Source organism: Salvelinus namaycush, chromosome 12, assembly GCF_016432855.1.
Source record: "Salvelinus namaycush isolate Seneca chromosome 12, SaNama_1.0, whole genome shotgun sequence".
Classification (NCBI taxonomy): Eukaryota; Metazoa; Chordata; class Actinopteri; order Salmoniformes; family Salmonidae; genus Salvelinus; species Salvelinus namaycush.
The window spans coordinates 47859296-47914224 of record NC_052318.1 but is presented as its reverse complement, the minus strand read 5'-3'; the positions used below and the strand labels follow the sequence as shown (position 1 = coordinate 47914224).

Genomic DNA, 54929 nt, shown 5'->3' with positions numbered 1-54929 from the left:
AGCACTCTTCCGTGGTGCCCCAGGTTATTAACAAGTTGATTGTTGCATCGTTTAATTCAATCACGTAATCAATCAAACGTTAGGTAATCGATTTGATAAAATAGCATGTCACATAATTGAATCAGTCAGAGACACGACGCCTTAAAAACATCTACATGTGTTGCGCGTCATGTGTTAGTTTAAGTGTCTGTTTAGCAAGATGGCGCCGACAGAGATGGTCGCCTCACTTCAGGTCCTTAGGAAACTATGCAGTAATTAGTTTTTTATGTATTATTTCTTACATTGTTAGCCCAGAAAATCTCAAGTGTTATTACATACAGGCGGGAAGAACTATTGGATATAAAAGCGGCGTCAATTTACCAACATTAGTTTCTAGGATTACGACTTTCCCGAAGTGGATCCTTTGTTCAGACCTCCACCCTGGACATGGGATCTAATCCCAGAGGCTGATCCAAAACATCGCGGTCGCCGCAGGAGTGGCAGATGGAGCGGCCTACTGGTGAGACTTAGAAAGCGAGCACACCATCCACTCGCCAATGTCTAACCTCTAGACAACAAGGTGGGCCAAATTAGGGCACGAGTTCAGAGAAACATCAGAGAAAAGGGCCTTCCAGAGAAACATCAGAGATTGTAACATTCTCTGTTTCACGGAAATATGGCTCACTCAGGATATGTTGTCAGAGTCGATACAGCCACCCGGTTTCTTCATGCATCGTGCCTGACAGAAACAAACTTCTCTCTGCTAAGAAAAAGGGTGGGGATGTATGCCTTATGATTAACGACTCATGGTGTAATCATAACAACATACAGGAACTCAAGTTATTTTGTTCACCTGACCTAGAATTCCTTACAATCAAATGCCGACCGCATTATCTCCCAAGAGAATTGTCTTCGATTATATTCACAGCCGTGTATATCCCATCCCAAGCAGATACCTTGATGGCCCTGAAAGAACTTCACTGGACTATGTAAACTGGCTGCATTTATTGTAGCTGGGGATTTGAACAAAGCTAATCTGAGAACAAGGTTTCCTAAATTCTATCAGCATATCGAATGTGCGACATGAGCTGGTAGCATTCTGGACCATTGCTACTCTAACTTCCGCGATGCATACAAAGCCCTCCCCCGCCCTCCCTTCGGCAAATCTGACCATGACTCCATTTTGTTGCGCCCATCCTATAGGCAGAAACTAAACAGGAAACGCCCGTGCTCAGGTCTATCCAACGCTGATCTGACCAATCGGATTCCACGCTTCAAGATTGCTTCGATCATGTGGCCTGGGATATGTTCCGGGTAGCCTCAGACAACAACAATGACGTATACGCTGACTTGGTGAGCGAGTTTATTAGCAAGTGCATCGGAGATGTTGTACCCACTGTGACTATTAAAACCTTCCCTAACCAGAAACTGTGGATTGATGGCAGCATTCGCGCAAAACTGAAAGCGCGAACCACTGCTTTCAATCATGGCAAGGCGACTGGAAACATGACCAAATACAAACAGTGTAGTTATTCCCTCCGCAAGGCAATCGAAAAAGCAAAGCGTCTGTATAGAGACAAAGTAGAGTCGCAATTCAACAGCTCAAGCACGAGACGTATGTGGCAGGGTCTACAGTCAATCACAGATTACAAAAAGAAAACCAGCACATCGCGGACATCGACGTCTTGCTCGCAGACAAATTAAACAACTTCTTTGCTTGCTTTGAGAACAATACAGTGCCACTGACACGGCCCGCTACCAAAGCTTGCGGGCTCTCCTTCTCCGTGGCCAACGTGAGTAAAACATTTAAACGTGTTAACCATTGCAAGGCTGCCGGCCCAGACGGCATCCCTAGCCGCGTCCTCAGAGCATGCGCAGACCAGCTGGCTGGTGTGTTTACGGACATATTCAATTAATCCCTACCCCAGTCTGCTGTCCCCACATGCTTCAAGATGGCCACCATTGTTCCTGTTCCCAAGAAAGCTAAGGTAACTGAACTAAATGACTATCGCCCCGTAGCACTCACTTCCGTCATCATGAAGTGCTTTGAGAGACTAGTCAAGGATCATATCACCTCCACCCTACCTGATACCCTAGACCCACTCCAATTTGCTTACCAAGAAATTTGGTTTGTCACCAAAAACACTCAAACTTTTAAAGATGCACAATCGAGAGCATCCTGTCGGGCTGTATCCCCGCTTGGTACGGCAACTGCACCGCCCTCAACCGCAAGGCTCTCCAGATGGTAGTGCGGTCTGCACAACGCATCACTGGGGGCAAACTACCTGCCCTCCAGGACACCTACAGCACCCGATGTCACAGGAAGGCCAAAAAGATCATCAAGGACAACAACCACCCGAGCCACTGCCTGTTCACCTTTGATATCATCCAGAAGGCGAGGTCAATACAGTACAGGTGCATCAAAGCTGGGACTGAGAGACTGAAAAACATATTCTATCTCAAGGCCATCAGACTGTTAAACAGCCATCACTAACATTGAGGCTGCTGCCAACATACAGACTCAAATCTCTGGGCACTTGAATAAATGGATTTAATCAAGGTATCACTAGTCACTTTAAATAATGCCACTTAAATAATGTTTACATATCCTACATTACTCATCTCATATACCATCTACTGCATTTTGCCTATGCCGCACAGCCATCGCTCATCCATATATTTATATGTACATATTCTTATTCATTCCTTTACATTTGTTTGTATAAGGTAGTCGTTGTGAATTTGTTAGATTACTTGTTAGATATTACTGCACTGTTGGAACTAGAAGCATGAGCATTTCACTTCACTCGCTTTAACATCTGCTAACCATGTGCATGTGACCAATAACATTTGATTTGATTTGATAGCCCTTGTTTGCTTAGACTTAGAACAAACAACGGTCCAGATTATATAAAGCGATCTAGGCTATATCAATGAATAACTATACGATTATTTCCGCATAGTCTACTAGCCTATTGAAGGTCTTGCTCAGCCTCAACATCACAGGAAAGTATGGTTGGTTTATTAAATGCTCCGCAATTTAGAATATTAGTGGTAGGCTACCGCAAAAGACCAAAAAGATAGAATACGTATGACTGAAATACGGAATTCTGGTAGATGGGTGAATAGAGAGGTGGTGGGTGCTGTGTGGATGGGAGGTTCTGCCCGTCACTGGTTTTCAACAGGTAGTCAGTCTCGGAAGGGGGACTCGAAGAGGGAGACTGCAAAGTCCAGGCGCTGCTGCTCTCTTTGTTCTGAGTGTTTGCAGTGCTCGTGTTTTTAGCTAATCTGTGCAGCTCACATTATGTGCCCAGTATGATAGTTTTCTTGCTCTTTCTTAGCAGATAATGACAACATGATAATAACAGTAGCTGGTGTAATGAAAAGTTGGAGGGTGGTTGGTAATGGAGGACATCAGGTGGATCCATGTCTGGGTGTTAGGCAGAATCCTAGGTCCTGGAGAACAGGAGCAGAGTAAAGGGAACAGGATAGGAGACAGACGTAAACAAGCGAACACACAGGTAACAGGTTTATCAGGTATGTAAAAATACAATTATTGAATTAATTTAAATGTTTGATTAGACATGCAATAATGTTAATGGTAGACCACAACGAAGAGGCAAAAGCAAATAGTTATCATCTGAGATTTTCATGTTCACCTTAACGGATGGTGACCCCGGCTAGGAGCGAAAGAGCAGCAAGGTTTTCGAGGTCTCACCTTCCTTTCGTCTTTCTTCCAAGCCAAGTCATTCGCCCGGATGTCAAAGCACTTAGTCCCCTTGATTCTCCTCCGGTGGCTCTCCTTTTTCTCCTGGCGCCTTGTCCATGTTCAGTCTCAACTTGATGATAATATAAATAAATGCAATTATACTTAATATTATTACAAATACATCTCTTATATATCTCTTGGAAGGCCAGAAAATAAATTAACAGCGGACAATCATTTTTACCTGGTCAAATACCTCCACATCCTTCTCAGCCCGTGTCTGAAAGTGGTCCTCGAAGGCGTTCTGATCTGGTTCGACAAACTTCCACCACATCAGGTGGGGTTTCAGTGATCTCAAAGTACTGTGAGGGAAATGTTATGTTTGTATCAAATCAATGCTGCTTTTCTCTGAACCAATTCGATGGGTTCATGCAGGTGACTGACTGATCGTGTATGGAGGAATCCTCACTGTCACTGATAAGCAACTTGGCAGTACGCCCAGAATGTTGCTATGGAAACAACCGAGGTATCTCAGTTTCAAGGTCTCAACTTGGAGAGAGAAAGCCTTGTGAGGTATTGGTCAGTCACATGTGCGAGCCACCGGTAATGATTAATGAATTATGCTAAATCATGCAAATATAACTTGCCATACATAAGACAACTGCTGGGACTGCCCCAGAGGAGCTTCTGATAGAACTGTGCGGTGTGCAGAGTTTGTTGTAACCTCTCCAGCTTGCTGATAATAAACAGCTGCGGCTTCTGTCCGTACAGCAGGAGATAGGGTGAGTACTCTGGAGGACGCTGCTTTTGTGTGCAAAGATAATTACTTTCAGATTGTCCTCCATGGGACTTGCCCATGGATATCCCACTGGTCCATTCATCCAAACCTGGAGTCACCATACATCTGCACATTCACATTATATATAACTCACTGTACTATCAGTGTCAATTTTAAAAAACTCAATTACTGGAGGCCTATGCAAAACAATGCTACAACCATTGCATTATTAACCACTAACATGTAAGCTAACATTGACTGAAACCAACTAGCCTAGAGCTAACCAGCGCTTAGCCAAACTAAATTTGGTTAGCATCAAGCTAGCGAACTGTTAAAAGCTATTTTCGTACAAATATTAACACTAACACATTTTATCGGGAAATCACATATTTACATATATTACCTAAAGTAAACTGAGCCTTTGTTCATGGAAAATAAAACAAATTGGATCTAAAACATTGTTGAAAAAATAAAGCCATCTTAATCCCTTCTCTTACATGTAAACCATTAGCAACCTTGAAAAACTCCATTACTTACAAAGGGGAAAATACCAACCAGTTTTTCACTCATTAAAACTAGAGGTCGACCGATTAATTAGGGCCGGTTTCAATCGGTAATCGGCATTTTTGGACGCTGATTATGGCCGGTTACATTGCAATCCATGAGGAGACTGCGTGGCAGGCTGACCACCTGTTACCCGTGTGCAGCAAGGAGCCAAGGTAAGTTGCTAGCTAGCATTAAGCTTATCTTATAAAAAACAATAAATCTTAACATAATCACTAGTTAACTACACATGGTTGATGATATTACTAGTTTAGCTAGCTTGTCCTGCGTTGCAGATAATCAATGCGGTGCCTGTTAATCTATCATCGAATCACAGCCTACTTCGCCAAACGGGTGATGATTTAACAAAAGCTCATTCGCGAAAAAAGCACCATCGTTGCACCAATGTACCTAACCATAAACATCAATGCCTTTCTTAAAATCAATACACAAGTATGTATTTTTAAACCTGCATATTTAGTTAAAAGAAATTCATGTCAGCAGGCAATATTAATTAGGGAAATTGTGTCACTTCTCTTGCGTTCAGGGCAAGCTGAGTCAGGGTATATGCAGCAGCTTTCATATGTTCTCTTGTTCTGAGCAAGGAACTTTAAACATTCGCTTTTTTACATGGCACATATTGCACTTTTACTTTCTTATCCAACACTGTGTTTTTGCATTATTTAAAACAAATTGAGCATGTTTCATTATTTATTTGAGACTAAATTGATTTTATTTATGTATTATATTAAGTTAAAAAAGTGTTAATTCAGTATTGTTGTAATTGTCATTATTACAAATATATATATACAAATCGTCCGATTAATTGGTATCGGCTTTTTTTGGTCATCCGATAATTGATATCGGTATAGGCATTTAAAAATCATAATCGGTCGACCTCTAATTAAAACTCCCTTCAATTGCCTTCAAACATCTCCAAACTCTTGGACTATGCAATTAACCATGTTACCTCAACATTTTGAGTCATATTTCACTTTTGCACATGATATACCTAAATTAACGTTCGTTTTCAGTAGTCATTCTCCAAGATTGAAGAAGAAATCTACAAGACCCTCACGATCTCAATAACACACTCCATTGATGCCACAGCTCCCCCTAGCGGCAATAATTATATACATACAGTTGAAGTCGGAAGTTTACATACACTTAGGTTGGAGTCATTAAAACTCGTTTTTCAACCACTCCACAAATGTCTTGCTAACAAACTATAGTTTTGTCAAGTCGGTTAGGACATCTACTTTGTACAAGCCATTTTCCAACAATTATTTACAGACAGATTATTTCACTTATAATTCACTGTATCACAATTCCAGTGGGTCAGAAGTTTACATACACTAAGTTGACTGTGCGTTTAAACAGCTTGGAAAATTCCAGAAAGTTATTTCATGGCTTTAGAAGCTTCTGATAGGCTAATTGACATCATTTGAGTCAATTAGATGTGTACCTGTAGATGTATTTCAAGGCCTACCTTCAAACTCAGTGCCTCTTTGCTTGACATCATGGGAAAATCAAAAGAATCTGCCAAGACCTCAGAAAAAAAATTGTAGACCTCCGCAAGTCTGGTTCGTCCTTGGGAGCAATTTTCAAACACCTGAAGGGTACCACGTTCATCTGTACAAACAATAGTACGCAAGTATAACACCAGGGGACCACACAGCCGTCATACCGCTCAGGAAGGTGATGCGTTCTGTCTCTTAGAGATGAACGTACTTTGGTGCGAAAAGTGCGAATCAATCCCAGAACAACAGCAAAGGACCTTGTGAACAGGTACAAAAGTATCTATATCCACAGTAAAACGAGTCCTGTAAAACAGGGAATTTTTACTAGGATTAAATGTCAAGAATTGTGAAAAACTGAGTTGAAATGTATTTGGTTAAGGTGTATGTAAACTTCTGACTTCAACTGTATATTAAATGTAAATACCTGTGAGGCCTAGAAAATTATACAGGGGATGGCTCCATAAAATAACAAACGAAATAAATAATAAAGAATATGACCATACATATGTGTGCCTCACATATAACAATGGCATTTGCTTGGGTACCACCTTAACATCTCTGATCTGCTTGCCTCAATAAATTCATGCCAAAACATTGGTAGCCAGGATTAGCTATTTGCATCTAGTCTCCTAATAATTGCATAACGGTGCAAGTTAGACACATGTTGTCTTTTGTTTGCATGTGAGCATGTCTTTTTTGTCGGCCCTGTCAATGTTGAGTGATCACACATGCCTCAGCACACATCGGTTACTTTGCCTGCTTGCAAATCTGTGTTAAAAGTGGGGATGTTTCATAGTATTTCTGATTGTTAACTCCCCACCACCAAGGATTTTTTAATATGTATTTTTTACAGAAAACCACAGAACCACCCCTGCTGCCCTATATACAAACACTTCACTGGCCACTTTAATAATGGAACACTAGTCACTTTAATAATGTGTACGTATTTTGCATTACTCATCTCATATGTATATACTGTATTCTATTCTACTGTGTCTTAGTCTATGCCGCTCTGACATTGCTCGTCCAAATATTTATATATTCTTAATTCCATTCCTTTACTTTAGATTTGTGTGTATTATGTGTATTGTTGTGAAATTGTTAGATATTACTGCACTGTTGGAGCTAGAAACACAAGAATTTCGCTACACCTGCAATAACATCTTCTAAACACGTGTATGCTCAGACTTAAATAGCAGTGTTCCAAGAACCACCACCAGGGGTGACTGTAGTATCCTCAAACAGACAAAAAGGAGACACAAGAGGGCACCCCACACTCATTTTAGATCCCAAGGGGTCTTTATTTTCATACTGTATGCTCTCACTCTCATCACGATCTCTTTTGCCATCTTCTCATGTATTTTCCTGGAACTCCATCCATACACACACACACACACACACACACACACACACACACACACACACACACACACACACACACACACACACAGAGAGACAAACTACAGTAGCATCTTGTTTACATTTCTCACATTTTAGGTGTCCATCTTTGGCCTTGGATGGATCATGCTGCAATGAGATGGGCACAGAGGTACGTGTGTACAGTCCTTTTCAGTGTGGCGGCGAATTAATTGAACAGGAGAATAGGATGTGGTGGGAGAGCAGTGTGGGTGGTGGGGGAGAACATCCACAGTGATGCTGATTGGTTGCTCTGGCTCATCACTTGACTAAAATAAAAATAGATTTAGAAATGAGTTTGACCTTGCCTTAGCTCAACAGCTGAAAAGCTTTCATTAACATACTTCCAGAGATAGCAAGACATTCAGTGCTCACTGAATGAGGTAGCCTACCCATCCCCATTTACAAGTGAATTAATCAATGAAATAAACTATAATATAGCACATTCATGGACATTATTTACTATAGACTATAGGCTACTCCTCTATCTACCTTGTACAATACCGTAATCATTGAATGAAGTGCGTACCATCCACATGTACTATTTTATTTATCAATTAGATAAATAATACAAGCACATACCGTTACATTATTGTAGAATAGGCTACTCCCGTATTCACACTATATTAGGATACCGTTATGATTTCATTGGTCTTGTCAGGCATGATTTTTAAGGTCTTCGATCGAAGTTGAACGTCGTACCTCGTTCCCCTCTTCAGTGAAAAGTAGTTATGCATCCCCTATTCCATTCAGTTACAGTGTGAATGTGTAGGCCTAGTGACAGTGGAAAAATAAACCTATAGCTCCAGCACACAATGGCATCGTCTTACAATGTAAAATATGTATATATCCTATAGCACCACGTGTGTATATTTTCATTTACAATGTAATTCAAACGTGAAATAAATGACGTTATTATTGTACACTAGCCTATTCCCTTATCGACATAGTAAATAATATTGCCTACCTGCTTTGACAATGCTTTCGACAACTCATTATCAACAAAAAGTAATTATTTTCTTATAAACCAAATTTGCCTTATCAACACAGTAGGCCTAAATATGTTCCTCACGATATCACAACTTAAACATAGCCTACTTACTCCTCAATCGGATCAAAGACATCTTTGGTAATTATTTTGCATCGTCTCTAAGGAAACTATCTGGGGGCAGACACTCTGCTGCTTTTAAAAAACAACAACAAATGAATGCCTGTGTCTCGTCCGAGCTCTTAAATACCATGTCCGTCTCTGGATTCCTTTGGACAATCCTACCCTGAACCCTAAACCCTAAACTAGAACCCTTAACTAACACTAAACTTAACTATTTTACATTGATACTTGATTGAGGTATGGACATCCCAAGGATCCCAAATAGCCTACAAACTCCTCTATTACTGAAAGCCATGGGCACAACTCTTATTGGTTGTCTGATGTAGGCTACTGGGAACTGGTAACAACACAGTTTGTGGTTGGCCAACAACATTTACATCTCTATACAGCAAGATAACACCTCATGGCATGGTATGTTATTTTGTAGGAAAAACAGATTAGATTGAACATATTATTTTCTATGCAATTTGCGATAACAGAAATACACAAGCTGTAGGATCATTTATATAAACTATGCACCTTATGACTTTCATTAACATGCAAGCGTCACGCAGACGTTATTAGGCTGTTGGTATGACGACATGTTAGTTACACGCAGCCGTCATGCAGACGTTAGTAAGGTGTTGGTATTGTAATGAAACGGCAGGGAGCAGGTCTCGAACCCTCGACCTTCTAGCCCGAAGTCCGGCGCGCTATCGACTGTGCCGCAAAAGCATGCTCGTGCGGCAGGGTCGATTTCCGCGCTTATGAACCCAGGATCGTTACAGTAGATATGTTAGTTACACGCAGGCGTTAATGTCATGTCATGTCAGTCAGATGTTCAATGGTAGGTGACAGCCACGCGGTGGTAGGTTTGTCTAGGCTTAATTCTGGCACATATCACCCCCCCATATTCTTAGGTACAGGACACCATTGAAGGGAGTGATTTCTGGAGTGTGGAGGTGGGGCTTACGTTGGAGATTCCTGGTGTCTGTGCCGTTCGCCGTTTGGTGCGACGCAGATCCAGTGGGGAGTATGGTGAAACAGAGGTGACACAGTCTGTTCTTTTGAGCTTTGATTCAGTCTTTACCTGACAATGTAATGTTAGGATATATGAGTTATGCTGTTACAGCTTTTGTGCTGAATACACTGCAGTGTTACAGGTGTTAGGTTTATGGGCATGACGCAGCAGGGTGTATGAGGGAGATTTGAAGGTGCGGGACAGAGGAATGTGTAGTTTCGTTGGGAAAAGTTGTGTGTCAACTGCAGGGTTACATGTTGCTGGGGATCGGAGGTGTCCGGTGCGAGAGAGGCAGTTTGGTTTGGTCAGGGTCCGTGTGAATAGTAGATCTGCGCCAGAACAGATGGATAGGCCAATGAGTGATATATGTTTTAGTAAGGTTGGCTTCTTAGCGTTCATAGCAATGGTTATCAATTGTACTGCTGAGATTAAACGTAAATCACAGAAAATGGATGTTGTGGTGGCCTCTGCAGAGAAGTACTTGAGGATACGAGATTTGACTAAAGAAGAGTTACAGGGTGTGTTGAGTGGTAGTGTCTCGACCTCTCAGGTCATTGGCCTGGGGTAGGATCAGATGGGGTTTTAAAGTAGTGGAATAACGTGGTGGGTTTTAATGAGGGTTAGTAGGATAATGAAAAACATTTTGTATTGAATTTTCCCCGTTTTGTATCACAAAGTGTAACGAATTTATTCTATAGCTCAGTTGGGGGCGGTAACGCAACAAATTGGATGCCAACCGCCGTTAAACTCCATCGAAGAAGACGACGTCGACGAAGAAGAAGAAGAATAATTATTATTTCTGGCTGTCGTTAATGCATAAAGTGTCAAATTCCCTCTGCTTTTTTGTTGTTGATTTTGGCAACATTCAGAAACTCGGTAACGTGACACCCAACAGTATCAGCTGTAGTGTCAACGTTGGGCTTTTATAATATTTTATCTGCAAATCAGACTAACAAAGACATATTTTCTGGCACGGATAAAAGTGCGTTTTGAAAGGATTCCACGCAATATTATTGCAAGACTGTTCGCTAGCTAGATATGCGAGGATGTGTAGTTTAGCTAGACACAACGTTCGCTTGCTAAACTGTACATTCTTGATGTTTTTAGATAGCGTTGCTATCTAGCTAACGTTAGCTCGCTATAGAGTCAGGCTTCCCGTGTGTGGTTTCAAAGTAGTTAGATTGATTTCAAAAAGTTACCAAGTTAACGTTAGCTAGTTAATGCTAAACTGCTAGTGTGAGATTACCATCGTGCAATTAGTCAACAAGCAAGTCGGCGTTATTAGCTAGTTAGCTAGCTATATTAACGGTTTGTTAGCCAGTTAGTAATACAATTTAGCCTGTAGTTTATTCTTGATTATAGTGTTAGTTTGTCGTTATTATTCATAAATATGTTAGCCTATGTCGAGGATGTGATCATGATTTTGTAATATTACGTATTTATATTGTATAACGTTGTAACAAAACTGTCGAATCACAAAATCATGATCACATTCTCGACATAGGCTATCATATTTAAATACAGTAGCTAGAATCTGCTGCTGACATTTCAGCTAGTCAGTCATATTGTAGCTGGCTTCAGACATAGCTCGTTTGCTAATTTAATAGATGATTATAGTTTAGATTTACATTTATGGTGTTGTGATCTACTTATTAGGGAATTTATAACAGCCTGATTGAGTCATGTATTGTTGTTTGATTAATGAAGGACTGTGGTAGGCAAATAGATGTAAACATATGTTAGCAATGTCAGTGATGATTCGTGGGCTCACTTTCTTCCTGTGTCTATCTGTCTGTTCTTAGCTGGCCCCACCAATCCCTACCATTATGCCTGCTCTATTAGAGAGGCCCAAACTGTCCAATGCCATGGCACGCGCCCTGCACAAGCACATCATGCGGGAGCGAGACCGCAAGAGACAAGGTAAGAAAGAACACTCTACCCAATGACACTGGGAGTTTGCAAACTCAAACAAAGTTACTGACCATGTTTACATGCACACAGTTTTCCGGATAGTGGCTCATATCCTGCTTAAGGTCTTAATCGGGATAAGCTGTTTACATTTGATATCCTGAATATCCCTATTCTCATGAATAAACAAAACATTCCTAACTTAAGTTCATATGGGTTACATGGAATAGTAACTGCAATATGGACACTGACTGTAGTCCTATAACCTCTCACATGTAGCATAATATAATATTAACACCTGCAGAATGATGCATTTCTTTCAGTGAAAAAAAAAGTATATATTAAAAGGAAGGGAAGCGCTGCTAAGGTACACAATAGTAGATTTTGGTAGACAGAAGGTGCTCTTTTGTAAAAGTGGTAAATTGGTGCTCAAAAAGAAAGGAGGACCAAAGCACTCTTTAATATAATTAATTAAAATGCATTTATTTGTATGGCATGTTCAATGGAAACAGTTTAAAAACTGATGCGTTTTGGCTGCATGGCCTTCATCAGGGAGTACAAAGATATAATACATGTCCTCTTTTGAACATCTTTTTTCAATCAAATCAAATCAAATTTTATTTGTCACATACACATGGTTAGCAGATGTTAATGCGAGTGTAGCGAAATGCTTGTGCTTCTAGTTCCGACAATGCAGTAATAACCAACAAGTAATCTAACAATTCCACAACTACTACCTTATACACACAAGTGTAAAGGGATAAAGAATCAACCCTAATTTGAAGAGGGAGTGGTTACATAATTAATTGGACAACACCTAGTATGCAATACTATACACATTAAAAAGTGAAATACTGTAGATGTGTTATCAAAAATGCATATCAAGGCTAGAAGCATCAGAACCCCTAGAAAGGTAGTTCTAACCTTGAATATGACTGGGCAAAGTGGTAAGAATAGGAGAGCCATCTATTTTATAGTACACTAGATAACAGCAACATGGAACACAACAGTTTAAACATAGCTGAGGGCAATAGAGCAATGTGAATTTTGTCTTGGGACAAGGAGTGGAGAAATATGATTGCTTTCTTTCTGCATCTCTTGATAACACATTACACATGTATTCACATGCTATCTTTGACACTGTTATGCAAGCATACAGTATTTCAACCACATAAAATATGCACCCAAGAGGAACTGAAGTCTTGTCAGAAAAATGTTGTCATTTTCTCAGCTTTTCATTTCCTTAAAACCGGTAAAACTGATGACACTAGACATTTGGTAAGATGGCTCCCAAGAAGGCAGACGTTTTATGTGCCCCCAACCGATTGTTTTTTTGTTTGTTTATTTGCAACTTATTTTGTACATAATGTTGCCGCTACAGTCTCGTCTCTTATGACCAAAAATAACTTCTGGACATCAGGACAGCAATTACTCACAACGGACTGGTAGAATCCATTTTTTTCCTTTAACGAGTCTGTCGAGGCCGACGCTAACGATATACTGCTTTCTCGGGAACAGGCCCAGATCCCCGTAATTTGCGTGAAGAGGAGGCTAAGAAAAATGGTCTGAAGGGCTGGCTGCCTTCTGAGAATTTGTAGACGATTAAAATAAACCCCCACTTCTTTCCATTCTGTTAGCTAACGTGCAATCTTTGGACAATATAATATATGACCTACGCGGAAGATTAAACTACCAATGGGACATTCAAAACTGTAATATCTTATCGACACCATCAACATACAGCTGGCTGGTTATACGCTGCACCGGCAGGATAGAACAGCGTCGTCTGGTAAGACAAGGGGAGGAGGACTATGTATTTTTGTAAATAACAGCTGGTGCACAATATCTAAGGAAGTCTCAAGCTATTGGTCGCCTGAGGTAGAGTATCTCATGATAAGACGTAGACCACACTACATACCTAGAGTTTTCATCTGTATTTTTCATAGCTGTTTACATACTACCACAGTCAGAGGCTGGCACTAAGACAGCATTGAATGAGCTGTATTACGCAATAAGCAAACAAGAAAACGCTCAACCAGAGGTGGCGCTCCTAGTAGCTGGGGACTTTAATGCAGGTAAACTTAAATCTGTTTTACCAAATTTCTATCAGCATGTTAAATGTGCAACCAGAGGGGGAAAAAACTCTGGACCATCTTTACTCCACACACAAAGACGTGTACAAAGCTCTCCCTCGCCCTCCATTTGGCAAATCTTACAATAATTCTATCCTTCTGATTCCTGCTTACAAGCAAAAAATTATAGCAGGAAGCACCAGTGACTAGATCAATAAGAGGTCAGATGAAGCAGATGCTAAGCTACAGGACTGTTTTGCTAGCACAGACTGGAATATGTTCCGGGATTCCTCCGATGTCATTGAGGAGTACACCATATCAGTCAATGGCTTCATCAATAAGTGCATCGATGACGTCGTCCCCACAGTGACCGTACGTACAGTGGGGCAGAAAAGTATTTAGTCAGCCACCAATTGTGCAAGTTCTCCCACTTAAAAAGATGAGAGAGGCCTGTAATTTTCATCATAGGTACACTTCAACTATGACAGACAAAATGAGAAAAAAAAATCCAGAAAATCACATTGTAGGATTTTTAATGATTTTATTTGCAAATTATGGTGTAAAATAAACTTTTGTTATTGACCAAATACTTATCTCAATACTTTGTTATATACCCTTTGTTGGCAATGACAGAGGTCAAACGTTTTCTGTAAGTCTTCACAAGGTTTTCACACACTGTTGCTGGTATTTTGGCCCATTCCTCCATGCAGATCTCCTCTAGAGCAGTGATGTTTTGGGGCTGTTGCTGGGCAACACGGACTTTCAACTCCCTCCAAAGATTTTCTATGGGGTTGAGATCTGGAGACTGGCAAGGCCACTCCAGGACCTTGAAATGCTTCTTACGAAGCCACTCCTTCGTTGCCCGGGCGGTGTGTTTGGGATCATTGTCATGCTGAAAGACCCAGCCACGTTTCATCTTTCCTTGGTGTCCACATCACCAACAAACTAACATGGTCCAAGCACACCAAGACAGTCGTGAAGAGGGCATGACAAAACCTATTCCCCCTCAGAAGACTGAAAAGATTTGTCGTGGTTCCTCAGATCCTCAAAATGTTCTACAGCTGCACTATCGAGAGCATTCTGACTGGTTGCACCACTGCTCGGCCTCCGACCGCAAGGCACTCCAGTACAACACTGGGGCCAAGCTTCCTGCCATCCCGGACTTTTATACCAGGGTGAGTCAGAGGAAGGCCCTAAAAATTGTCAGACTCAAGCCACCCTAGTCATAGACTGTTCTCTCTGCTACCGCACAGCGAGCGGTACCTCTACCCCCAAGCCTTAAGACTCCTGAACACCTTATCAAATGCCTACTCAGACTATTTGATTGCCCCCCCTCTTTTACGTCGCTGCTACTCTGTTATCATCTTTGCATAGTCACTTTAATAACTCTACCTACATTTACATATTACCGCAACTAACCGGTGCCCCCGCACATTGACTCTGTACCGGTACCCCCATTTATATAGTCTCGCTATTGTTATTTTACTGCTGCTCTTTAATCACTTGTTACTTTTATTTCTTTATTCTTATCCATATTTTTTTTTAACCTCATTGTTGGTTAGGGGCTCGTAAGTAAGCATTTCACTGTAAGGCCTACACTTGTTGTATTCGGCGCATGTGACTAAAATTTGATTAGATTTCACACAGGACCAGTCTTTCTACTGTTTGAGTTATTGCGTTTTCTCCCTGGTCCCTAAACGAAACAGACAACTTTACTGGTGTTAACTAGATTACTAATTCATTCATTCTGTCAATGTAAGACATTATTTTGGTGAGCACTACTTTCATTTAGTCTTCTGGGGCAAAAAGTTATGACAAACAAATGGCCTACCAAATTTCTGAAATTATAATATGGCCTACCAGATTTCGGGAATTATAAGCAGAATTGTCTAAATTAGGGGTGAAAGTAGCCAGTAGTAAATTATAGTAAATTAATTATAATAGGCTAAGTTATTATGGTGGATCGAAATGCGCAGGTATGCTACTTTTTGAAGTGAATTGTTTGGCAATCCGACGAAAACATCACACAACACCCATGATCTGCAAAACTAAGCCTGCACAGACAGCAAAAACAACAGTAAACCGGGTTAGATGTTTACATTCCACAGTATCCCGTCTTAGATTAGCATATACCAGGCATCTTATCTGGGTTTCTCATAACTGGGATACAAGCTTCTGTAAACGGGATATGATGTTTACATGCGCCAACTCAAAAACAAAATACTTGAGTATCCCGAGTAATAACAGGATCTTGGTGTGCATGTGAACGTGGTCGTTGATACCAACTCCTGTCCTGTAAACCCCCTCATCCAACCTTGTGTCACAGAGGAAGAAGAAGTAGACAAAATGATGGAGCAGAAGCAGAAGGAGGAGGAAGAAAGGAAGAGGAAGAAAGAGGTGGAGGAGAGAATGTCTTTAGATGAGACAAAAGAGCAGGTGCGTTATTGAGATTTTTTACATTGGCCCAGTGCCTGCTTCTTTCTATTTCTCTTATTCAACTCCTCTTTGTTTGTCCCTCTCGCTCTGCCTTAGATCATGAAGATGGGGGAGAAGCTACAGGGGCTACAAGAGGAGAAACACCAGCTCTTCCTCCAGTTGAAGAAAGTGCTCCATGAGGAGGAGAAGAGACGGAGGAAAGAACAGAGGTAAAGGCTCTACCGGCTCTTGAATGAACTTTCTGGGGATCTTACAAAAATCACTTATCCTTAGCCTTGTGGTCCCAGATCTGTATGTGCTGTCTTGACCACATCTATGGTGTGACAGTGCATACATATCTGGGACCACCAGGCTAACACATCCCCACATTCCCCAGCAACCTACTTATGTTATTGGCTTTTGATGTGAGATTCAGTCCTATTTGCTGATAGATTAGCATTAACATTGTTACTACTGACTGCTAGTGTGTGACTATGGACATAATTGTTTTCTTGTAGTGATATGACAACCCTGACATCTTCTACGTACCAGCCCAGCATGGCTATCCACTCCCACTCAGGACAACACCTGCTCAGCATGCAAGGTAATTCACATAGATTTTATGTAGCACACGTCTGATTGTTAATACACACAAACTGTATCTTTCTCTCTGTCTCCTTCCTCTCTATATCAATGATCAGCGGGTCAAGTGAGTCACGGCCGCTCTGCTGCTCTGCTAGGAGAACGCAGTAAACAGCTCTTCCAGTCCCCTGTCCTTCCGGTGAGTGAGCAGACTTCTTAATATAAATGCATGTAAAGTTTTGGTCCCATGTTTCATGACCTGAAATAAAAGATCCCAGAAATGTTCCATACGCACAAAAAGCATATTTCTCTCTCTTTTGTGCACAAATTTGTTTACATCCCTGTTAGTGAGTGTTTCTCCTTTGCCAAAATAATCCATCCACCTGACAGGTGTGGCATATTAAGAAGCTGATTGAAAAGGATGATCATTACACAGGTGCACCTTGTGCTGGGTACAGTAAAAGGTTTTGTTACAAAACACAATGTCACAGATGTCTCAAGTTGAGGGAGCGTGCAATTGGCATGCTGACTGCAGGAATGCCCACCAGAGCTGTTGCCAGAGAATTTAATATTAATTTCTCTTCCATAAGCCGCCTCCAACATCGTTTTTTAGAATTTGGCAGACCACGTGTAACCACGCCAGCCCAGGACCTCCACATCTGCCTTCACCTGCGGGATCATCTGAGACCAGCCACCCGGACAGCTGATGAAACTGGGTTTGCACAACCAAAGAATTTCTGCACAAACTGTCATAAACTGTCTCAGGGAAGCTCATCTGCATGCTCGTCGTCCTCACCAGGGTCTTGACCTGACTGCAGTTCGGTGTCGTAACTGACATCAGTGGGCAAATGCTCACGTTCGATGTCCACTGGTATGCTGGAGAAGTGTGCTCTTCATGGATGAATCCCGCATTTAACTGTACCGGGCAGATGGCAGACAATGTGTATGGTGTCGTGTGGGCGAGCGGTTTCCTGATGTCTACATTGTAAACAGAGTGCCCCATGGTGGAGGTGGTGTTATGGAATGGGCAGGCATAAACTTCTAACAATGAACACAGTTGCATTTTATCGGTGGCAATTTGAATGCACAGAGATACTGTGACAAGATCCTGAGGCCTGTTGTCGTGCCGTTCATGCCCTGCTATCACCTGAAGTTTCAGCATGAAAATGCATAGCCCCATGTCACAAGGATCTGCACACACTCCTGGAAGCTGAAGCTGAAAATGTCCCAGTTCTTCCGTGGCCTGCATACTCACCAGTCATGTCACACATTGAGCATGTTTGGGAGGCTCTGTATCGACGTGTATGACAGTGTATGACAGTGGGTTCCATTTCCCGCCAATATCCAGTAACTTCGCACTGCCATTGAAGAAGAGCGGGACAACATTCCACAGGCCACAATCAACAGCCTGATCAACTCTATGCAAAGGAGATGTGTTGCGCCGCATGAGACAAATAGTGGTCACACCAGATACTGACTGGTTTTCTGATCCACGCCCCTACTTTTTAAAAAGATATATCAACAGATCTGTAAACAGTATGCACATTCTTGAAGGCCGCAGGCGTTGTGACATTACTCCATTCATGGGAGACTTATCGCCGCGATGTGCATGTGTGCATGAGCGTTTGAGTGAAGGAGTGTGTGTATGTTTTGAAAATGAAATATGAGCTTTTTTTTTAATCGTTTACGTTGTTTATACCGGTACTCCGTGTTTTCGATAGCCACAAGGACAGTGTGGCTGTATTCTCAGTCATGTGAAATCCATAGATTAGGGCCTAATGAATTTATTTCAATTGACTGATTTCCTTATATGACCTGTAACTCAGTAAAATCTTTGAAACTGTTAAATGTTGCGTTTATATTTTTTGTTCAGTGTAGAAATGGAGTTCTTGGGGTTTGGCCTCAAGCACCTTAGTCAGTGTATGCAGCAGGCACTTGTTCCTGTTGATTATAATTAGGACTTCAGTGACTTGAGGAATGACCATTGGGGACACAAGATGCCCTAGTTGTTGTACTTAATTGTTCTATAATTAATTTAGTTCAGGCTTGAATGTAATGTAACAATTATATAATATATGCAATTACACCACAGTGAATGTCTGAAAAAGTGTCCTGTATGTTGTTTGACAGGGGCGTCACTACCAGAGCCAGCCAGGGATGAGCTCCGGCGGCTTGGAGCATGGGCAGTATGCAGCCAGCCAGGCAGCCCATGGCCCCTACGGCCAGCTCACCCAGGCACAGCACGCCACTCCCTTCGCCCCCAGCCAGTCTGTCCCTGTCAGTTACGCCAGCAGCTCACAGCTCCGAGGTAACCGGTTAGAATTTTTTAATGTCATTGTCATTTCAGAGACGTGTTGTCTATGTGAGATGTTAAAGCAAATCATTTGTCTGGTAGCCTGCTCCCAGATCTGTTGTCTTGCCCACTAATATGGTCATTGTAATGCCAAGCATGTTTGACAATGATCAATGGCGTTGTCAAGATGGCACAAACGGATCTGGGAACAGCCGTTGAATCTTTAGGTATTATGTTTTTCAAGGTGACTATGTTGAGGTTATTATGAGAATGAGAACCCTAATGTGTGTGCTGTTTGTGCGCGCTTCATTCATAAACCCATCGCTATGTCCCCTCTTGTGTCCCCAGGTGCCTCAGCCTTCCAAGCCATGCAGTACCTGCCTCAACAGCAGCAGGGCTACGCCGTACACAGCCACTTTACCTCTCAGCCAGGTACCTTACACCTGTGTGTCTGTGTGTACTAACATCTATATGTTGTTGTAGGCCCTGTTGTGATTGTGGCACAGTATGTTTATTAAGAAGGTTTATGCGTAAAGGTGCTGGGATGGCTTGGTGTACTGACTGCACCAGGACTCTGTCTGTAATTGAATAACCATGTAGCTGATGGTTATGGATGATGTCCGCCATGAAAATTCAACAACCTCCAAAACCGTTTAAATAGGCCTACATTTATTTTTATAAATTTTTATAAACTTTTTGATGTAGATAAACTTGACCTAATAGCGGGAGTGTTTCCTAATGATCATAAGCATTTGATTTGCTAACTTAGTCTGTCTACATCGCCTCCTTTTTCCAACTGTCGTTTTATGCTTTAGCAGCTAATCTGCTAGATGCAAGGGGGTGGAGAAGTGCTAGCCTATATGCTATGGCGCTTCAGTAAAAAAAAATAGTTTGATGTGTGGATTAGTAAATAAATAAATCTGTCTTTAAAAATAGGTTGGATGTGTCTGACTATTAATTATTCAACAGCAGTTGACAAGTTTGTTCTGGCTCTGAGGCCTATAATGTGCTAATGTGTCAAATGGACAATGCGCAAATCCTACCCAACCTGGTATGGTATCATTTGATATGTAATCTTCTCTTAATTTATAGACTAATCAACGCTGATGAATAGGCTGTGTTGCGTGTATTTGTTTGTATGTTAATGATTTGTCAGTTTCGCCTAGTTGTCTCCCCTTCATACTTTCCTTGTCAATTCATGATCTTATAGCCTACTTTCGGAAAGAATAAGGTAGTCCTAGGTTTTTTCATATGTTTTAAGAAAATGAATTTTTTTTGCTCTTGTGTCTGACATAAGCTGGTTGCTTTGATTGACAGGTCCTTTTACAGGGTTGTGCGAGTGTGATTTCGCTGATTTCTCTTTATAGGCCTATATGTCCATTCAGAAGGTTTCTTAAAGTAGCCCGTCTAGGCTTTTATCTCTAATGAAAATCAAACGCTCCAATCATAATTTAATCTTGTTAAAGGCCATTTCTCACCAAGTCTGTTATTTTCGTCCGAATAATTAGGAAGAAAAAAATTAATACGTGCACGTCTTGTTTATGATGCCGTTCACACCAATTGCGAAATATCGTCCCGCCACAATCCGTCAATTATTTAACCGGAACAGGTTAGATTTTTGTGTCTTTTTGAATGCGAAAATAATCTGTTGACCAATAGAATTTGTTATCAGGGACACTGGCGCTGACAGGTCTTTGGGGTCATTGTGTGAATTCACGAACAAATGAATTTCTCAGACTTAAAAAAAAAAACGTTTGCAATGATTCAGTTAAGCAATGTATCAATTCAATGTGATCACGTCACACCAGATCTAGGCTACATACACTTTGTCCTCACCAGTTCATTGCCAACGCTGTAGCCTATTTTATAGCCATTCAGCAAGCAAGACGATTGATCAGTGCTTCTCGAATAGGCCTATTAGTTTTAGAAATAGCTCGAAATAAGTTACAAATTATATTGCTCGTTCAAGAGCTAGAGAGAGGGGGATGAGATGGGACAGTGGAAGGGAACAGTGAAGACAGAGATGTGTAAGTTAGAAGTTAATTGATTTATTAATGCATTATTTGTATAGGCTACATACAGTATTAGGCTATACGTTATAGGCCTGCTAAAGTAAATCTCGGCGACCCTAAAAGACAGAGAAAAATATCCTCCGGAGTTTAGCTTTCTCAATAAGTGGTTGCGCAGATTTAAATAAAGCACTCAAATTAAAATGTATTGTCAACATAACCACCCATTGCTTCAATAAAATGGATCAACGGCTGATCATTAGGCTATGGACAGGCTGATCATTAGGCTATGGACAGGCTGATCATTAGGCTATGGACAGGTTGCATGCATGTGTTTTACATTTTCTAATGGTTATCAATTTCATCTTCATGCCTATCACAGCTGTCTCTATATCCCCCTTAAACCGTTCCTCGTCAGTTTATGATGGGCTACATTGTTTTAGCATTGTCCCGTAATGCAGACAAATTTTTATTGATATCCCACAGAAAGGATTTGAAGTTAAGGCTAGGTTTTTAATATGTCTTTGGGAAAGGACAAATGTGATTTGCTTATGCGTCTGAATGAGATGCGCTGCAGAAAGCTTGATTGACCTTTTAGGTGGGTGGTGTGCATGTATGAGTTCACTAATTCCTTATGTCCGTTCATACAGTTTACTAAAATAGGCCAAGCCTGTCTGGACTTCATCTCTTTAATCAGATAGAAAACAACAACCTGTGTCTTATTGCAGGGAATGACGACCGGTACCAGTTTTGCGTTTCTTCTCTTATTAAATGTGGTGCAACTGAATGAAACGTAGCCAAGCTCTCTTCCTGATTCATCCTACAGGATGCATAGCCTATATCGTAAGTTCTTCAGCAGCGTATTATTTTTCCAGTAGTATATGAATTTTTCTCTAGTTACTGTGTCCTCTAGCTACTTTGAACAAAATATTGCCACATAGATTGATCGCAGAAGCGTTGGTGACGTTACGCGAATTGTTTGGAGAAGTGGAGGGGAAAACGCGATGGACTTGATGTGTGTGGTTTAGTGCGTCAAAATTGGAATCTATATTTTTGCGGAATTCCTCTCCAATCGGACATTTCTTAATTTGTATACTAGATTAATATTTTGAGGTAATGACGTGAATAATAATAACGAAGTGTAATGATAATAGTAAAGTTGCAGAGAAAAGCCACCTCTCTTTTGAGTCTGATATGCCTAATCCTCCCCCCAACGGTTATGTTGGTGACGTGTATATTGGCCTGGCCTGGCCAACCTCAAATTCCAAGACTAACAGCCCTAGACTCGGCTCGAAATTAAGGGCGTCCTGTCATCTCGGGGACGATAAATATGTCTGGGACGGTTCAAAACAGACGTTCGGACAGTTGTGGGACTATAGGCCAGAAAATAAATTTGACACAAAGATGACGCTTACGAAACAGATCACAATATTTAGCTTAAAAGTTGATAAACTATGAATAATTCACATAAGCGCAGCAATGTGTTACCTCGTCTCGGCCATGTACGTGAATGTTCCAAAACGCTATTATGGGAAAACACCCTTCTCAAACACGCACCTGATGCGAGCGATTCTTATAATGCGACAGAGATGGATATAATAGTAGAAATTTACAAAGAGGGAATAAATGAAGATGCAACAATAGGGTTGTGCCTTCCTGCCTTTGGACAGTAGAATAAGAAATGCGGGTTTCAATGGCAAATCAGGAAATCTTAGCTTTTTTCTATGGTCGGATTTTGGCTGTAGGCTATGTAAAACGTCCAGGTTTCAAACAATGATATGGCTGGCTAGGCATCGCATATGTAATTATGTAGGTTATGGAAATGTGTATTAGAATAGCATTCCAATGTTGGGCAAATAGGCCTATTAGAATGCACATTTTACTCTCTCAGCCTGTCTGCGTGCCCGCCGGCCCAGAGCTGAGGCTATGGCTATCTACTATGGTATTCTAGAGAATATGGTTGGATGTCCCTGACCTGAACCGAATGCACACTGGAAAATTTGCAATGTATTTCTGTCTTGCTCTACAACACTGCCTGACCGGGGGCTGTGCATGCACACGGGAAGAGCTGAGTGACCGATTCATTTTTAGAAGCGCAGCGCACGGGCATAAAAGTTTGTTTTAATTGAATTGAAACGGAAGTCTACTGAAGTGAGACTTTGTCCTTGTGTTCCTTGGCTAATTACGTAGTTTTGTTCACCAGCTAGGTTGTTTTTCAATGTTTGAGTTTCAACTGCTAGGGAGAGAAGCAATGTGGATACTAGTCAGAATCTCACAGGCGAAAACATGCATTACCACGGCAAAATTGTAAGTCTCTGTTTAAAATGTTTTATGAAATGAAACAATATAAACACACTACTTCTTACTACTAATACATGTATTGTTTTAGAAACATTACAAAGCATGCTCATCTGTTTAAAAAAAAAAAAAAATGTTTTGTTGGTGTAATTTTTAGAGATTTAGTTTTATCTGGGCTGGTAAAAATCTGATTACCTGCCACAGTGGCTGGTGGACCAAAAAGTTAATTTTAGTCCCTGGCTGTTAGCAGGTGGTGGCGCTCAATAAGGTCAAGGTGACCATTCTTCACTGACTGAAGAGGGGAGGGTGAAGCGGAGGAAGTGAAGGCTGGGGAACACACGCACACACCGTTCTTTATTGTATGTTGTTGTGTTATGCTGTTTAATGGGGCAGCTGCTGGTGGAATGTAATGTCTCTTTAAGTTTGTTCAGTAACCAGTTCACAATAACATTGTTTGTTCTCTCTTAGATATATTGTATACATGTGGTTAGCATGTTCAGTTAATAAATTGTAATTATTAATAATGTAATGGATGTTTGTCTGTTTTCATTTAATTTTTCTCTTTTAAACATATTCTGTATTTTGTCACCAGGATTTATCCCTAGTGCTGGGATCCCTCTACAGAAGCAACTGGAACATGCCAATCAACAATCTGGCTTCACTGACTCTGTGAGTTCGTTGGGCCCCTTTTATAGAGTGGAAAAGTAGCATTGCACACGATTTAAATAATATGGTGTTAAGTGTTATAAACCATACAGTGTTCAAACAAACCTTTTTTAAGAGGTTGATCACAACTGTATCTGTTTGTGGACGGGTCATCTGTGGTTAACTCGCACGTAACTGTCCGTTAATCTTTGGCTGCTGTGTTTTTGTGGTGGTTTCAGAGTGCTCTACGGTCCATGCACCCTCAGGCTCTTCATGCCAGTGCTGCAAGCCTGCTGCCTACCCCCTCCCTCACAGTGCAGATCCCTCCTGCTACGGTAAGGCCAACCCTCTTTACCCACCTGCCCTGGGTCGTGTTCATTAGGACAAAAGTAGCAAAAATGTTTTGCAATGAAAAACAAGTGTTTCTTATTGGACCGGTGTAGTTAGTACCTCTCCATTTCACTCAGTTTTCTTCCATTCTGTGCCTAATGAACACAATCATGCTGTATGTACTACTCTCATCCCTCTGGCATTACACATACCACAAAGTCAGTTATCCTGATCAATTCATAACGTCATGTCTTCCTTTCTTGCTCCTCCTGTTCTGTGCGAATAGTCTGGCTTGCCATACACCCATCCCCCCCGTCCGGCCTCTCCAGGAAGCTTCACTCATGGAACTCCTCCACAGCAGGCTCACCCAGTGAGTATCCTATCACTAGGGCCTGGAGTTTTGGTTGATGATATGTAGCACTGTGCTTTTACCGGTATTTCCAGCCTTATTCTGCTAGTGACGCAGCTGTCAGAAAATTCTAGGAAATGATATTTGACACAAGCTGTTTCCAATCAATCAATGGCTGGTTGTTCGCGTGTGTTTTGTGGGGGTTCGCCTGATCCAGGGGAGGCGTAGTTCTGCGAATACATTTTTTGGCAAGGAACTCTTTTTGTAGATCAGTGATTCTGCACCTTACTTTGCTCAAACTGATCCTCTCCAACTGACTCAATTTCACGGCACAACCCAAGGGGGGGCGCCAACCCAGACAGGAAGATCACGTCAGTGACTCAACCCACTCAAGTGACGCACCCCTCCTAGGGACGGCATGAAAGAGCACCAGTAAGCCAGTGACTCAGCCCCTGTAATAGGGTTAGAGGCAGAGAATCCCAGTGGAGAGAGGGGAACCGGCCAGGCAGAGACAGCAAGGGCGGTTCATTGCTCCAGAGCCTTTCCGTTCACCTTCACACTCCTGGGCCAGACTACACTCAATCATATGACCCACTGAAGAGATGAGTCTTCAGTAAAGACTTAAAAGTTGAGACCGAGTCTGCGTCTCTCACATGGGTAGGCAGACCATTCCATAAAAATTGAGATCTATAGGAGAAAGCCCTGCCTCCAGCTGTTTGCTTAGAAATTCCAGGGACAATTAGGAGGCCTGCGTCTTGTGACCGTAGCGTACGTGTAGGTATGTACGGCAGGAGCAAATCGGAAAGATGGGTAGGAGCAAGCCCATGTAATGCTTTGTAGGTTAGCAGTAAAACCTTGAAATCAGCCCTTGCCTTAACAGGAAGCCAGTGTAGGGAGGCTAGCACTGGAGTAATATGATCAAATGTTTTGGTTCTAGTCAGGATTCTAGCAGCCGTATTTAGCACTAACTGAAGTTTAGTTAGTGCTTTATCCAGGTAGCCGGAAAGTAGAGCATTGCAGTGGTCTAACCTAGAAGTAACAAAAGCATGGATTAATTTTTCTGCATCATTTTTGGACAGAAAGTTTATGATTTTTGCAATGTTACGTAGATGGAAAAAAGCTGTCCTTGAAACAGTCTTGATATGTTCGTCAAAAGAGAGATCAGGGTCCAGAGTAATGCCGAGGTCCTTCACAGTTTTATTTGAGACGACTTTACAACCATCAAGATTAATTGTCAGATTCAACAGAAGATCTCTTCGTTTCTTGGGACCTAGAACAAGCATCTCTGTTTTGTCCGAGTTTAAAAGTAGAACGTTTTCAGCCATCCACTTCCTTATGTCTGAAACACAGGCTTCTAGCGAGGGCAATTTTGGGGCTTCACCATGTTTCATTGAAATGTACAGCTGTTTGTCATCCGTATAGCAGTGAAAGTTAACATTATGTTTTCGAATGACATCCCCAGAGGTAAAATGTATAGTGAAAACAATAGTGGTCCTAAAACGGAACCTTGAACACTGAAATGTACAGTTGATTTGTCAGAGGACAAACCATTCATAGAGGCAAACTGATATCTTTCCGACAGATAAGATCTAAACCAGGCCAGAACTTGTCCGTGTAGACCAATTTGGGTTTCCAAACTCTCCAAACGAATGTGGTGATCGAAGGTATCAAAAGCAGCACTAAGGTCTAGGAGCACGAGGACAGATGCAGAGCCTCGGTCTGACGCCATTAAAAGGTCATGTACCACCTTCACAAGTGCAGTCTCAGTGCTATGATGGGGTCTAAAACCAGACTGAAGCATTTCGTATACATTGTTTGTCTTCAGGAAGGCAGTGAGTTGCTGTGCAACAGCTTTTTCAAATTTTTTTGAGAGGAATGGAAGATTCGATATAGGCCGATTTTTAGTTTTTAAAAATATTTTCTGGGTCAAGGTTTGGCTTTTTCAAGAGAGGCTTTATTACTGCCACTTTTAGTGAGTTTGGTACACATCCGGTGGATAGAGAGCCGTTTATTATGTTCAACATAGGAGGGCCAAGCACAGGAAGCAGCTCTTTCAGTAGTTTAGTTGGAATAGGGTCCAGTATGCAGATTGAAGGTTTAGAGGCCATGATTATTTTCATCATTGTGTCAAGAGATATAGTACTAAAACACTTGAGTGTCTCCCTTGATCCTAGGTCCTGGCAGAGTTGTGCAGACTCAGGACAGCTGAGCTTTGGAGGAATACGCAGATTTAAAGAGGAGTCCGTAATTTGCTTTCTAATGATCATGATCTTTTCCTCAAAGAAGTTCATGAATTTATTACTGCTGAAGTGAAAGCCATCCTCACTTGGGGAATGCTGCTTTTTAATTAGCTTTGCGACAGTATCAAAAATAAATGTTGAATTGTTCTTATTTTCCTCAATTAAGTTGGAAAAATAGGATAATCGAGCAGCAGTGAGGGCTCTTCGATACTGCACGGTACTGTCTTTCCAAGCTAGTCGGAAGACTTCCAGTTTGGTGTGGCGCCATTTCCGTTCCAATTTTCTGGAAGCTTGCTTCAGAGCTCGGGTATTTTCTGTATACCAGAAATACTCCACAGAGACGCTCTTTGCAGATGACAACAATATATTCAGCAAAACATGCAACTTAGCATTAGCTCATAAACAGAAATACAGGATAGATGGACATCTGAAATAACATTACGCTGTCTCATAAGAATTCTAGGACTACTGGCCAAGATCGTTTAGTCAGGTGGGAGGTCCTGGAGGATATGGTGGAGGGTTTTGCAAGTGCCAACATCCCTCTAGAAAAAGTTGATAAACCCCGAAATGCGCGCATTCATTAATAAACATGTGAAAAACAAGAGGCACAGTCCCTAAAAGTAGCCAACTTAGGAGTCTACATCTACCAAAGGTAGCCACAAAACACGAAGAGGAACTAAAACATCTTGTCAAAAAACTGAAAACATGTCAATAATAACGGACAAATCAACTGACACACTGGATCAATATGTTCCTATTTTGTTTGTCTTGCAAGGAGAGCTGGGTGAAGGTTAAAGTTGTTCTATTCACATGTGCTAACCTAGGTTACGTTATTCTTTCTTGATGTTTTTTTTGCTTTAGAATGTTATGTAGGCTAAGGTTGAGACTGTGTCGTCTGTTATCTTGATTTCCTCTCCATTTAAGTTTTTACATTAATTTCTATAGTGAATGAAAAATATATATACATTTATTTTAATCAAATGTGTATTTACGTTGCATTTGGAAAGTATTCAGACCCCTTCACTTTTCTCACGTTTTGTTACCTTACAGCCTTATTCTAAAATGGATTAAATAAAAAATCCTCAATCTACACACACTACCCCATAATGACAAAGCGAAAACAGGTTTAGACATTTTTGCAAATGTATAAATAAACAATAACAGAAATACCATATTTTCATAAGTATTCAGATCCTTTGCTATGAGCCTCATCTGAGCTCAGGTGCATCCTGTTTCCATTGATCATCCTTGAGATGTTTCTACAACTTGATTGGACTCCACCTGTGGTAAATTCGATTGATTGGTCATGATTTGGAAAGGTACACACGTGTGTGTGTGTGTGTGTGTACAGTGCACGTCTGAGCAAAAACCAAGCCATGATGTCAAAGGAATTGTCCATAGAGCTCCAAGACAGGATTCTGTCAAGGCACAGATCTGGGGAAGGGTACCAAAACATTTATGCAGCATTGAAGGTCCCCAAGAACACAGTGGCCTCCATCATTCTTAAATGGAAAAAGTTTGGAACCAACCACCAAGACTCTTCCTAGAGCTGGCCACCCGGCCAAACTGAGCAATTGGGAGAGAAGGGCCTTGGTCAGGGAGGTGACCAAGAACCCGATGGTCATTCTGACAGAGCTCCAGAGTTCCTCTGTGGAGATCAGGTCTTTATGGTAGAGTGGCCAGACGGAAGCCACTACTCAGTAAAAGGCATATGACAGCCCGCTTGGAGTTTGCCAAAAGGCATCTAAAGGACTCTCAGACCATGAGAAACAGGATTCTCTGGTCTGATGAAACCCATATCAAACTTTTTGGCCTGAATGCCAAGCGTCAAGTCTGGAGGAAACCAGGCACCGCTCATCACCTGGCCAATACCATCCCTACGGAGAAGCATGGTGGTGGCAGCATCATGCTGTGGGGATGTTTTTCAGCGGCAGGGACTGGGAGACTAGTCAGGGTCAAGGGAAAGATGAACGGAGCAAAGTACAGAGAGATCTTGCTGCTCCAGAGTACTCAGGACCTCAGACTGGGACAAAGGTTCACCTTCCAACAAGCCAGCAACACTAAGCACCCAGCAAAGATGATGCAGGAGTGGCTTCGGGACAAGTCTCTGAATGTCCTTGAGTGGCCTGGACTTGAACCCGGTCGAACATCTCTGGAGATATTTGAAAATAGCTGTGCAGCAACGCTCCCCATCCAACCTGACAAAGCTTGAGAGGATCTGCAGAGAAGAATGGGAGAAACTCCCCAAATACTGGTGTGCCAAGCTTGTAGCAGCATACCCAAGAAGACTTGAGTCTGTAATAGCTGCCAAAGGTGCTTCAACAAAGTACTGAGTAAATGTTCTGAATGCTTTATGTAGTTTTTAATAAATTTGCACAAAAAAAAATTGTAACAATGTGAAAAAAGTGGACTGTAATGGACTGTAATTCAGCTTCATCTCAAGTTATAAAATGAATCTATGATTTCCATGTGTTCGAGGGTGATTAAGAGATTGTCTAGATATAGTAAAATGTCGTCCGCATATAATGAAATGAAGTCCTCCAGTAGATTTGAGGGAAATTGGTGTTACTTTCGATTTGACGAATTGTCTGGGCCAGGGGTTCCATGGATAATAATAAAAGCAGCTCTCTCACCTGCTGCTTTTAGGGATTCTAAAAGGAGCAGTGCAGATATTACCTGTTATAACTATGGCTGAGAGATTGGCATATAGTATTTTAATCATATTAATGAAATTGGAGCCAATTCACAAAGTACCAGTAAACATTTTGGAAACCTACGCATTCAAGGGTTTTTATTAATTTTTCACTTTTTTCTACAATGTAGAATAATAGTGAAGACATCAACACGATGAAAAAACACATGGAATCATGAAGTAACCAAAAAACTGTTAAACAAATCAAAATATATTTTAGATTCTTCAAAGTAACCACCCTTTGCCTTGATGACAGCTTTGCACAGTTTTGCCATTCTCTCAACCAGCTTCATGAGGAATGCTTTTCTTGAGGTCGGGTGATTGTGGAGGCCAGGTCATCTGATGCAGCACTTCATCACTCTCCTTCTTGGTCAAATATCCCTTACACAGCCTGGAGGTGTGTTGAGTCATTGTCCTGTTGAAATAAAATGAGTCCCACTAAGCGCAAACCAGATGGGATGGCGTATCGCTGCAGAATGCTGTGGCAGCCATGCTAGTTAAATGTGCCTTGTGAATTCTAAATAAATCAGTGTCACCAGCAAAGCACCCCCACACCATAACACCTCCTCCTCAATGCTTTACAGTGGGAACCACACATGCGGAGATCATCCGTTCACCTACTCTGTGTCTCACAAAGACACAGCAGTTGTAACCAAAAATCTCCAATTTGGACTCATCAGATCAAAGGACAGATTTCCACCGGTCTAATGTCCATTGCTCGTGTTTCTTGGCCCAAGCAGGTCTCTTTTTCTTATTGGTCCTCTAGTAGTGGTTTTGCTACAATTCGACCATGAAAGCCTGATTTCACAGTCTCCACTTAAGTTGATGTTGAGATGTGTCTGTTACTTGAACTCTGAAGCATTTATTTGGGCTGCAATCTGAGCTGCAGTTAACTCTAACGAACTTATCCTCTGCAGCAGAGGTAACTCTGGGTCTTTCTTTCCTGTGGCGGTCCTCATGAGAGACAGTTTCATCATAGCGCTTGATGGTTTTTGTGACTGCACATGAAGAACGTTGAAAGTTCTTGAAATGTTCCGCATTGACTGACCTTCATGTCTTAACGTAATAGACTGTCTTATACTATTTGCTTATTTGAGCTGTTCTTGCTATAATATGGACTTGGTCTTTTACCAAATAGGGCTCTTCTGTATACCACCCCTATCTTGTCACAACACAACTGATTGGCTCAAACGCATTAAGAAGGAAAGAATTTCCACATTCACTTTTAACAAGGCACACCTGTTAATTAAAATGCATTCCAGGTGACTACCTCATGAAGCTGGTTGAGAGAATGCCAAGAGTCTGCAAAGCTGGCTTCAAGGCAAGGGTGGCTACTTTGAAGAATCTCAAATAAAAATATATTTGGATTTGTATAACACTTGTTTTGGTTACTACATTATTCCATATGTGTTATTTCATAGTTTTGATGTCTTCACTATTATTCTACAATGTATAAAATAGTAAAAATAAAAACCCTTGAATGAGTAGTTGTGTCCAAACTTTTGACCAGGACTGTATGTTCCAAGACACACTAAAGATATGACTGATCTAGTCTATCAAAAGATTTTCCTTCATTGAGAGATAAAACAGCCCAATGAGCTGTTGTTTCATATGAAGCATTTAAGATGTGTAATAGCCGGAGGTTGCAGAGGATAAATGTTTTTAACAAACCTGCTTTCGTCCTTGTAGACCAATTTGGGTATTAAGTCTCGAAATGGGACGATAACATTTTGAAACACTTTAATATCTGTGTTTATCAAAGATAGGAGGCGATAGTGAGAACACTGGGTGGCATCCTTTAAAAAAGATTTAAAGCGAAATTAGTGCTGTATTCACATCTCTTCCAAATGAACGTTTGTGAACGGCTGTGTTAATAATTCCGACCAGTAGTGGACCTAATTGTATTCCCTGAGGTCTATTTAAATTTTGGAATCAATCTCGTCCAGGTGATTTGCCTTCATTCATGCTATCCAATGCTCTTTTGAGTTCTTTGAAAGAGATTTGGGCTCCCAGCGAGGTGGCTTCCTCTGTTGAGGAGAGTAGTTCTTCATTCTTTTAGAAAGGGCTTAGTCTGGCTTGATGTGGATTTACAATCAGTGGTGTAAGGTTATTTAATTCATTTGAGTTCTGATAATTCCACTGTTTCAGATTCAGTAGTAGCTATATCGGCTATTTGATCATTATGCATAGCTTGTTGGCCAGTAAAAGACTGGGATGATTACCATGGAGTAATGGTTGAGTCTAACTCGATGGACGGGAAATTCTTCTCGCTGCCTTATCAATAAATGAAGTTCTGTCTTGACTACCTCGTCTGAGAAAAGTGTTTGTTGAGAACGCTCTACAGCAGTTAACATTTCCAGTTCTGATTATCTTCTTTAATTGTGTCTCGAAATGCTTGTGTTCCAACAGTGCAGTAATATTTAACAATTCACAACAATACACACACATCTAAAAGTAAAATAATGGAATTAAGAAATATTAGGACGAGCAATGTCGGAGTGGCATTGACTAAAATACAGTAGAATAGAATACAGTATATACATATAAAATGAGTAAAACAGTATGTAAACATTATTAAAGTGACTACTGTTCCATTATGAAAGTGACCAGTGATTCCATGTGATAGCAATTTAACAGTCTGACGGCCTTGAGTTGGAAGTTGTATTTCAGTCTCTAGGTCCCAGCTTTGATGCACCTGTACTGACCTCGCCATCTGGATGATAGCGGGGTGAACAGGTCATGGCTTGGGTGGTTGATGTTCTTGATCTATTTGGCCTTCCTGTGACATTGGGTGGTGTAGGTGCCCATCGGGTGCTGTAGGTGATGCATTGGGCAGACGACACCACCCTCTGGAGAGCCATGCGGTTGTGGGCGGTGCAGTTGCTGTACCAGGCGGTGATGCAGCCCGACAGGATGCTCTCAATTGTGCATCTGTAAAAGTTTGTGGGAGTCTTAGGGGCCATGCCAAATTTATTCAGCCTCCTGAGGTTGAAGAGGTGCTGTAGCACACACACTTGTGGGGCCCATGTGTTGAGGATCAGTGAAGTGGAGGTGTTGTTTCCTACCTGCGTGCGGCCCGTCAGGCAGTCCAGGGCCTAAGTGCACAGGGCGGAGTTCAGACCCAGGGCCCCGAGCTTGATGATGACCTTGGAGGGTACTATGGTGTTGAAGGCTGAGTTATAGTCAATGAACAGCATTCTTACATACAGTTGAAGTCGGAAGTTTACATACACCTTAGCCAAATACATTTATACTCAGTTTTTCACAATTCCTGACATTTAATCCAAGTAAAAATTCCCTGTCTTAGGTCAGTTAGGATCACCACTTTATTTTAAGAATGTGAAATGACAGAATAATAGTAGAGTGATTTATTTCAGCTTGTATTTATTTCATCACATTCCCAGTGGGTCAGAAGTTTACATACACTCAATTAGTATTTGGTAGCATTGCCTTTAAATTGTTTAACTTGGGTCAAACGTTTCGGGTAGCCTTCCACAAGCTTCCCACAGTAAGTTTGGTGAATTTTGGCCCAGTCCCTCCTGCAGCAAAGCACCCCCACAACATGATGCTGCCACCCCTATGTTTCACGGTTGGGATGGTGTTCTTCGGCTTGCAAGCCTCCCCCTTTTTTCTCTCCAAACATAACGATGGTCATTATGGCCAAACAGTTATATTTTTGTTTCAATAGACCAGGACATTTTTCCAAAAAGTACGATCTTTGTCCCCATGTGCAGTTGCAAACTGTAGTCTGGCTTTTTTTATGGCGGTTTTGGAGCAGTGGCTTCTTCCTTGCTGAGCGGCCTTTCAGGTTATGTCGATATAGGACTCTTTTTACTGTGGATATAGAGACTTTTGTACCTGTTTCCTCCAGCATCTTCACAAGGTCCTTTGCTGCTGTTCTGGGATTGATTTGCACTTTTCACACCAAAGTTCGTTCATCTCTAGGAGACAGAACGCGTCTCCTTCCTGAGCAATATGACGGCTGCGTGGTCCCATGGTGTTTATACTTGCGTACTATTGTTTGTACAGATGAACGTGGTACCTTCAGGCGTTTGGAACTTGCTCCCAAGGATGAACCAGACTTAGATTATATTATAATTATATTGGTGGCATAACCATAGTAACGATACAAAAAATGTCCAAGGACACCCACAGGACTAGGCAACGGCCTCCCTCAAGCCCACAATGACCTAGTCACACACACACACATATTCACAATGGTCTCCCCCCAAGCCCACATTGATTGTACTCCATGCTCCAAGACGCACAACACATGCATCGTAAAATCCCCCATACTTGGAAACCGAATGCTGGTTGATAACAAGTGTGAAGCATCCGACGTCAGAGAGATTGTGAATATGTATTTATTTTATTTTTGGGGGAGTTTGAAAATGTACTGGCCCAAGTGGGCGATATGAAAGCTTGATTAACTGGCCCGGCAAGCTTCGGCAGAGGTTGCAGGGCCAGCGGGCTGCCCTGAATGTCGAGCGCTGCTTATGGAGCAGGTGTGTTTCTTGGAGCATTGCTGTATCAATATGGTTTCTTGGAAGGATATCTAGACCGCTGAAACGTTTGATAGGACATATAAAGTATTTCAAATTCCAAGAGAGAATTGCTATTTTTGCCATTGTTTTTCAGAAAAGAATGTTATATTAATTATATAATTGTTCTTTAGTGTTGATAAGCCCTAGGATGTGTAACAAAAAGCAGGACCCACAGGGAAATTCACCTATTGGTTGTTCCCCACCCAGAAAACACTCCCTGTAAACCCTCAAACCAGGGTTCTCCAACCCTGTTCCTGGAGAGCTACTCTCCTTTAGGTTTTCAATCCAACCCCAGTTGTAACTAACCGGATTCATTTTTATCAACCAGCTAATTATTAGAATCAGTTGTGCTAGATTAGGGTTGGAGTGAAATCCTACAGGACGGTATCTCTCCGGGAACAGGGCTCAAACAATAGAAATGCTTGTCCGCAAAGGCGAAACGCAGGCGGAAGGAGGCGAGATCAAGTGGGAACATTCTAGCTAGACAATGATCTTTGGTAGAAAATATTTAATACAATCGTAACAACCTAAGCATTATGAAACTTCTATTCGATCCAATAAGCCTTAACTACTGTATCAAAATAGCAAATCACTTTTATCTTTACCAAATTCGACACTCATTGCCCCCCATACAAAAACTCCTCACTTGCTCTACTTAACGCTGACCAAGTCTGCTCAGTCTGCGCGGATAGATTTTGGGCAGAGACCCTGCCACTTTGCCTCCTCCTCTCTGGAATAAGTGTCGGCAGTAATTTCCTTTTTGAAGTCAATCCACATGGTTGGGAATATATTTTGGACTAATTGAATAATTCCGTTATACAATTATGGTATGCACGGGTGACAATTAATTCACACGTGGTGTGAGAAGATGCTACATCAGCCTCTTTAGGTCAGATGACTGAAAAATGCAGGGTAGAAAATAACTCTCCCTAAATGCAGAGCCCTACCTATCACGTAGCACCCAAACCTGGGCCGCACTGCCCATTACATACACCCTTGGTGCTGCCAGGTAGATCAAATGGCCAATTGTAATGGCTTCAACGAAATACTAGGAATACATCATGAAAATCAACATTAGTCACAATATGGATTTGAGTATTCATCACTTTTAGGCTAGATGCACCCTAGCTGTGATTTGACCGACTCAGTCATTCTCATGTTTAGTTAGACCATGTGATGCTTACAAATAGAATAACTCAATTATACTTCTATGGTATGATGTTTCTAAAGGATCTATTCATGCTTTCTTGTTTGTCTTTTACAGGCAACGTTTCAGAGCTCTCCTCGGCATGCCTACCTTTCCCACAGCCAATCAGGACAGAGGTTCTACCACCACACCAAGTAAACTGGCCACAACCACCACCAGCAATTAGGGATTGGCATCATTCTCCACACAGATTTAGGCTTCAACTTCAACTGCTGAAATAGTACATCAATGTAGCGTTTCTTCTGCCAAAATGTTGCATTACATCCCATAATGTGTATATTGACTACTTTCAGTATGCATTAGCATGTTTTTTAAATTTTAGATAAAAAATCCAAATTTCAATAGATAAGCTTTCTGTTTCATACAGGGTGTCTCAATCATGACATACTATGATAGAGAATTGGTAGATTCAGAATGATAATATTTGCATTCCAAACAATGGTGCTGTTTTCATTGTTGATGTTAGCAAATGAACCCAAGCTTCAGTAGTCTGTGCTATTCAATTTTTACTGATAATGAAAGCCTCTTAAAATTCTCTTAATATTTGTGTTCTTAATCTTATTTAATACATTTTAAATGATTACATGTAAACCCTTCTCAGGGCCCATGGAGGAAATGATCATTTGCCAGGAAGAACTCTTTGATTCACTTAAACGTGCTGTATTTGTGGAAGCCATATTTTCCTAAACTTTTTAAATGAAAATCTACTAATTTTATTAAATTGCACTTGAAAACTAAACATGCAATGGTTATTATTTTTTAATGCAGAGGCGTATGGTGATGTGTAAGAAGAGAACATGTGACAAGTTATGTGGGAGGGAAGTGAAGGTGGTAATCTTTGTAAAAACGAAAGAAAGAACTTTGAGATGATTACTTGGAATAGAAACATTTATTCATACAGCGATGAATCTAAGGAGAGGTCATTCACAAGAAGTAAAGCATAAAAAAAGTGTTACAGGATCACATGCAGAAGAGTCTTGAATATATGCCAGTCTGTGGGAGAGAAGAAGGGCGGAAGTTGATTATGCACTTTTTAGTGGTTAGGAAGAGGGAGAGCGCGAAAAATGAAGAAAAAATGGCCTGCTCTCCAGTGACTCGTCATGTTTCAGATTTCAACTTAAGAGAAAATAAGTAGGTCGAGATAGATATCAAAATATAGCCTACTGTTTTTTGGATTCGACCCGTTCCCTTCTGGATTTTACTCTTCACATTGCTATGGGACTGATGAAACTGAAACCAGTGTGTTATTTGAATGAATCACTGAGTCTGTTTTCTTGTAGTTGAAAGCACTGGGATGACTTGACTTTTTATGTGGGTGATGTATCTATTTGTGAATTTTGTACAGTTGCTTTTGGAGTGAGTGTTATATTCGCCCGTTTTCCTTTTTTTCTCTCGTGTATATAACTATTTCCATTTCACGTCAACTACTCAATTTTTTTGTTTCCTATATTTGTCATTCAATCATGGTGTCTATTGGCTAATATCCTTCAAGTTTATACATTTTCCTCACAGATAACGGGGTCTTCATGAGGGTGTTCCTTTACTTTCAAAAAAATGGTTGATTTCTACTTCCGAAACTGTTCAAGCAATACAATTGGTTACCAATGATGCTCTTTTCCTGATGTTTTGACCTTCTATTTGACTATACCCAGACCAAACCTCCATTTCCGGCTTTTAGTCAGTTAGAATTATAGGAGCAATTTTACGCCCTTTGTTCACTATTGTTTATCATGGATCTCTATGCAACCTCTCGATCTTTCCATCTCCCCAGAGTTTCAAACCCACTCATGGAGACCTCTTTCTCTACTACTTTTCCAGGCATCACCAATGACAGGTGGGTGATTCAATTGCAGGAGTAGGTTGCCATTGATATTAGATAAACGTGCTATGCAGTCAAGCAATTTTATTGTGTTCATTTATACATATTTCAATTAAACGTATGGTTTCGGAGGTTTTTGATGTAATTAGTCCCATTTTCTATCTGAGAAATATATTTTACACTGATACATTAGTGTTTAGGCTTTTAAAGTATTTTATGAATTATTTGAATTTACTTTAAGGTAAAGGTCGGCTGACCGAAAGCTCAGCTACTATTAAAATGAATTTGCATCTGTCTGGAAGTGTGTGGATAGTTTTTCCTGTTTCTCCAGTTTAGCGATTTGCCTCCAGCGCTTTCACTAATCTGACTTAGGTGTGCGGTAGATTCTGCCGATTATCTACAATAATTATTTGAATTAATTATATATGTATTATTTACTTGCATTTATTGGTTTTGTTAGTTATGTATTGTTTGTCAGTCTTGTTCACCATGTCTGGAATGTGCCTGTGACAGAGAGCCATTGTATGTGCCCATGTGGTAGAGAAGCAGAAAGGGATGTGCAGAGAATCTCCGTTTTCCCTGTAAAGTATTTGTCTACATATTTATCTGATTATATCAAAAGTTTGTTTGAAAAGTTGGATTTTATAACTATGTAGCCTTTATTGACTTTTAGATGGTCAAGAAAATGATGAAATATCCACTTGAAACTTCTATCTACTTTTTCAGTAAATGTCATGAAATGGAGGCTCTGAAATCGTCACACCACTCTTTCTGGTGTTTTTGGTTTGTAATCCAGCATATATACTCACCTGTGTTTTGAAAGTGAAGCTAAAATGGCTCTTTACTCCAGCATTTTGAAATCAAATGTTTCATATGAGGCAACCGTACAGAATCACCTTTTATTTGAGGGTATTTTCATACATATCTGATTTACCGTTTAGAAATGAAAGCACTCGGGTGGGACTATATACATAAAGTGCTTAAATCGATATTTATGAAAATCCAACATGCTGGAGTATAGAGCCAAATTAAAAAAATGTAGCTTCACTGTCCAAGTACATATGAAGGTAAGTGTATGATATCGGTAAAGTGGACATGTAAATGGTTTGTATTCTGTTAATTTGAATATAAAAGCATCTCTTAATTTTATGTCAGTTTTGTAATAATCAGCTCTGGACAGGCCATTTGGGTGCGTTCCAGATTATTCATGCCTTTGCAGGTTTCATTGTAGATGGAGAGAGAGCTGACAGATTGCTAAATGTTATGATCCTGTGGTGCAAAGGTGAGGATCTGCTCCCTGTATCATAAAAACTTGGGCCTTAGGTAGACACCAGCCCGTGTTACAGTATTCCTTGGGCGCAAAGCCCCCACTAATAGTGGGCCCAGTGGTGGAAAAAGTACCCAATTTTCATACTTGAGTAAAAGTAAAGATACCTTTTAATAGAAAATGACTCAAGTGAAAGTCACCCAGTAAAATACAACTTGAGTAAAATTATTTGGTTTTAAATATACTTAAGTATCAAATGTAATTGGTAAAATGTACTTAAGTATCAAAAGTATAGATATAAATATTGTAAAATTCCTTCTATTAAGCAAAGCAGACATATTTTCTAGTTTTTTTAAGCATTTACGGATATCAAGGGGCACACTCCAACTCTCAGACATCATTTAAAAACTAAGCATGTGTGTAGCGAGTCCGCCAGATCAGAGGCAGTAGGGATGACCAGGGATGTTCTCTTGATAAGCTTATGAATTAGACCATTTTCCTGTCCTGCTAAGCATTCAAAATGTAGCGAGTACTTTTGGGTGTCAGGGAAAATGTATGGAGTAAAAAGTACATCATTTTCTTTAGGAATGTAGTGAAGTAAAAGTTGTCAAACATATTCATAGTAAAGTACAGTTACCCCAAAAACGACCTAAGTAGTACTTTAAAGTATTTTCACTTAAGTACTTTACACAACTGCTAGCAGGACACCTCCAATGTCAAACTTGTCCGTTTTCCTTGGGAGACTATTTCTGGAACGCACCCATCGACACTTAATCATACAACATGAAAATATTCCTTTGATATTTTATTTTAAGTTTACTATAATTTACAACACTAAAATGATATTATAAATATATTTCGATCCCCTCGGCGCAGTTTTGATTTGAATTCATTTACTTTTCGTTGGTTGGATTTGACTGGATGACCCATTTGACTCCGCCCATATTACAGGTCAAATTTAGGGGATTTCCCAACGCGTGGAAGAAAAGTATAAAAATATTGTGCTGGCAAACTAGATACTTAACACCCACGGCAATAACAAATGTGAATTTACATACCGAGTTAGCTAGCTACACTTCACCGGCAGCACTGTGCAATCAAGAGTTTCGGGGTAATCAGATCGGAGAAGGTAAGTTAGTCCACGTCCACCACCAAATGATCAGAGCAATCTAGTTTCTAGAGAACATTGCTTGGTTTGTGGTTTATGGGTTTTGTTGTTATACATCATTCAGGTAGCCAATGACTGTGTACTGCTTTGATCTATGAGACTGACTTGAATGGGAGTTATCTAGCAAGGGAGATTGTACGTCGGCATTATTGTTTTAGACCTAGTTAACGTTAGATTGTATTGAAATTATGTACGTTTGTTAGCTATTGCATAGTCATCGTGGCAATAACACGGAAGTGAGCCTGTTATGTATGAAAGACGAAAAGGTTTTGAACCACACTTAGCATGTTGAGCCCTACCATTCTAATTACTACGAGCTAATCATTTTGATATCTCTTGGCAATTTGTATTTTATACTGTTTAACGTTACATAGTAAATACGGTAACGCTTATTTCATCTCATTATCATCGCTTGCCTCCTTTCAGCCCCGGTTGGCTTTTCTTCCCTGCGTGCTGCTTTGAGGTGCTAGAGAACGCTATCATGGCTGATCTGGCGGAGAACGTGTCTCTTCCCCTCAGCCAAGAGTCTTTCGAGGACCTGTGGAAAATGAATTTGAACCTGTTGTAAGAAAAAACGTGCAGTATTACAATTGAATTAATCAGATACTGAAATATCATGTTTTGTTTCTACCTCCAAGTGTTTCTGCCTCTCAGGTTTGTCTCTCCATCCTCAGGGTTATGACCATATGTGAGTGTAGACATAAGCAAAGCAGCTGTTGCTATCACCATCAGCTCCAAAGTTTCCACAATCTGAACTGTTCAATTATTAATGCCTGCATTTGGTTGTTTTCTGAGTTTTAAAGTCTCTTTCTCTCCCTCGTATCAGGGCAGTTCCATCACCTGTAACCTCGGCTTGGGTGGATTATGGTAATGTACGTGTCACTGCAGCAAGTAATTTTTCCTTGTGCATGTTATTTCTATGTTTAATTTAGTGAGTTATTTTAATGTTGTCTCAAGTTACAATTTGGTTGTTGCTGAAAACATGTTGGTCTCTCCATTGCAGTGCACTATTTACCTAACCTTTGTAGGAAAGTATTGCTCTGATACCATTCGTTGTTTTAAGAAAAACATCATTCTCTTACATGCAGTTCATGATGGAGACCCCTCTCCAGGGGGAATTTGATCCGAGTCTGTTTGAGGTGTCTGCAACAGAGCCTGCACCCCAGCCATCCATCTCTACCCTGGACACTGGCTCGCCACCTACCTCCACCGTACCAACCACCTCTGACTACCCCGGGGCCCTGGGGTTCCAGCTCCGTTTCCTCCAGTCCAGCACAGCCAAGTCCGTCACTTGCACAGTAAGTCTAAGGGATTTGACACCCTCACCTATGTATCTAGGGCCTTTGTTTGTTTTTTTCACAAAAATAATTGGACTTTTTTTATTAAAGATTTCTGATTTTTTTCCTCCAGTTTTTCTTTCAGGTTTTCGCCAAACAAAATCACACTTTTTCATAGGAACAACATTGGTCCACAACAATGCTTAAACCACATCAGGAGACCACTTTTGATGTCTGGGAAAAAATATCCTGTATGTATGTGGCAAAACAAATGCCCACCTGATTGATAAGCAATTCATCATGTTGTTCTTCTGCCAAGTAGGCCTACTTTGCAGTCAACAGTTAATTGAAACGTTTTTTGGGGGAAAGCCTTTAGTTTTGGCATTCTAACCAGTTACACAACACAAACATGCACATTCCCTAGCCATTACTACTTCAGAAAGTTGCTGGAAATGAGAAGCACTGATGCATTGATTTGAGAAACTAGTGCAGTTTACCAAGTTTTCTAGTTCAATACATCTAATTAACTTTTTACTAGGTTCAATAAAAAAGTTGTTATATTGTTTAATTCCTTTTTAATATCAGATCCTGTGATTCCGTCCTCGCTTTCCCGCATCGCAGATTTTATTGGGCTATGATGGCTGCTCAATGAAGCTCTTATTCATTATTTAAAGTAGGCTGTGTAAAGAAAGTTGATCTAAATTGCCTAAATACTTTCTGTAGCTTATCAATCACATTGACTATAGTTTTAATGAAATATCATCTGATGGATTTTATCTGATGTATAATCTCATAACTCTTAGTGGTGGTCAATTCCACAGTAACTGAATGACGCAGAGACTCTGATTTTTCAGAAAAAGTATGCCGAAGCAAAACCATTGATTGCGAAGTTAAACTATGCACAAGCACTGAATTTTACACAAATACATTTTAAAGTTTGGTAACAGGAATGGCAGTAAAATCACCCTCGGTTTGACCACGATTTCCAAGAACTCTGTTAAATAGCTACCCAGATTTAAAGTGCGGTATTTTAGCAATTATCCCTAACTCGTGGATACAATTTGTATGTCTCTCCATATAGTATGAGGTAGTTTCACGAGCCAATGCTAATTAGCGTTAGCGCAGAAACATGAAAATGGTATCCACAAGTTCATCTGACTCTGGGGAAGTTGCCAAAATCCCAAGCTATCCCTATAAAAAGATGTCTGCAGAAAGAATGGAGTGTGGGCTATGATATGACACCTTGAGTTTGAAAAAATCTATTTTGTTTATTGAATTACAGTAAGTGAACTAGATTAACACCTGGTAACAATAACATTATGGGTCCATGATCTGTACTATGTATAATTATGAGTCGTTCTCTTCATGGTCATGCATCCTGAATAGGTACACAAAGGTAGAAAAATGTAATATCCTACTTTGAATGCTTGCTTATTATTCTACTACACACTGGATATTATTCTAATGAGCTCCACCCCCAAACAAGACCAAATTTGTTCGGACCAGACCAAATCTGTACCAATTATAGATGTCCAAACTGGTGAAACATAGACAGAGTAGAGTAGAGTATAGCACAGCAAAGTAGAGTTCAGAACAGAGTATAGTACAGTAAATTATACTGTACTCTAGTGTGCTCTACTGAACTGTACTGACCTATAATCTACTTTTTACTGTACTGTTGTCCAAACATCTATGATTGCTTCAGATTTGGACTGACAATATTAAGTCCTGGACGTCAAAATCAAATTTTATTTTTCACATGCGCCGAATACAACAGGTGTAGGTAGACCTTACCTTTAAATGCTTACTTACAAATCCTTAACCAACAATGCAGTTTTAAGAAAAATATTTACTAAATAAACAAGAAAAAGAAAGAGCAACAATAAAATAACAAGGCTCAGTGAGTGAGAGGGCTGGTTACAGTAAATGGAAAGGGAAGAGGCTCATGGGTAGGTGTCAGTAAAAGCTGCGAGGGGTGACACGGAGAGAGGGAGGGGTTGTCCAGAGTGTTTTCGGACCGTTTGACCACCACATGACGAAGAAAGAACTGTTATGAGTTGAAGGTAGGACAGTAGCAGGTGACCCAACTGTGGTTTGTCACTACTATATAAGGGAATGGCACCTTGAGCTGTTATTTGTAATTTATTTTGCTCATAATGTTTCTACCACCGTCTTATGACCGAAAAGAGCTTCTAAATATCAGGACAGCGGTTACTCACCCCCGTACTGGAGGAATACTTTTTCTTCAACGAGACGGACGGGAAGGATTTACTTCAGATGCCCGTCAAGGCCCTCATCCCCGTCATTCGCAAGAGAAGGAGACGGAGGTATCGTGGACGAAGGTCCGGGTGCCTTGTAAGGATCCGTCACCGAGAGGGTAATCTATCTTCGGTCCTGTTAGCCAACGTACAATCGATCGATAATAAAGTAGACAAACTAAGATCACTTATATCCTACCAATGGGACATAAAAAAACATATCTCATGTTTCACCGAGTCGTGGCTGAACGACGACATGAATAAAATGTTAAGCTTTTTCAGGCCGGATATAACCGCGGCCTCTGGTAAGACAAGGGGTGGTGGTCTATGTATATTTGTAAACAACAGCTGGTGCACGAAATCTAAGGAAGTCTCAAGGTTTTGCTCGCCTGAGGTAGAGTATCTTATCAAACTGTAGACCACACTATTTACCAAGAGTTTCTGTATTTTTCGTGGCTGTCTATATACCGCCACAAATTGATGCTGGCACTAAAACCGCACTCAATGCGCTGTATACGGCCATAAGCAAACAGAAAATCGCTCATCCAGAGGTGGCGCTCCTAGTGACTGGTGACTTTAATGCAGGGAAACTCAAATCCGTTTTACCTCATTTCTACCAGCATGTTAAATGTGCAATCAGAGGGGGGGAAATTCTAGACCACCTTTACTTCACACACACAGACGCGTTCAAAGCTCTCCCTCGCCCTCCATTTGGCAAATCTGACCATAATTCTATCCTCATGCATACAATCAAAAACTAAAGTAGGAAGCACCAGTGACTTGGTCAATAAGTGGTCAGATGAAGCCGATGCTAAGCTACATTAGTGATGTGGTCCCCACAGTGACCGTACATACATACCCCAACCAGAAGCCATGGATTACAGGCAACATCCGCACTGAGCTAAAGGGTAAACCTGCCGCTTTCAAGGAGCGGGAATCTAACCCGGAAGCTTATAAGAAATCCCGAGCATGCGCTGACCAACTGGCAAGTGTCTTCACTAACATTTTCAACCAGTCCCTGACTGTAATACCAACATGTTTCAAGCAGACAACCATAGTCCCTGTGCCCAAGGACACTAAGGTAACCTGCCTAAAATGACTACTGACCCGTAGCACTCACATCTGTAGCCATGAAATGCTTTGAAAGGCTGGTCATGGCTCACATCAACACCGTTATCCCAGAAATGCTAGACCCACTCTAATATGCATACCGCCCCAACAGATCCACAGATGACGCAATTTATATTGCACTCAACACTGCCCTTTCTCACCTGGACAAAAGGAACATCTATGTGAGAATGCTCTTCATTGAGTACAGCGCAGCGTTCAACACCATAGTGCCCTCCAAGCTCATCACTAAGCTAAGGACCCTGGGACTAAACACCTCCCTCTGCAACTGGATCCTGGACTTCCTGATGGGCCGCCCCAAGGTGGTAAGGGTAGGTAACAACACGACAAGCCTATTCCCCCTCAGGAGACTGAAAAGATTTGGCATGGGTCCTCAGATCCTCAAAAGGTTCTACAGCTGCACCATCGAGAGCATCCTGACTGGTTGCATCACTGCCAGGTATGACAACTGCTCGGCCTTCGACCGCAAGGCACTACAGAGTGTAGTACATCACTGTGGCCAAGCTTCCTGCCATCCAGGACTTCTATACCAGGTGTCAGAGGAAGGCAATACAATTGTCAAAGGCTGCAGCCACCCTAGTCATAGACTGTCCTCTCTGCTACCGCAGGGCAAGTGGTACCAGAGCTCCAAGTCTATGTCCAAAAGGCTTCTTCACAGCTTTTTTTTACTTCTTGAAGCATTGTTGTTTAAGTGCTTGTAAGTAAGCATTTCACTGTAAGGTCTACACCTGTTGTATTTGGCGCATGTGACAAATAACATTTGTTTTGATGAATTCCAAATTCTTTGGGGGGTTGTCTTTCTGTTACCAATTTGGTAACAGAATGATGCATTTTAATCACTTAATAAATCATAAACTAAATTGTTTAGTGGAAACGGTAACTAATTGGTTGGTTTAACTTTACGTGTTACTTCTGTGAACTTTCATTGTCCTCCCTCATGCGGGAGATTCGAAAATATCTTCAAAATATGTGGGTTTTTGGTAACAGAATGACAAGATACTAGGCAATATTTCTTAAACCTACAGAAGGCAAAACATTTCAGGAAAACTAAATATAAACGTTGATATTAGTTGTCAGGGGTCTTTACTTCAACATTGTGTGTTGATGTATTTCTAAGACCCCTTTTCCATCTGTTTTACCAGAAATCAAAGCCTTCACATGCTTGTTCTGAATTTTTCCGACGGGAAATGTTTGAGAAATGTACATATGCCTTAATTTCTAACAAATATAGACTCTTAGCTTTCGTTTGACACAATTTGATGTGCTCTTATGGACTTCACGTTAGTGCTCATGGTGCTTTCTACATGGAAATGCCCTGGTAACACTGTAGTTTTTGTAATTTGAATTGATCATTTTGAATATAACTAACATTCCATTCAACATTGGTCACCAAGGTTTTTTTTTTTTTTTTTTTTTTTACACCTAATCGTCCTAGATTCTATTCATATATTCGCAGACGAGTATATAGTCAAACACATCCAGTTAAGCATCTGTTGAATGGACATAGTAAATGACCTGGGCCACTGCAGAAAGTTAAATAAGGTCCAGTCCTCCTTTGTCTGTGCAGTGTAGCAGAAGGTCTCAAAGAGGAAGAGGGAGCCTTGCCACACAAGAAAATGGCAGGATCATCCTTTTCTGTTGTCATTGTAAAATCAATTGCTAGATTTAACCCAAGTCTTTGAACAACTTGGCCCATCAACATGTTAGACAAGTCAGACGTGTTAGACATGGTGGCCCTTCTATATCTTGTCGATTTTTTTAAATTTTTATTATTTTTTTAATACTGATTCACAAAGCAATGTCCTAAACAAACCCGTCATGTCTTATGTCGGTTTGTTTATGATTTCAACAACCCCATCCTTGCTGTAAGAGATTTAACTAACACAGCACCTCCCCCGCCCTGCGTCCTGTGCTTAGTTTGACTGCCGGTCAGTCAAATTTCTCTTTTTACATTTTTATTAGCACCATGACACCAAATGTTTCATTCATGTTTTTGGGGATGTGATCATGGTGTTCACACATGTTAATGTAGCGGTATACACATGAGGTGTGGGCTTGATATTACAATGGAGCTAATATCTCATATTGATCTTAATGTGTCTTTTTATAATAGTAACTTACCTACTGGTGTTGGAAGTAACTCATACATAGCATATAGATTATATACTGAACAAAAATATAAATGCAACCCTTTCAAAGATTTTCTTGAGTTGCAGTTCACAAGGAAATCAGTAAATTTAAATAAATTCATTAGGTCTTAATCTATGGATTTCACATGACTGGAAATACCTTTAAAATAAAAAAGTGGTGTGGATCAGACAACCAGTAGGTATCTGGTGTAACCACCGTTTGCCTTATGCAGCGCGACATATCTCCTTCACATAGTTGTTGATTGTGGCCTGTGGAATCTTGTCACGGTATCTCTGCATTCAAATTGGCATTGATAAAATGCAATTGTGGTCGTTGTCCGTAGTTTGTCTGCCTGCCTGCCCATACCGGAACCCCACTGCCACCATTGCACACACTGTTCACATCAGCAAACTGCTTGCCCACACAACGCCATAAACGTGGTCTGCGTTTGTGATGACGGTTGGATGTGCTGACAAACTCAATTAAAACAAGGTTGGAGGTGGCTTATGTTAGAGGAATTAATATTCTCTGGCAACAGCTCTAGTGGACATACCTGCCGCCAGCATGCCAATTGCACGCTTCCTCAACTTGGGACATCTGTGGCGTTGTGACAACTGCAAAAGAAATGTGGCATTTGTCCCCAGCACAAGGTGCACTTGCGTAATGATCGTGCTGTTTAATTAGCTTCTTAATGTGCCACACCTGTCATGTGGCTGGAGTATATTGGCAAAGAAGAAATTACTGATTTATGCATAACATTTTGTTTTTATTTCAGCTCATGACACATGGGACCAACACTTTACATGTTGCATTTATATTTTTGTTCAGTGTTTAAGAGATTATGGGTTTTTGTGAAATAAAATCTGAAAAATAGACGAAGTTAAGTTTCATTTGAAATGGTTACATTAGCATAAACGTCTTCTACTTGCAACAATGTTACTGATGTTGGTATCAAACTTGTACAATGTAACTCATTGTAGGCAGGCATTGTAAATGTGATGGGAGCTATATCATTTACTTTATAATGGTAAATTTGCAATATGGCTGCTAAAAAAAACAATATTAGTAATGCCTAACATTGTACTGTAGTAAACAATACCTTCACTGGAATGTTTTAATAAAGCATAGTAAGCATACGGTTTAAATGGCAATGGTAAAGTTTGCCTGTGAGGACATGTCTTGACTTGCCTCAAAGCAGGGCTGGGGGAGGGGTTTCAGTCCTGCTCATATGAACTGGGGGAGCAGCTTAATCTCTACAGAATATTTAAACCTGGACTCATTCATAATCTGGAGAGTATATCAGGAGAGGAGTGATGTTTATTTGGAGGATGCTGGGCTGTCACAGCAGCCTTGAGTTTTAGTACAGTTGATAAGAATCAAGAGGACTCTGCTTTATACAGAAGGTAAAGATTCCTATTTTGTCCAAACTACTTGTAATGGTCAAATTTCCATCTCGTGTCACTAATTAGATCTAAACTAATCAAGTGCTTTGAAATAAATACATTTTCTACTGTCCAATGCTTCAAAGGGGACTTGGAAAGGTTCAGGGCAGAGTCAGACAAGAACAATGGGGGATCAGATTTACTTTGTGAATTTTGGACATGTATACATGATCATTTTGTGAGTTCAATCAAACTATCAGAAAAATAGAAGTTTGTTAGACCTACTCATCTTGTTGGCTGACAAAGTAAATGTGGACACTTCTTCCAATATCTTCAATATGCACCTCGGAATTGGAGAATGTGCACCTCTGAATTGGATAAGGAAGCACGCAGTTTGGATCCAGTGACCAAATTTTGTATGGTGGAGTTTGTATTTCGTTGCCATAATATCTATCACACTGGGATTAGAACAATGCTGACAGATTAAACAAAGACCTAAGTATTGTTTTTGATTCAACAAACTCTTTCTCTCTCCAGTACTCGCCAGACCTGAACAAGTTGTTCTGCCAGTTGGCGAAGACTTGTCCAGTTCAGATCGTGGTGGACCACCCTCCTCCTCCTGGGGCAGTGGTACGAGCCCTGGCCATCTATAAGAAGCTGAGTGACGTGGCTGACGTGGTGAGACGCTGCCCTCACCACCAGAGCACCAGCGAGAACAATGAAGGTACACAGCGGGAAGGCTACTCTTACCCATACTAAAACATGTTAGATTGATCTAGAATGTTATACAGTGTGCTTTGATGCAGTATAGAGGGTCCACACTATAAAAGGAGTTTAAACGTAATTTTATACTTACACTTGTTGCCTCTTGAATGAGTAACGCAAATGTTTCGACTGGTAGGTTATCCTCAGTGTGTCGCTTAATACGCAAGTGTTTTCTGTGCCTTAGGTCCTGCCCCGCGAGGTCACCTGGTCAGAGTTGAGGGGAACCAGCGAGCAGAGTATATGGAGGATGGTAACACTCTGAGACAGAGCGTGCTCGTCCCCTATGAGCCTCCTCAGGTAGGTCCCATACACTACTGTTGTGTGTGTGAGTTAGGGCTGACCCCATTTAGTCGATTGGACGATTGTTTGGTCTATAGGCTGTTGGTCGACCGAGATTTCTTTAGTCAAGCAGTTGCAAATGTCATTAAACATTTTTGTGGTGCACAAGACACCCGTCCGATTTGCACCTGTCTCTGTGGACTAATCCCATTGCGGAGGCCACAGGGATGGCACAGTCACTGTAAGACAGGGGTGTCAAACACATTCAACGGAAGGCCTAGTGTCTGCAGGTTTGAGTTTTTTTCCCCTTTCAATTAAGCCCTAAGCAACCAGGTGTGGGGAGTTCCTGACTAATTAGTGAGCCTAATTCATCAATTAAGTGCAAGGGAGGAGCGAAAACCTGATTACACTCGGCTCTCTGTGGAATGAGTTTGACACCTGTGCTCTAACACGGAACCCAAACCGGCTGCGTGTGTGCGACATTGTGCGCTATCGTGCATAAATGTATTTTGTCCCCCTACACCAAACGCGATCACCACACGCAGGTTAACATATCAAAACAAACTCTGAACCAATGACATTAATTTGGGGACAGGTCGAAAAGCATTAAACATGTATGGCAATTTAGCTAGTTAGCTTGCACTTGCTAGCTAACTTGTCCTGGGATATAAACATTGAGTTGTTATTTTACCTGAAATGCACAAGGACCTCTACTCCGACAATTAATCCACACATAAAACGGCCAACCGAATCGTTTCTAGTCATCTCTCCTCCTTCCAGGCTTTTTTATCTTTGAACTTATATGGTGATCGCATCTAAACTTTCATTGTAATACCACGACATCGCTGTCCGCGGTTCTAGAACTTAATCATCCGTGCGCCGTTGAATTAGCGCCTTTCCTATATGTTGCTATGTGCAAAATAGTTAAGTAAACCAGCATATTGGTGTTGAGAACAATTAAGTCTATAATCAATAGCCTAACTGTTAAACATGCCTGGCTTTATAAATCAGCCATACAGAAATAAGATAAGCAGATAATAATAAGCACCTGGATGATCATCAAGACTCTGGGAAGAATGTTCGATGGACAGATAAGTCAAAAGTATAACTTTTTGGATGACACGTGTCCCATTATGCCTGCCAAAAACCAAACACTGCATTACACAGTAAGAACCTTATACCAAAGGTCAAGCGTGGTGGTGGTAGTGGGATGGTTTGGGGATGTTTTGCTGCCTCAGGACCAGGACGACTTGCCTTAATAGAATGAACCATTAATTCTGCTCTGTATCAGAGAATTCTACAGGAGAATGTCAGTCCATCCGTCTGTGAGCTGAAGCGCAGCTGGGTCATGCATGAACCAAAACACACAATCAAGTCGACATGAAAATGGTTAAAAAGCAACACATTTTACGTTTTGTAATGGCCTAGTCAAAGTCTCCAGACCTAATCCCAATTCAGATGTCGTGGTAGGACTTGAAACGAGCAGTTCATGCTTGCAAACCCACACGTCGCTGAGTTAAAGCAGTTCTGCATGGAAGAGTGGGCCAATATTCCTCCACAGTGACGTGAGCGACTGACTAACATCTATAGGAAGTGTATGGTTGGTGTCACTGTAGCTAAAGGTGGCATAACCAGTTGCGTGTAAGGGGGCAATTACTTTTTCACACAAGGGTATTGGGTGTTGCATAAATTTGTTTATGTAAGTGTTGTTATTTGTTCACTCAGGTTCCCTTTATCTAATATTAGGTTTTGTTTGAAGATCTGCTTAACATTCCGTTTAAAAAATATGCAGAAGTAGAGAGGATCAGAGAAGGGGGCAAATACTTTTTCACAGCACTGTATATGTTTTGTATGAGGGAGCGTGTGTTTGGGGGCATCCATCAGTCACAGCTGTCTATCTCTATCTGGTTTCCCAGGTGGGATCAGAGTGTACCACGGTGCTCTACAACTTCATGTGCAACAGCTCCTGTATGGGCGGGATGAACCGCAGACCCATCCTCACCATCATCACCCTGGAGACACAGGAGTGAGTGTAATCTAATAATCCATTTTAGACTACTGCTCCATTGATTGTCTTTGATTTGTCATCGCTACCTGCCTGTCTCTCCTCTGCAGGGTTTTGTCTCAGTTCCATTTACATACAGTCATTGTGGCTTTTCTAATTAGTAAAATGTATAATTTGACTGAATTAAAATGGAATTGACCCCAACCCTGGTCCTGGGTTGACCCCCAACCAATGTCATGTCATAGTATGACAGTGATGGGAACTTCCTCTCCCGTTCTGCAGGGGGCAGCTCCTGGGCCGGCGCTCCTTTGAGGTGCGTGTGTGTGCCTGTCCTGGTCGAGACAGGAAGACAGAGGAGATCAACCTGAAGAAGCAGCAGGAGACAACCCTGGAGACCAAGCCTGCCCAGGGAATCAAACGCTGTAATTGATCCTGACAATCTTAAAGCGGTGGTCTTGGGGTTGGGATTAACATAGAATGGCAAAAAGAAAGATGCCAGATTCACATTGGACTTTTAAAGTTGTATGATGGCTGATAAAGGTTGACATTGACCTATGACCCTGAGTGTGAGCAGTTCCTCATCGTGTGTGTCATGTTTGTGTTCTTCTAAGCTATGAAGGAGGCCTCCCTGCCTGCCCCTCGGCCTGAGGCCAGTAAGAAGACCAAATCCTCCCCTGCTGTGAGCGACGATGAGATCTACACTCTTCAGGTAACTGCGCAGAGAACAGACCAATGGCAGTTTATTATCATGTCTAGTCCCCTTCAGAGATGCCTAGTCACTAGTCTGCTGTTTGTGTATACTGTGTGTAACTGGGCTCATCTGCCCATCCAGATTCGAGGGAAGGAAAAATATGAGATGCTGAAGAAGTTCAATGACAGTCTTGAACTGAGTGAGTTGGTGCCTGTTGCCGACGCTGACAGATACCGTCAGAAACGGTGAGTTCACTCACTTCTCTGACACACATCCTCGCTTTCTCCCTCTCTTTCCCTTATGCAACATTAGAATTCTCCCTTTTGTGCATTTGGCTCTCTTGTGTGTGTCATTTCCTTTCCGAATCTTATTTAAATGAAACATTAAATCCCCTACAGCCTCACCAAGAGAGTTGCCAAACGGGAAATGGGAGTGGGGCCGAAGAAAGGGAAGAAACTACTGGTGAAGGAGGAGAAGAGCGACTCTGACTGAGAAGGAGAGCGAGTCGTTCCATGTCATTTCAGCACGCCATGACACCCACCATCTGATTGCTCTGAAATTGTTTCTGTAATTGGAAACAGGTAAGATTGGCATTCTTAAAACATTTTGTTGATAAAATGTACCTATCTTGGAGAAATTAAGCTTTTTGATTGCACCCAAGGTGGCCATTTTAATTGATAGGATTCAGATAATATTAAAGAAATATAGTACCCAACATCTGATTTGGATAAAACTGCTTCCTACCAATGAGTAAGACAAGATGAATCCAAAAATAAATGTCAAAAGCCACCTACTGGGGGGGGGGGGGGGGGGGGGGGCGGCTCATGCCAAGCCCACCCCCAACATCCAGTATACAGTTTCAGTTCTGTTTGACAAGTAGTATGGAGCTTTATATTGTATTATCTGAATCCTATTAAAATTGCCAATTTGGGTGCAATCAATTAGCTTCATTTCTCAGATCAAATTATATTTCAACAAAATGTTTCAGGAATGCTAATCATATCTGTTACCAACTATAGAAATGATTTCAGAACAATCTGAGATGGTGGGTGTTAATCCTCTTTCTTGTGCTTTTTGAGGTGGAACGACCCAAGAGGGAGAGAATTAACCCGTTCTGCTTTGTTTCTGTTCTGCCAAATAACCTTTTCTATTGATTGCGGGAGTACGGTGAACTGTTAATGCTTGCAGCTTACTAGCCTTATGTTAGCAAGCTGTTTTAGGACTCTTAAGTGCAGGTCGAGGTTATTTTTCTATCATGCTTTGGTGCGCACGTCAGTTGGTTGGTGGCCCATACAGATCCTGAATCCCTGTTCTAGTTTGACTCACTCTCAGAGGACAATGAACTCCTGTCCTGTTAGACTGTCTTGCTTTTTGTAAAATGATCTACTTTTCTATATAGTATGTGCATTCCCCTGGGTTCTCTGTACTGTACATTTAGCTAACAACCTAGCATGGCCATCACTGTCATTTTTGCATATGAAGCAAAAGTATGCATTCGAGTACAGGGGCCTGACTGTGGTTCATAACTGATGATGTTTAGTTAGCGAGTCCTATTGATAAGATCCTTACTTGAATAATTGGTGAGCCCTTCAACTGAACATCTACCTCCCTAGTCATTTTATATTGTGAACTGTAAAGTAGAGTATTTTTGTCCTGCCACTGCCATACGTATCCAGCTCAACATGTCTGTTCTGCGACACCCCTTTTACCATGATGTTAAAATGTATGCTTTGGTAGTGTCTTAAAACAGCCTTACCCGGAAGAGTAGCTGATTTGGTTCTGTGTGCCTAGATTAAGTTTGGAGTAGAGAACCTTCTACTGTTCTGCCAAATAGACTCCCCTCTGGTAGATGCTTGCTGTTTTCAGAACAGGAGTTTGTAAGACACTGCAGAAATATAGTATAAAAAAAAAAGTGTTAATTGCAGCCTTAGTTAGATATTTTTTACGGTCCAATTATTGATATCTTTTTTGTAGTTTTGTATTCTAAAATGTTTTTGTACCCTTTTTTTTTTATTTTTGTTAAGAGGAAGAGTACACACACACACACACACACACACCAGAATATCTATTACACTGCAACAGAAATACATTTACTTTTTCATAAAATTATTCAAGAAAAAAATTACTTTATTGTTTGGCTTTGTGTGAATTATTGTATAAATATATGTATTAGTAAGTGTGACAGCATGCATGGAATGTAAAACATAGGCAATACATTTGACTTTGAATTATTATGATGAAAATATTTCATACAAAAGTGATTGGTCCAAGCTTGATCAATTTTAGTTCATATTGATGGCTATTAAACCAACTGAAGTTCTGTTCATTCCTCATATTGTGTGTGTATATACTGTACAAAAATTAACACGTGTGAAGTGTTGGTCTCGTATTTCAGCTCATGAAACATAAGATCCCAGAAATGTTCCATATGCACAAAAAGCTTATTTTGTGCACAAACTTGGTAACATCCCTGTTAGTGAGCATTTTATCCTTTGTCAACATAATCCACCCACCTCACAGGTGTGGCATATCAAGAAGCTGATTTAAACAGCATGATCATCGCTGCAACTCCCGTACGAACTCGAGAGAGGCGAAGGTCGAGAGCCATGCGTCCTCCGAAACACGACCCGCCAAGCCGCACTGCTCCTTGACAAAGTGCTCGCTTAACCCAGAAGCCAGCCGCACCAATGTGTCGGAGGAAACACCGTACACCTAGTGACTGTCAGCGTGCATGCGCCCGGCCTGCCCCAGGAGTCGCTAAAGCGCGATGGGACAAAGACATCCCTGCTGGCCTAACCCAGACGATGCTGGGCCAATTGTGCGCTGCGTCATGGGACTCGCGGGCGCGGCCGGCTGTGGCACAGCCTGATATCGAACCCGGATCTGTAGTGACGACGCTAGCGCCACTTGGGAGGCTTGAAAAATCAAATTCTGATTGGCTGGGCCTAGCTCCCCCATGGCTGCGCCCCTGCATCCATAGATTAGGGCCTAATGAATTTATTTAAATTGATTTATTTCCTTATGTGAACTGTAACTCAGCAAAACCTTTGAAATAGTTGCATGTTGTGTTTATTTTTGTTCAGTAGAGATACTAAATATATACTTCAGAGATACTTCATAGAT

General features: G+C 41.1%; 2 protein-coding genes and 1 long non-coding RNA gene across 6 annotated transcripts; 2 read left to right on the top strand and 1 right to left on the bottom strand.

Moving 5' to 3' along the window:
* Positions 1-2509: 2509 nt before the first annotated feature.
* On the bottom strand, positions 2510-4124 carry LOC120056669. Its single transcript, XR_005477820.1, has 3 exons — positions 3930-4124; positions 3698-3818; positions 2510-3435 (listed from the first exon to the last, which is right to left on the bottom strand). It is a non-coding gene; the product is annotated as an uncharacterized LOC120056669 (long non-coding RNA).
* Positions 4125-9956: 5832 nt separating this feature from the next.
* Positions 9957-36376, top strand: LOC120057362 (G protein pathway suppressor 2-like). 3 transcript variants are annotated; one of them, XM_039005952.1, is made up of 12 exons: positions 9957-10081; positions 11856-11973; positions 16360-16469; positions 16566-16678; positions 16967-17052; positions 17150-17229; positions 19161-19338; positions 19672-19755; positions 24223-24299; positions 24515-24610; positions 24892-24975; positions 35695-36376. In XM_039005952.1, exons 2-12 carry the CDS (start codon positions 11880-11882, stop codon positions 35773-35775), a joined length of 1083 nt encoding a protein of 360 aa, XP_038861880.1. In that variant the 5' UTR covers positions 9957-10081; positions 11856-11879; the 3' UTR covers positions 35776-36376. The 3 variants fall into 3 exon arrangements, with proteins under 3 accessions (XP_038861880.1, XP_038861881.1, XP_038861882.1); XM_039005953.1 differs by lacking the exon at positions 9957-10081 and adding an exon at positions 10797-10929; XM_039005954.1 differs by lacking the exon at positions 9957-10081 and adding an exon at positions 10926-11035.
* A 3297-nt stretch (positions 36377-39673) lies between these two features.
* Positions 39674-54139, top strand: tp53 (tumor protein p53). Of its 2 annotated transcripts, XM_039005950.1 has the most exons (11): positions 39674-39852; positions 40318-40455; positions 40718-40763; positions 40980-41189; positions 48604-48790; positions 49016-49128; positions 51027-51136; positions 51398-51537; positions 51727-51824; positions 51948-52051; positions 52205-54139. In XM_039005950.1, the coding sequence occupies exons 2-11, from the start codon at positions 40373-40375 to the stop codon at positions 52296-52298; spliced, it is 1185 nt and encodes a 394-aa protein (XP_038861878.1). In that variant the 5' UTR covers positions 39674-39852; positions 40318-40372; the 3' UTR covers positions 52299-54139. The 2 variants fall into 2 exon arrangements, with proteins under 2 accessions (XP_038861878.1, XP_038861879.1); XM_039005951.1 differs by lacking the exons at positions 39674-39852; positions 40318-40455 and adding an exon at positions 40493-40545.
* Positions 54140-54929: the final 790 nt, after the last annotated feature.

Excerpts from the sequence above, each read along its gene's own strand:
- tp53 (XM_039005950.1), top strand. The coding sequence starts at position 40,373 with ATGGCTGATCTGGCGGAGAACGTGTCTCTTCCCCTCAGCCAAGAGTCT. Across the intron at positions 49,129-51,026 it reads TCCCCTATGAGCCTCCTCAG|GTGGGATCAGAGTGTACCAC; the intron begins GTAGGTCCCATA and ends CTGGTTTCCCAG. Across the intron at positions 52,052-52,204 it reads GACAGATACCGTCAGAAACG|CCTCACCAAGAGAGTTGCCA; the intron begins GTGAGTTCACTC and ends AATCCCCTACAG.
- LOC120057362 (XM_039005952.1), top strand. The coding sequence starts at position 11,880 with ATGCCTGCTCTATTAGAGAGGCCCAAACTGTCCAATGCCATGGCACGC. Across the intron at positions 16,679-16,966 it reads AGACGGAGGAAAGAACAGAG|TGATATGACAACCCTGACAT; the intron begins GTAAAGGCTCTA and ends GTTTTCTTGTAG. Across the intron at positions 17,053-17,149 it reads ACACCTGCTCAGCATGCAAG|CGGGTCAAGTGAGTCACGGC; the intron begins GTAATTCACATA and ends ATCAATGATCAG.